Source organism: Cibotium barometz, chromosome 6 (assembly GCF_041138505.1).
Source record: "Cibotium barometz isolate CiBa-2024 chromosome 6, ASM4113850v1, whole genome shotgun sequence".
Lineage (NCBI taxonomy): Eukaryota > Viridiplantae > Streptophyta > Polypodiopsida > Cyatheales > Cibotiaceae > Cibotium > Cibotium barometz.
In genome coordinates, this window is record NC_141051.1 from 1,672,485 (window position 1) to 1,744,573 (window position 72,089).

Consider the following 72,089-nt stretch of genomic DNA (forward strand, 5'->3'; position numbering starts at 1 on the left):
GTGGTGGTTTCCGCATAGAATAGGAATGTTGATGTTGAGGTTGGGACTTGAGTTGGAAGGGCATTCATTGACAAATTTCAAGAAGCTAGTTCACCGTACTGACACCATTCGATTGTGGTCTCTTTGGTTCCCAAGTTGAATGTAAACTATAGTAAATAATAGTAATAACTCCATGGAAAATCCCACCACATCAAGGAGCAAAGATGAGTACCAAACCACATTCTTCACACCAAAGGTTTTTATCATAGGAAACCACCACATCTAAAGACCCAAGAAGGAGAAAAACCCACTAGAAGCTACAAAATAATCCACTTGAATATTGACACAAACATAATCAATCAAGCAACTTCCAATTCTAGTAACTAGAACACTTACCCAAAAATGGTAAGTTACCACAAGAACCACTTATCTGTAAAGTAAAACAAATTGAAAAAGGATGCTTTAGAAGGTTAAAGAGCCCATTACAAACACACAAGAACCCATGAAACAAAAAGGCACGAAACCACAAGAACCTCTATCCGACTATCCCTTTATATTAAAGCAATTCGAAGAGCTAGAAAGTCGTCATCTTGCTCCAGGGACATAAAAATCTCAAGGGATGCACAAAAAACATATTTCTTAGGTGACGCACAAAAATCTCACAGGGTGAACCACAAGAACCATGGCCAAAAAATCCATGATACACAAGAACATCCAAACATAACAAGTGGAAAGCAATCCACTATAGATAACCAATGAAAGTGGACGTAACAAATATAAATTTGCACTATCAAGCAAAATTGAAATGTGTGGTTGCAAAGATAACAAGTACGATGAAAAAATTCAAGGATAGGTTTTGTTGAAATCTAAAATACAAAAAAAATAAAAAAAAATCTTTTAACTTTTTGCTCAAGGTACACAAAATATTCTCAAAGGGAGAATCACAAGTACCATGATATACATACAAGAATCGCGAAACATAAAAAGTGAAAAGCAACAACTCAATAAACAACCAATGAAACATAATGTAACACAAATTTCCAAGGATTTGGAATAGATCAGTATCAAGAAACAACGGGTATTGATATGATGTGGCACTTTTTACACTTGAAGTTGTGTGAATGGATCTCAACATGTATCAATGGGAGTTCAAAGCATGCAAAAACATGTGACGGATTATTATTTTTTTGACATTGTAATCTTTCTCTTAATCTAGCTACTATCTCCAATGGTTTTTTAAGATAAAACGATCATCACTTCTACCCATTGAATCATGCTCATCACCTAGTGGAGGATGATGTTTTGTGGCTCTCTTTAAAGTTCCATATATGAAACATGTATCAATGGTAGTTCAAACATTTGAGAGGGATGCATTTTTCCCATAATTGTGATCTTTATGTTTCTTAATCTAACTACTAAACCCTATGATTTTTTGGGATAATGGGCCACTTTTACCAATTGAATCATGCTCATCTCTTGGTGGGTGTTGAAATAATGAATCTTTTTACTTTCTAAAGTTGCATTAATGGATCTCAACATGTATCGATGGCAGTTCAAACCATTTCAAAAACATGTAGAGGGATGAATTTGTTCCCTAATTATACTCTCTATCTCTTAATAAAACTTTCCTCTAGGTAACGGGTTACTTTAACCCATGTTCATCTCCTGATGGGTGTGCTCCTGATGAGTGTGTATGCAATAAGGTCTTTTTTATTCTCTTAAGCTGTGTGGATGATTCAAAATATATGCTCATCTAAGTTAATTTTGAATTAAGGTAGTTGAAAATTAATACATTTTTTATATTTGATTAATCACTATTTTAACCAAACAGATGTTGCCCACATCATAGCTAGGTTTCAAAAACTCTATAATCAATTTATCAATATATAGTCTAATCGCTAAGACGACAATATAAGCATATTTTTGGGTAAACTAAAGGTAAAAGTAAAATCACTACAAGAATCTTGTGAACTAAGAATTATAGACATTGATTTATTTCGAAAATTTAAACGTACCTACAATATTAGTTATAAATATAATATCTTCATCTATCTATTACATATTAACCATGGACCCTTTGTATTCCGATCGACCCTTTGTATTCCGGCTTCCATTCTTGCGTTTCGCTTCTTAATGTCTTTTACATACAGCAGCAACGCGCGGGTTGAGTAACTAGTATATTTTAAGCATGGTACTGATTGAAAACTATTACACTCCTCACACTTGTGTAAGCATGAGCTATCACGGATCCATTAGGGGCTGCACCACAGCCCACTCACAATTCAACTATGCTCTCAGCACAAATGAACTGCGAACAAAACAAAGACCTGTATAGAGAACACTTGTAAAATAACCTTCTAAACACAAAGACGAATGTGAACCTATGGTGTAAAACACCAGCCGCAATTGGTATTCCGCATTGCATGTATTTCTAAACATATTTGCCACTGTTGGCACTCTAGTGCAAGAAAGAATACAAAACCAAAAGTTCTTAGCTATTATAGTTTGTGAACAATCCCAACAAACAACAGTTACAGTCATAAATCCACTTTATTCCTGCTGCTTTATTCCTTCTGAATCTGCATGGATGCTGATCATGTGAGAACATCTGTGCTTAAAGAAGGCACTTGAAAAAAGTACACCTGTCACACAAGATTATTTTTACATTAGACCATTTACTAAGAGCTGTTATAGGTTTGAATAAAAGATCAAGTGTTTTCAAGTCATGAATGCATCTATTCAGGTACACCCCACTCCTGAACAAATATTTGGCTATCACAATATGTATTAAGATGGACAAAAAGGACTAATGTCGTCTTGGAAAAATAAAGGTATGCTGTGTCTTTGGGTAGCTAGTATTTTTTTTTCTTTCATGTTTTGCTACCATACAGTTACCCACATATCACACATGTTACTTCTGGTCTCATATACCCAAAGAGTAGACGTTAAATCAATCTAAAACTCTCTCTCTCTCACGCCCCACCTTAGCCCCCACACCCGCATCCCCTGCCACCAGAATCACCCGCATCCATTTCCCTCATGATCTTGGCCACATCTATGAGGACCTCTCCCACCAGATCTCAGCCCTGCAGTTATCCCTCCATACCTTCACCATCACATCCCAACTCTCATCCATCATCCCACGTCAGCTTTCCCTATGCAACATGCTCCTCAGCAAGTTTGCTAGTAGGTTCCGAGGCCCAAAATGGGTGGTATGATGAAGAGTGAAAAACCACCAGGCTCCACATGAGGGAACACAGGCTGATCTCAGCATGTAAGATGCAACACATCTTCCGGAGACTCGCTCATCAAAAGAAGCGTGCGTTTCTCACTATACAAGAACAAGAGTTATACAAGCTCTCCTTTTGAGCCAGGGAACTTCAGCACATGGTGAGATGCAACACATCTTCCGTAGACTCGCTCATCAAAAGAAGCACGTGTTTCTCGCCAGACAAGAAAAAGAGTTGTACCAGCTCTTTTTGAGCGAGGATAACTTTGGAGTTCAGCGTATTCTCGAGGAAAAAAGAACCCCCACACCTATCACAGACCCTAGCCTCTAGGAAGCCTACGCACAACAGTTGTCGGATGTGCCGGACGAGCCTATACCACAAATGTCACATATTCCTCGGCCCTGCCTCCACATGGGTGCAGCTGGAGAGACCACAGATCTTGATGCTCTCGAGGATGATACGCAGCAAACCATCCGTCCCGCATGACATTGTTTGAGCTGAGTTTGCTGCACCACCTATGGCAGTGGAGGCATTGTTCCAGACGATCTCCTTTATATACAAGATGAGGGAGATGCCCACGGAGATATTATCCCGCCGAGCTTTTGAGGCATCCAGACAGCTGGCCGAGGCTGGACACACTGGATCTTGGTATGCACAGATGCTACAGTGGTTCTCATATCATGGGATAGACATTCAGCGGTTGCCACCTTTTCAATATGATCAGTCTGCTCCACGGGGTTACCTCTCTCTCAACGAGAGGAACAGAGTGATGAGACAGGACATATGGCAGCGCTACATACAGGAGACATGGACAGCACCAGAGAGCCCACTACCACCGAAGATGCTGTATTACAGAGACCACTTTATGAGCATCTCAGGGGATGGGTTTATACAGCGACCGCGGTATATGGATGCATACATGCCCCACAGCTCTCGCGTTGCTATTGGACAGCTACGAGTCTCATCACATCAGCTAGAGACAGAGGCTGGGAGAGCGGCACGGGTTCCCAGAGCCGAGCGGATATGCAGATTGTGCCGCGAGGAGGTGGAGACTGAGGATCACTTTGTATGTAGATGTAGAGCCCACCAGGGGGTCAGAGATAGATATGCAGGATTGTTTGAGGAGCACTCTTCACACTACATCAGTTGATGGAGGCCTCGACCCAGCGACAGCTTGGCAGACTACTACTAGAGCTTCATAGTTCTCGAGAGAGACTCCTCCAGATACCCGCTCCCACTAGGGGTGGGAGACAGTCCCAGCTCACAGATTTCTTCCAGAGAGCTATGCCAGTGCCAACTGATGTACCACGTGGGGTGACCGCACAGAGAGCAGAGGAATTGAGAGCCAGGAGGAGACCTAGACAGACTAGACACAGAGCACCCCGACTCCGTCACCGAGAGATAGCAGCTATCCGGATGAGACACCAGATGGAGACACGGAGAGGCTAGCTCGCTTTCATTCAGACTCAGGGTACATGTTTACACCACTCACAGCCTCAGCATCGGCGATGTATGATATCTTATATCCCTCTTATGGCACTGGATGGAGTTAGACATAGATCTGCATAGCATGCTTGTACTACCCCTTCAGCATATAGAGATGCATCTTGCCTTAGCACTCCATCCACATCCCCACCCCCCTTTATATTGTTTGTATATGGGCTCCACCGATCCATGATGATTCACAATTGTATCCAGACACATGCACACTTTTTCTTTTCTTTCTTTTCCTTTTCTTTCTTTTTCTTTTCTTCCGATGACCGGAAGAACACAGTTGTATTATATTTTGTCTCATAGGCCGACTTTGGCCTCTCGTAGACGTTAATATATCTTTCTTTCTTTCTTTCTCTCTCTCTCTCTCTCTCTCTCTCTCTCTCTCTCTCTCTCTCTCATGGAGTTTTTGGTGTGGTATAACCCACCTTAGTTATGCTTAATCTATGTTGCTAATCACCATGATCAATCCCATAGTAGGATTCTTAACAGAGAGGATATGCATAGCACGGCATAGGTACATGATAAGGCACACTATACCACGTGACCTACTATGAGATAGAGGGAGATTCAACTGCATTTTCCAAGAGGGATTTACCCCACTCGCACGGGTGATATAGTATGAGGTTCAAAGATGCCTGAGGATGTACTTGATGGAGCTCAAACAACACATGGATATAGTTCCTAAGGCAGCACGTTCAGAGATAGACCCAACCTCAACAAGACACCTCTTAGAGAGCCATCACAAATTTCTTCGTTGTACAAGCATCCACACCACACTCCATCCATACCAATGCCTCTACTCCCAACATCAGAGCCCACCTTCCATATCCACGCTTCGGCTCCATGCCCCAAAGGAGTTCTCAATAAGCGAGCCCGATCTATCCTGCAGGCCAAACACCCTTGATCCAGAGCACCACGACCCTCCATCTGTCTACAGAGGTGGATCCATGAGATTCTTCTCTGTTATGACATGCTCCCATCACAAAGGTCTCACATTCTCTTCGCCATCAAATCAGTTCTAGCCAAGGTGGGTACCATCATTACGACATATCTCACTCTACATAGAATCATATGTTGCTTACATGGACATACACTAGTATTAGATGTTTTCTTTCAATTTTCCATGGCTCAATATATACATGGTATCATTGTATCACTTTTGGTCTCAAAGACCCTTATATTACTCTCTCTCTCTCTCTGTCTCTCTCTCTCGGGTGGAAAAAGACACCACCAAGGAACGCGCACTCATCCTCAAGTTTGCAGGGTTGGAGGCAAGGCAAGTATTCCTTACCAAAAGGCGGGGACTAAAAGGAGAAAAGACTTACCTCGAAGACGATCTCACACTAGCACAGGTGGCACACAGGAGGGAGTGCATGCCACGCATCTGGATGCACGGAAGGCAGGGAAACGGGCACTGTACAGAGATGGGAGGGTCATCATCACCGAGCGACGTGCCCAATGACGGTGCGAGACCTATGAGACAAAGCTAGAGATTGCGGTTTGGAACTGCAATGGCGTCTTGAGGATAGATGCAGGTCTGTTAGAGGAGACATTTAGAGGAAGAGACTTGGTCTTATACACAGAGACTCATCAGTGCCAGGGGAGTCAGCCTCCAGAGGTAAGAGAATCCAGATGGGAGTATGTTCACCGCCCACACCCACGCACAGTAGGGGGTACCCGGGGGTCGGGAGGGGTGGCTTTACTATACAGGGAGGAGCTTCAACATGTGATACACGTGGTCGGACGGGATGAGGCCGCACGGTTTTTGTGGGTGAGGATCCAGACTGAGGGGGCCCGAGACATCTACCTTGCAGTGTGCTACTTTGCACCCTCCAATTCTAAATATGCCACCCATGGAGAGTCCCCGTACCTGCCCCTTTATGTTGACATTATGAAGTTTTCCACTCTAGGGGACCTCCTCCTGGCTGGAGACTTCAATGCCCGCACCGCAGGTGCACAGGTACCCTTCTTTGAGACACATGATCCCATGTACCAGGAGATTGACACGGTGGGTACCGATCTGGAGCGGACATCACAAGATACAGCAGCCCGCACAGAATATGGAGAGTATCTCTTAGCCCTCGGCGGGGCTCATAGGCTAGCCATTTATAATGGCCTGGCTAGATGGCCTAGATCCAACTCCTTCACCTCCTACCCCTTCGGACATGGAGCTAGTACAGTGGACTATCTAATGGGATCCCTCTCTCTGATCCCACTCATTCCAGACTTCACCATCTCTCCTCACCCCATCGGTGTTGCAGCCGATCATGCATACCTGGCCTTCTCCCTCACATGCCGATACACCATGCAACCACCTACTTTGCCCCATAACCGTCCGAGATACCACTTCACCAGAGAGACCTCTTCCATCTATTCAGATCACGTCTACCGCATCCTCTCCGACCTCGACCCCCACAGCCCACTTGATGAGCTTACTACACACCTCTCAGCCACCCTCCATACGTCCGCTGCAGCCGCCTTTCCACACTCCAGAGCCACCCCTACACCACCAGGAGATACGACAAGGAATGTCGTGATACCCGAGCCCGTCTACATCGGGAGATGGCACTAGGATCCACCACTCACTAGCAAGTGCGACTATATCTTTCAACGTCTCACACGGAGAAAGAAGAGAGCCTATCTAGCCAGGCTTGAGCAAGAGCTATACCAGCTATTTCTTGGAAGGGACTATAAGGAGGCTTGGAGAATCTTCCAAGATCATCGCCTTCCAACTCTGATTACTTCACCTAGCACCTAGCACACCTATGCCACCTCTTTCTACCATGTCAACGAGCAGCAACCTCTCCCCCATCCACCTGAACCTCGTCCCCACTCTTCCTTCTTTCACCTCGGCATGGTGAGAGATGCTATTGACAGATGCAGACTGGGAGAGCACAGGATCATGATGGACTCCTCACAGAGCATTTCTCCCATGCTAGGGACACGCTAGCCCCTTTACTAGTTCACATGTTTAACAAGGCTTTATGTGAGGGCTTCCCCGTCACCTGGTCATTGAATACTATTGGTACCTATCTTGAAAGCAGGTGACCCCATGGACCCCAACAACTATAGGACTATCATGATTGGTCACACCTTGGCCAAGATTTATGGTTCGATTTTGGAGCATGAGCTTTAGTAGATGGTCCGAGGAGTAGAGACTCAGAGCACCGGTGCAGGCAGGCTTCAAGAGAGGGCACTCCACACTAGATCATATCTTTACACTACGGGGGATCATTGAGGAGGGGAGAGCTCACGGGCAATGGATATATTGCTGCTATGTGGATTTCCGCAAAGCTTTTGATACTGTCCCACGGGCCAGACTGATGAGGAGACTGCAGGATATGGGAGTGCCAGCAGAGATGCTGTGGGGAATCATTACACTCTATGAGTCAGTCACACGCAGAATACGGGCTCCAAGAGGTGACTCATAGATCATACACAGCACTATCGGGGTGAAGCAAGGATGCCCCTTGTCTCCTACTCTATTTGGTCTATACATTGACGAGATCTCGGATAACATAGACAGACACGGAGGACCAGGAGCACATTTGGCAGGAGTCCTGATACCAATCCTCTTGTATGCAGATGATATTGTTCTTATTTCTGATTCACCAGAGGGGCTGCACAGGCATTTGGATGCATTACGGGCCTTTTGTGAGGACCGGGACCTTACTGTGACCTTGGAAAGACCAAGGTCATGATCTTCTCACAGTGGATAAGTAGATCTGCAGTACAGTTTACATACAGTGGAGAGCCTGTGGAGTATGTTACCTCATATGTATACCTTGGGATCACTTTTGCTGGACCTCAATTCTCGATGCGGAAGGCGGCCGACGCTAGATTGATGAGGGGATATGCAGCCCTTGGCTCGCTAGAGAGGCAATGTTCACAGATACAGTTTCAGGAGCCGAGGACGAAGCTTTGGCTATTTGATACTCTAGTTACACCTGCACTACTGTATGGTGCCCCCATCTGGGGTCCTAGCTTATACCACAGGAGGAGACAGGCCGAGACAGATACAGAGGAGGTATATGATGGGTGGAAGCCGATGGAGAGGCCCCTAGTGGCGATGATCTCACGCATGATTAGGAGTAAACCATCAATGCCACATGAGATTGTGCGGGCAGAGATGGGGGCAGCACCGATAGTGACAGAGGCTCTATTCCAGACAGTGACATACTGACATAGGCTATGGGAGCTTCCACCCCTGGCTAGCCCTGGAGTCCTCGAGACAGTTGACACTTGAGGGAGATACAGAGTGCTGGTATGCACAGGTAGGCACTTGGTTTGGCATGCACGGTATGCATATGGAGGCACTCCCCCCCTTCCAGTACAGCATAGCCCCGTCATTTGCTCTCAGCCGCACATAGCAGAACAGGGTTATCAGGATGGACATTGTCAGACTGGATACTCAGAGGACATGGAGTTCACCTAGTCGTCCACCGGGGACGAAGATGGCCTTCTACAGAGATCACCTCCTATGCCTGACAGAGGATGGGTTCATCATCCGTCCATGCTACATGGACATACACCTATCCTTTGGAGTGAGATGTGCGATCGGCCAGATCCGCACCTCGTCCCACCAGCTGAGAGTGGAGACTGCCAGATATGGGCCTAGGGCGGCCGCACCAAAGGACAAGATATGCCAGCTCTGTCGCACAAAGCCCGAGACAGAGGACCATTACATATGTTGATGCCCTATATACTATGAGATTCAGGGGAGGTTCCACTGCCTCTTCCGAGCTGGGTTCGGACCACTTTCCAGGATCATGGACTTCTCGGATCAGAGTGCTTGGGACTTTTTCTTCTAGAGCTCCGTAGACACAAGGAGTCCTTAGTGAGATCCAGATCAACTGTACTTGCTCAAGGACCAACACAGAGAGCTTTCACTGACTTCTTCCATACCAGCACTCCAAGGGTGGATCCACCCATCATACCCAGACCAGAGGCTAGTGTAGGAGCTCGGCCGAGAGGTGACACTCGACAGAGCCACTGAGTTCTGCAGAGCTTGACACCCCAGACCCCATGGCCCTCGCCCACGGCCACGCCACCACGGGAAGATCCGGGCCATCATCTCCCATCATCGCAGGACCTTCTCGAGCCAGCTCAGTTTTACCACCCTGAGCACCATGTCACAGCGGCCCATGAGGGATGTATTAGGGTGATATGAGAGCTCTCTGCTCATGTACCTAGATCAGATTTTAAAGTTCTAGATTTTTGTTATCTTTCTTTATTACTATTTTGTACCCAGGATGATGTACCTCATAGATATGATGTAACCTTTTGGTCTCATAGGTCATTTTGGCCTTTTGAAGACGCCTCCTATGATGATAGAGGCCATATTCCAGACTATATGCCTGCTGGACAGATTCAGAGAGATGCCACAGGACAGATTGTCATACAGAGCTTTTGAGGCATCTAGACAGCTGGCTGAGGCAGGAGACAAAGGATCATGGTATGCACAGGTCACACATTGGTTCTCACAGCATGGCCTAGACATGGATCATCTACCACCATTCCAGTATGACAGGGATGCACCACATATCCGTCTCTCATAGTGAGAGGAACAGAGTATTGAGATAGGACCTATGGTATCTCTATACACGAGAGACATGGATATCGCCTACACAGCCTCTTCCACCGAAGATGTACTACTACAGAGATCACTTCATGAGTATCACTGATGATGGATTTATAGAGAGGCCTAGATACATGGAGGGCTTTTTACCACATGGCTCCCGAGTAGCTATTGGTCAACTTAGAGTCTCATCACATCGATTGGAGATCAAGACTGGCAGAGTAGCACAGATCCCCCGAGAGGAGAGGGTATGCAGATTGTGCAGAGAGGAGGTGGAGAGTGAGGAGCATTATGTATGCAGATGCAAAGCATATACAGCCATCAGAGAGAGATATCCCATTTTATTCAGAGAGCCACATTCCCTACGCCAGCTCTTTGAGGCAGCAGACCAATGCATACTCGGGAGATTCATTCTAGACATACAGCGTCACAGAGAGACATCATTACAGGCTCAGACAACTCCAGAGGGGGGATGACAGACACAGATTACTACATTTTTTCAGAGATCATAGGCCGAGTTCGGTCTTTTGGAAGACGTTAATAAAATCTCTCTCTCTCTCTCTCTCTCTCTCTCTCTCTCTCTCTCTATATATATATATATATATATAGAGAGAGAGAGAGAGAGAGAGATTTTATTAACGTCTTCCAAAAGACCGAACTCGGCCTATGATCTCTGAAAAAATGTAGTAATCTGTGTCTGTCATCCCCCCTCTGGAGTTGTCTGAGCCTGTAATGATGTCTCTCTGTGACGCTGTATGTATTAGTCAAAAGAAAGCGTCTACACAATGTAGACAACCCTCAATAGAGGCAGCAAGATCACAAAAGAGGAAGGGAAGACGATCCTATTGGGATATAAACACTAGCTATTAGTGTAGTTAAACATTGCAAGCCTCTCCACTTATGGAAGCTGAAACCGGCCTCTGGTAGAAACCAAAGTGCGGTAGACTAGCAGTCACCCTTCCAATTGTAGTCCAAACAAATAACAAATTAGCAGGAGCTAGAATGCTCCTGAACTAAAAGGAAATCGACACCTGTTGGCCCCAAAGCTTGGCGCCCCTTTCGGTATTTCTTTATTCAAATTCAATGGAATGTATAACTGAGTACAACAAAGCCAATCAACGAAAGTAAACCTGCATGTCCAATCTGGCAGCCCTCAAGACCTCTTAGCATAGAGGAGTCACATACAGATCTGTGTCCCACAAAAGCAACACACTGTGTTTTCCTCTGATCAACCAAGACAATTCAACAGGGCAGCTTTGAGCATACATCTGGCTGTTCCATGAACATGGCTTCAAACTCGGCCAAAATACAAATCCACTGTCCAATCTTTGTTTCCACCCTTCAAACTGCCATACCCCTCCTCTCACAAAGGGCCAGAAGAAACAACTCTGTAGCAGACATAAGCCAGTGGAAAGAAAGAAAAAAGATATGTTCAGAGTTTAACAATTTTTATGCACAGTTCTTCTCCAGAGGGATTGACCGTACCAGTTTGTACTTGCAGCTGCCTGCGTCAGCAACTCCGCATCACACGTGTGCACTTGTTTGTACGGATCTGTACTTGCAGCACATGTGTGTACCTGTATGTACTTTCCCCCCCTTGCAGCCACCTCAGAACAGTACTTGCAGCAATCTTCTTCAAGCGCCGCCTGCACCCGATGATGCGCCGCCTGCACCTGTTTAGGACTGAACAGTCCCGCCTGTACCTGTTGGGCAGGACTGCAGTATCTGCCTGTACCTGTCCGTACAGGTCAGCTTCTGCAACCGCCGCCTGTTTGATACACCGCCACCTGTACCAGCTATACGGGTCTGCACTGTACCCGTCTATACCTGCTGGATAGAGCTGTCCTTGTCAGCCTGCACCTGTCCGTACAGGTCTGCGCTGTCCTTGTCAGTCTGCACCTGTCCGTACAAGTCTACGCCTGCAGCTGCTACCTGTATCCTGGTGATGCACTGCAGCCGCCTGTACCAGATAGCATGCAGCCGCCGCCTCTACCAGCTATCGTACAGCAGCCGCCGCCTGTACCAGCTGTACGGAACTGCACCGTACCTGACTGTACCTATTGTTCGTACCCTGGTTGCCAGCACCGCCTGTACCAGCCGTCAATCAACCTACACAGTAGTCGCCTAAACCTGCAGCACCCGTACTAGTCTGTACTAGCCTTCTCACAGAAGCTGTACTGTACGGCTACTCTCCACGCAGGAAAACCAGCAGTACTCTCTATGCAGCCAGCCGACTGTTTTTTCCTTCTCCTCCACGCAGCCAACTTGCACGACCTCTTCCCCAAAAGCAAGAGAGAGAGAAGAGAGAGGCGTGTACCTCCAAAAGTGGAGTGGCCCCCTTCCATAAATATCTTAGGCCCCTTTTTAATGTTCATTAAAGTTTCTAAGGGCCACTTATGCCTAGGGGCCACCCAAGGTTAAAACATTATAAATAATGAATCCCTTGGTCCCCCTTCACACTTGGGGATGTCCACACATATAACTATTTGTCCGGGCACCCAAGTACGAATCATTAAATATTTATCTTGCTCACCAACCACCATGCTGACACTCATGCTGTTCCACTTTCACAGGGTCATGACAGAAGCAGATATGCAACATGAGCAACATGAGAAGAAAGTTTGGCTTATGGATATATGAGTTCGTGTAATCTAGGGAGCATAGACTTCGCTTTTGTGCTTGGACCAGTTTATTGGTATTTGGGTTATTCTATCAAAAGCCCATATCAATCTCTTCCATACTCATTACGAACTTGACAAACAAGAGATAAGTGTTATTTGTTTTGCGTTTTGGATAAGTGCTTATCCTTGTATATGTATACAAGGAGAAGGGTGAATTGTTTACCTTTTGTTGTTTTAGGAAAACAATTTCAATGGTTGAAAAGCCTGGTGTCTATGGTATATACATGATTATTATATGGATTTATGGCTCTCTTTACTGGGAGGTATTGGATTCATGAAGCACACGGCAACTCATGGATTGAGGATGCTTCTATGGATTTCTATTGGCGGCCAAAATGCCTATAAAACTATTGGTGGCCAAAATGCCTATAAACTATGTGTAACAGAATTGTTTATGGAGCACCAAGACTATGCCTCTGAGTGATTGTTATCTTATGTTACACACTTGGGCCCACCTTTGCTCCAAGGTGTGTGGTCACAGTACCAACATGGAGTGTAAGTGGTAGAGTGAACTTGAGCCCACCTTTGCTCCAAGGTGTGTGGTCAGACTACCAACACGGAGTGTAAGTGGTAGAGTGGACTTGAGCCCACCTCTCCTCCAAGGTGTGTGGTCACAGTACCAACATAGAGTGCAAGTGGTAGAGTGGACACGACGCCTAGTTGGCAGAGGACTTTTGTCTACACCAAGGATCATGTAGACATGACACCTCGTTAGCAAGGGGACTTACGTCTATGCAAAGAGTCATGTGGCCTGACACCTTATTACCAGGGGACTATGTCTACGCTAAGTGTCAGTAGACTGATATCTAGACTTACAGGACTATTTTTTCTCGCCCATTTATTAGACTTATCGGATTGTTTTGTCTCGCTCATTTATTTGGGACATGGTTATGATATCTGGACTTATGGGATTGTTTTGTCTCACCCATTTATTTGGAACATGGTTATGATATCTGGACTTATGGGATTGTTTTGTCTCACCCATTTATTTGGCACATGGTTATGAAATCTGGACTTATGGGACTGTTTTGTCTCGTCCATTTATTTGGGACATGATTTTGATATTGGTATTATGGAAACTTATTTAGTCTTGCCCATTTATTTGGGGCATGAATTCTTTTATATTGGATTTATGAGACTGTCTCGTCTCGCCCATTTGATAGGACATGATTATATCTTGGATATATGGCTGAAAGCTTAAACTTGTGGACAACTTTTATGGACAACTTTTAAGAAGCTATGGAGAGGATGTCACCATCCCGAACATTTCCTAATATAAAAAGAGTCTCATGGACTCTAGGACATCTCAATATTTGGAAAGTACAAGCTTTGAGAATGGGAGATTCTCCAATACAAAAGATCTAGCACATGAAGCTTGGTCTAGGCGCTTGAGATGGTTTCTTAGATACAGAAATGAACATTGGAGCTCAATGTCAAGAGGAAAGCATGTATGGCGAGCTCCCAAGGATTTGGGAGAGAACTAGTATTGAAACATGGTTCACATGGTGCTCACATACATTTCTAATAAGGTGGAAAACAAAGGATCACACTCCTAAAATCTAGGAGGGTTACTATTTTTCGAAAACCCTGTACTTGATGTACCAATCAATGTACTTGCAGTACCAGCCATTGTACCTGCTGTACCAACTCTATTCGTGCTGCCCCGATCTGTTTTGGGTGACTAAAGCTGTCTGGATTGTTCTACACCAGTTTTATAGCTACTGGAGTTTTTATTTCACCAGTAATGGAGTATTATTTGTTGCAGTTGAGTTTTTCTATCATATATGGCATCCTGAAGACCCATGTGATGGGGAAGATTAGTACCCTCATGGGAAGAGGTCAATGCTCTATTATGGAGGAGGATGGTACTATCATTGGATGAGGCATGCACTCGTCCCACCCCCTTGACCGGCGCCTTATATTATCCACATGGCTACCTGTACTACCTTTTCATAGACACGTTCATAGTATAGGTAGCTAGTTTCTTTTTCAGTTTTCAGTTTTCTCATGGATCAGTATTTTCATGGAGATATTGTTTTACTCTTGGGTCACATAGATCCTTTGGGTCTTTTGAAGGCGTTAATCTCTCTCACACACGCGCACGCACGCAGGTGCGAGGAAAGAAACACACAAAAGCAATTGCAACTACCTTTACATTTGCTCTACCACAACGCCTGCGAGGAAAGAAACAACAAAATCAATTGCAACTACCTTTACATTTGCTCTACCACAACAGCTGATGCACCACCACCACCATTACAAACTGCAGCTACTCCAAATCGTCCCTTTCGTTGCTTTAAAGCCTGATACAAAACAGTTAAAAAACTTCGAGTTAAAAGGCACTTTAGAACGTTGTTCTCAAAAGATAACTAAATAACGCCAGGTAGTCCGAAAAATTACCCCCAAAAGTGTGATGACAATGCGTGCTCCACTGCAACCTAGTGGATGACCCAATGATACTGCTCCTCCATGCACATTTACGGTTTCCTGAGACCACATAACCATTACAATACATAAACCATCAATGTCTCGTGTATCCAAATCCGTGATTGATGAAGTAAGTATTGTATAGCACAATTACAATCTTACAATGTGAATACCTTAAGCTCATGGCTATAAATAATGGATAATTTGACGTTGAAGAAAATTTCACACGAAGAAAAACAACAAATAAAAGGTTTGAATGGGGATAAATATGTTAAGTGTGCTAAGTTATTTTACAATATGAGCATCTTACGCTCATGGCTATATATGATATAATTTGACTTTGAGGAAAGTTGCAGATGAAGGAAGGTTTCATCAGGAAAAAAAGAAATGAAAGTAGAGCAAAAAGGAAGGGCGAAGAAAAGGGGGGACAACTGAGGGCCTCGTCCTTTGTGGGGGGCAAGGCTATCTGGTGAATCGTACATGTGGTTTCACAAACCCTTTTTTGTTTTGTTTTGTTTTACGAGCTGGACTCTACATGGCACATATGTGCCCCATAGACTCACAAGGAGCGCTTTTATCAATGGCTTCCACAAATCCTGGGTCTAGTAGTTGGGCATCTAGATGCAGCTAACTGTCTCAAGGTCGTGATGAGGACTCCAGGACTCCCTCAGGCAGAGGTCTCTGGAGGCGGGCTCTTGGGTATCCTTGTTGCTCCTCCTCCTCATGTGGCTCTCTGGCTTGGCGTTGCCGAACTTTCTCAAGAGAGAAAAGATGAGGATTTGGCATGGTTCTCTCACTTCCTTTGCCCCTCACGAGCTTTCCCCTACGCCTCTGTGTCTCATGCAAGAAAACTGCCACATGTCTGGCCCTTATACTCCATAACTTGGCAAAGAAGACCAAACCCCTCTCTAAATCAGCAGTGGAAGTGACCCCTGATCTTGTACTATATGCTTGGCATCACAGGATGGCCTGCTCCTCCTCAATGTCCTGTGTATCACCTATCTTGAATCTCAATGCTCTCGCATAGGCACCACCTCTCTCCCAGCTGCAATCTAAAGTCTATCGGACGACACTTTGATCAGGCCCATGGAAAAACCAAGTTCATGCGACATAAGAATCCCCAAGCATTCTAGCTTCGAGATAAGCCAATCTGCCATTCCTGTGAGAAAGTGGTCTCAGTAAGGAAGAGTCTCAGGATGTATCCATGGAGTAGGCAGCCGCCTCCTGGAGGATGGCACACAGCCGCCGGCAAGAGTGGGCAGCTGGCTGGAGAACAGGTACAGCCGCCTGAGGAGATGGAGAAGCAGCCGCCTGGATGTAGGAGACGCCTGGCTGCAGCCTGCGCTGCTTGTAGTGCAGAGAGCAGCCCGCTGGAGAATAAGCACAGCCACGTACATAAGCCACAGCCGCCTGCTGTGAGAGGAGCAGCAGCCGCTTGCAAGGGAGGCAGCCTGTCGGTGAACAAGCGCAGTCGTCTTGCTGGAGGTGCAGCGCAGCCTGTTGTGTGTAGGGAGAGGAGGCGCACCATCGCCCTTTGTGTGGAGGGGAAGTTCCACGATCACAGCTGGCCGGCTCCCCACGTTTGCATGGGGGCAGCCAGCTTCATGGAGATGGACCAAATGGTCCACCAATTGGTGACAGCATCACTCTATGTGATGCATGTGACATCCCCTCTTGCTAAACTTGGAGCACAAGGGAACATAAATCACCTTTGCTCCACTTCCACTCCGGACCCACAACTTGCGCTCTTCTTGTCCTCTGATGGCTCTAGATCTACTACATCCTTTGAGATACTGGTTATGGCACATGTCTCAGAGCATAAAACTCTCTGCATCTCCCTCGAAAAATAGAATTCTAGGTCAATAACATTGCCACCAGTTTGAGGTTCTTTGGCTCTTGCGTTGTCTCCGCAGACTCTCTCATTAGCACCACTTCTTGGCTCTGCACCAGTTCAAACTCTTCGATAGCAAGCTCTCCGACTTGCAAGAAATCCCCTTCTTGCCCGAGTTCTTGGGAAACTTCATCCTGCTGAGTTTCAACCACAAGTGTATTTGCCATTGCAAAGCCTCTAGGCATTGCCTCTGCTTTTGCAAAAACCGCCAATGCATCGTCGGAGACCTTGCATTTCTTATCTTCATGTGCCAACGTTCTTCATCTTCCCGTCTATATCGGGCTTCGAGTTCCGCTTTTTCCCGTCTGTACTGGGCTTCGCGTACTTATCCTCCGGAGTCCCATCAGTACCGTTCCTCCCCGATATAGCAAGATTTTGCATGTACAGCTCATACGCTGACTCCATGAAGAGAAAATGTTGACTTGCCTACTAGACCTAGACTCTAACAAATTCCATGTAAGACTCTAACTAACACATGGATCTAACTGCCAAACCCTATCAAAGTCATGTGCAAGCTAGCACACATGGCTGCAGGGAAACCCTAATGGAACTTCTATGATAAACACTTCAAGATGCACCTAACACAAAGACTGGCAGTAGGTTGACCTGGTGCTCTGATACCAATGCAATAAGCATTGCGGAAGCGTTCTTGGATTAACGTTGATTAATTTGCTAAGCAATGCTAGTCACATAACCTAATCACTTAACCACAAATACACACAAAAGAGGCAAGATAGACCTAATGTACTGTATATATTGAATATGCTGATCTGGATCTGGATCTGAATCTGAACTCAGATTCAACACCTTCCTATTGTGTGTTAATGCAACAGCTCGAAATAGAAAAGGTTACGGTTATGGTCACTCCCAAGCTGAATGTGGCTTCTTGGGAACTCCTTGTTTCTAATCCACAACTCCCCTTGACTGCTCCTGACTTGAGCTCTTCAGATCCGGCGTGTGGATGCTCTCATCTGACCCTTGGCTGCCTATTAATATTTTCTTGATGGCTAGTCATTTGCTGGGCTGCCATCACTTTTCAGCCCCGATCATCCTAACTGTCATTAAATGTGTTCCCATCTATGGGTGCATGTCTTGGGCACTTTTAGGCACCTATGAAACTATCAAATCTGCTCCAATTTGATCCAATCCTGCGCCTTGAATATGCCCTTGAGTCGGTTGATCATGTCTACGTGATATCCCTCAGTGCAATGCACGTGACAACAAAGTAATCAATCTATGCTTTGGTGGGTCAAGATAATATGAGAGGGGTCAAGGGGAGCTGGTCAAGGCAAGAAGTTGCCATTTTCTAGGGCTTTCCGGTCCTTTGTGGATGGCTTTGAAAGATTGATGGGGCATGAGGAATTGGCTAAGGTATCTGTTGAACGTCAGGATAGGCTCGATCCACTTATGAGGACTAGACAAATGACCCCTGGTGCATCCTGGCACCAGAAAAACCGATAGGTCAAAGCAGACGTGATGGAGACTTGGGCCTTTAGTCAAGGGTTAAGTCCTTATTTGTGACTGTTTCTTTGATATTGAGGCCTTTGCCTGGCTACTGATGGGTGAACAATTGTACAATAAATGACTCTTCAACTCACAAAGATGCTTACAATCTTGTCCCTCAACCTGAAAAGAAAGAAAACACGGAAGACATAGAGGAACACGAGTGGAAAACAGTGACTTACCGGCTTCAGACTTAGAATCTTTTGGTTAGCAAGGGCTACAACCTGGCATACAGTTTACGAACATGTCATGTATATTACTTGAGAGACATGGTATCTTGACTTAAGAGTTAGCACTGAGCAGTACATATCAGAATCAGAACTAGTAACTAAATGAAGCTTCCTGATACCACAAGTAGAGCAAAGTGATACTCACAGAAAAGGCTTCATTGATCTCATAACAGTCTATTTGATAGGACTCGATCCCTGCTCTGGTTATTGCTTTAGGGATAGCCAAAGCAGGTGAAGTGGTAAATAGCTCCGGAGCCTGCACATTGACTCAGCACTTGAGCAAGGGCTACAAGGCATTAATACTATCCACTCAAAGAAAGATGCCCAGGAGGAAGCGTGAATTCTAACCTGTGCAGCGTCAGCACATCCAATCAGACGTGCAATTACATGTAGCCCCAATTGTAGAGCCTTCGCTCCACTTACCAAGACAAGTGCAGCCGCTCCATCACTGTACCAAGACAACTTGCAATTTTAATGTCTTGTTATTATACGAAGGGCTCTCCTGTATGTACTAAAAGCATCTTCTAATATGGCCTTCGATTGTACTTCCCCTTTAAAATAATATGTATATAACAAGGAGACTTCCAAATATGACCTTCTGGATAGGCGAACTATTCCAAAACAAAGACTTTATTTAAATCGATAAGACTGCTTAAAAACTTTCAGTTTTAGTGGTGGACAAACAAGGATCTCACTTCATGTAGATCCTATACATGAGTCACTACTTAAATTCACCTCCTAGTCATAACACAAATCAAGCATAATTCAAAAGGCTTCTGCGTCCCATGCTTTGAACGACGGCTCCATATCCTGAAGTTTAAACCCCCTTTGGGTATCTTCGCACACTTCAATCAATGCCTTGAGCTTCACAGTGGCCACCTTCTAGATTCCTTGCAGACAAGTATGTCTGCTTCTAGTATCCTAAATCCTTTCTAGATTATGAGGGATTTGCAAACTTATCCTCAGCGTGTTTTCACCTTATGTGACTTACATGAAACTCCAAATGTACTCTCCATCCTTCTAAATTTCACGTCACCTATTTTTCTAATAAGCGTTCAGAGAAGAAAGTTTTGAATATTTACTAGGAGTTTTGAAGAGTCAGGTAGTGACAAAAACACTTATTGATCATCCTTCGAGAATTTTACCCCTTGTGGGTTTTCACAAAACTTCTTGCTCCATGCAAGTACTTATGCTAACCGATTGTTTCATACCCTAAAGAAGTTCTTAAGCAAGCCGCAAGCCCAAATAGAAACTGTTCGCTAATTCCCTCAAGCTCATTTCAACATTGCACAAGCCAACAATTTTCCTGCAATTCTTTGTGCTTCAGACTCTCCTATAAAAAATAATTGTATGCGAACAAAACAAAACATGAAAGGGAAAAAAACCTACTAAGAACAGGATCCATGTACTGCATGAGTCACCTTGTGCCAAAAATCTCAACGAGTAAATTAGACAGAGTAGATGAACTATTGCTCAGTCTTCCCTTGTCCCTCCGAGTTGGGATGGAAAATTGAATCCATCAGGAAAGAATATATATCTCAATGGAATTGTTTTAAAGACTACCGAGGGCAAGTGTTTCATAAAACACGACCACCTTTCCGAAAGTTTTGAACAATAAGTACGCTTTTAAAAGTTTTTTTGAGTTTTTTTTTTTAGTGAAAAAACAGGTGAGAAAAACACATTGCATACAACAAATTTTTTTTTAAAACGCATAAATCTTTGTGAGTAATAGTTGATCTATTTAAAGAAGTGGCTCATTTGATTCCAACAAGTATCCCCCGTTATTAATAGTAGTAAGTTTGATAGTAACTTTTGAAGGGGAGATTGGATAGAAGGTTACATATAAAAACCACTATGCATCCTCCACCGCATAGGATCCATGTTGCCAAGACAAGTGTCAATGCCAAAGGCAGTTCAAAGCAGCTACCCTTGAAAATGCCAGTAACTCTCTTTGATGCGCCAGACTAGTCGAGGCATCTCTCCAACACTAGCACGGTTTTACTTTCTTTTTCGATCCTGCTCACCATTAGCTACTATTCCTACTCTCTCATGCTCCTTCTTCCTATTCTTCTCTGTTTCCCTCCATTGCTTTGTTGCTAATCTAACCCCTATTTTCCCTCTACCTTCAATTCAAGCTTAAATTATATTTTCAGTATATGGTTTACAGCAATTTTATGTCTGAAAAACTTGCAGAAATTACCTTACAAGCATTCGAGAGAGAAAGTTGTTACTTCACATATTGAAGCATCAAGCCTGTAGTAGTTTCGATAGTGTGGCAATACCTTATGCTTGACGCATTGCCAGCAGTGACAGAACCTCCTTCCTTAAAAGCCGGTCGCAGCCTTCTCAATTTTATTGCATCCAACTGCAAACTTTCAAGTTTAAGAAAATGGCTAATAATGATCAAGAAAACATCTGAAAAGACGTAGAAAAAGAAAATAGGCAGCATCATAGAAAGCATACACTCAAAAAGAATAAACAGAATTTCAACACAAGCTCAGAAGTAGCTGTCTGTTTACAGAACTTCCAGGTGGTTGTGCATAGTACGATTACACAACAGTTAAAGCATGTGCTGGAAAGAACAGGAAAAAAACTAGATTAATCCAGTTTGGTTAGCCTCGATATAGCATCCAGGCCAATGGTTGTGAACCGAGTGCCAAGAGTGGACAGAGTGGGTTCTTGTGTGCAACACACTTAGTTGAACATTATTATTAGGTACTATAAATAGGAGTCTAGGCTTTAGCCATATTCATTTATTGAAGGGTCAACCATCATTGATTCATTGAGAGCACAGGAGCAATGCTACCAATGAGTATCTCTATTCAACATTGCATATACTTCATGATTAGGTCATCTGTCTCTACTGTATATTGAGCATGAAGAAGAAGCGATTCTTTGTGCGTGGATTTAAGTCTGTGATTAGGTGCTAATCGCAACCAGTTAATTTATAAACATGCTTCCATAAGCACCCATGTTACATAAGGCTAGTATGCACCCACCTTTTGCAATGGCTGGATAGTGCACGCAATTCCAGGGTATAGTGCACGCAACCAGTTAATTTATAAACATGCGTCCGTAAGCACCCATGTTACATAAGGCTAGTATGCAACCACCTTTTGCAATGGCTGGATAGTGCACGCAATTCCAGGGTATAGTGCACGCAATTCCAGGGTAAGTGCTGGATAGTGCACGCAACCAGTTAATTTATAAACATGCTTCCATAAGCACCCATGTTACATAAGACTAGTATGCAACCACCTTTTGCGATGGCTGGATAGTGCACGCAATTCCAGGGTATAGTGCACGCAACCAGTTAATTTACAAACATGCTTCCATAAGCACCCATGTTACATAAGACTAGTATGCAACCACCTTTTGCGATGGCTGGATAGTGCACGCAATTCCAGGGTAAGTGCTGTTTAAAAGACTATCATGCTCCCGAAACACAGTGAATTGGGGATCATTGACCTCGATATGCACAACGTTGCAACTCATTGTCAGCCTTGCAAGTGTGTTTTCACTTGCCAGATCACTTAAAGCGAGTTTGCATAGACACATCAGGATGCCCTCCTCCATGTTTCAGGAGAGCCTCTATAATCAAAGCATGTGTCACTAGGCACTTGTTACCTAATCAGTCAGTTTACACAGTTTGCACGTATGTGTTGGCTTGCAGCTCTTTTGAGTGCAAGTGATTTTTAAACATAATACAAAGCTTTTGTAAGATCGCAAATGATGTGAAGGAAGAGCTCTTCAATCATGTCAAGTCTGGTCTAGCATGTGAGACTAAGTTTGACTTGAAAATGATGTATTTTTCCTAAAAGGCCACACCAGAAATGGCTGTTTTTTTTTTCTCTTTTTTTTTGTGCAAGAAAGAGACTTCCATTAAGTATGGAAGAATCAATACAAAATCACGGCTAGAAGGCTCATCACAGAGTGTAAGGTAATCACAGCCGGTCAGGGGCACATTGATGCCAAGAGAGTCCGGTGTGTTGACGATGATCAGAGTAACATGGCACCAGAATGGTGAATAGGATGAGAGAAAGAGAGAAAGATGTAACAAGCTCAAAGAGGAGCACATGTGCACGACTCAATGATGGTTTGATTGATTGATTAATTGTTGTTAAGCTTCACCAAGTACAATGCTTTTATAGCCTTAGAGGCTTATCTGAAAGACATCACTGCTTATGTCACACACGTATAATATCTAGATATTTATTCTAACCACTCTACGAGTGGGTTCACACACTTACTCACCTACTCATATAAGTGAGTGTTCATACACACACGAGACTCCGAATCCCAACAAACCCCCCTTCAGAACGTGGTGATGCCCGCGAAGACCTTCAATAGCCATGGTGATTTGGACTCTAAACTGCAACACATGATACAAAAGAACACAGTGTGCCAACACCCGAACTCTCATGTCGAGCCTGATATAAGAGCTTCACTCACATATAAGCACATGACACATGGCATATACTTATCTTATCCAGTTATAAGAGGTGTTCACACCTAAGCAAGTGTTCACATGCATATACATGAATAAGGTCTTAACACACACATAGGGTGGCCACGCACATATACTTAGCCCTTTTGGAGACAGTTCACACATGGACACCAGAGGGTATGTAGGTAGCTACATATACACGGGTGCACACTTGAATATACACTCACACGAGGCTCCGAATACCCAACAGGCTAATAATGGGCTAGGGCAACTTTTTCCTCTTTAGGAGATTTTTTTCTCCATGCATATGTACGCACTCTTATGAGTTAACTGTTATATACACACTCTTATGAGTGTGTGTGAGTGACCTTATCATGTCACTTCACTTGTACTTCACTCATTCTCATCAATCTACTTTGGGTGTTGTGTTTCCATCTATCTCTCCTTACTTGCTGCATTTATGTGTATGTTGCTACATTGATCTCCACTCCAACAATTGCTATCACAGTAGTTTCTCGTGACTCTCACCCCCTTGTTATCTTCTCTTTGAGTTGCTCTTTTGGTTGTCTCAAATTGAGCTATCCTCTTAGGTGGAGAAGGTATACCCTATAGTGTGTGATTAACTACATTAACCGAGTTTTTTAACCATTTTGGATGTGTTTCGAGGCTTGTTCGCACTACAAAATTTCCACACGCATCCCAGAGGAGTGTCAGTTTGAATCCCGGAGGAGTGTCAGTTTGAACTGTTTTGTTTGATTTTGGGTTTTCTACACGGCAATTGGTGTGCAGACAAGGTCGTCGTCATCTTCAACATCGCATCTTCGAGCTCATCTTCAACAGCATCGTCAGCATTATCATCAATTTCTGCATTCCTGCTAAGTATCATTTCCAAACTCTACACTCTGCAATTTTTCATACACTTTGTAGGTTTCCTTCATCATCAATTATCTATCGGCAACCATATCGGTTGCACTCGGTGAGCCTTGACAATACGTACAAGTAGTTGGCATTTTGTGTCAGAGATTAGTTGTTTGTTGCAACCTAAAATGGCAGGGAGTTATGTATTTGGGATGCTTTTCACTAAGGATAAGCCTGACAGGACCAACTACTCGTTGTGGTCCTATATGATATGCCATGTATTGGTTTCCAAAGGGCTTTGGAATGTTGTTATTGGCATTGAGACACACTCTGTCTTGCCAGTACAATGCATAATACAAGTACTTTTGGATAGTGATACGAGTTCTAATGTAACTTTGATATCCGTCTCCACACCTCCCATAGCGGAACAAGCTAGGTGGGATGGCAAGGATGCACAGACACATGCATTGGTAGCACTTTCAATAAAAGAAGCATTATTCCTTATTCGCTCATGTAAAACCGCAAAGCATTCTTAGGATGCGCTTGCATTATTCCTCATATTCGCTCATGTAAAACTGCAAAGCATAGTACAAGTACTTTGGATGGTGATATGAGTTCTAATGTAACTCTGGCATCCGCATCCGCACCTTTCATAGCAAAACAAGCCAGGTGGGATGGCAAGGATGCACACGCATATGCATTAGTGGCACTTTCAATAAAAGGAGCATTACTTCGCATATTTGCTTATGTAAAATTGCAAAGCATGCTTGCTACGCTTTACCAAGTACATAACGAGGCACGAGTGGCTTACTTATGCAAGCAGTTAAAGTCAGAGCATATGAATTGAGGGAGATTTAATGGATGAGTTCCTCACTACGATTAAAGATATCAAGGAACGGCTTGCATATATTGATGAGGCCTATCCGGATAGTTATTTGGTGTCTACTGTTCCCGCAACTCTACCAAATTCATACCAAGGTTTTGTATCTACACTTCGGCTTATGATGAAGAGTAACCCCAATACCTTTACTTTTAATGAGTTGGTTGTAATGCTCTTGCAAGAAGAGAAATCTCAGCAAAACCAAACTAGTATGAGTGTGGGAGATCAAACATTTTGTTGCCAGTTAAAAAGGTAAAGGCAAAGCCTTTCTCACAGCAGCTATAAACCAAAGGCAAAATCAACCCAATCTTCTAGAAAGAATGACGAGAAAGGGGGTGATCAGTCTAAGAATAAAGGCAAATGCAACTAATGTCATGAAAGCCATTACATCAATGAATGAGAAAAAGGCTGGAGAAGGAGAAGAAAGAGTCAACCATGACTGTGTGGCTGATGCATCAGCACCAAGTGCTCGAAAGAAGTAAGCGAACTATGCACAGGATGATTGGGCATTTATTGTACACTGCAGTTATGATCCTTTTGTCCATGATGGCTGTAACTTGGTTGAACACAATGCTAATTAATACAAAAAACTTAATGACGTGTATACACACTCACTTATAAATTAGTGTTAACTCCTAAGGCTAAGTTTATGACCAATACTTACCACCTGCCACATGCCACATAACCATGTCAACAGACAATTTCACACGCACGGTTCGTGGGCGGGCGCCCCCTTACTCGAAACTACACATTGGGTCAAGCAAGCATGAAAACAACATGCAATTTCAATTGCAAGCAAGTACATAAAGATGCTATGCAATGCAGCATTGGTATGGACAATCCCCGTTCATGAGACTATACCAAAATAGACGTGCTCCAGGCAAGTACACAAAGTCCCAGACCCAATGAAACACCAATCCACTAGGCATTTCCGGGCATGTATACAGAGGCATAAGTCCCAACGGAAAGCCAAGTCCATAGTATCACATGAGTGGCATCAATCCCCGACATATACAACTGCCATGGACACCAGTCCAATGTACATACATGATGAGAAAGCACGGGTGGACCAATTATGTGACCAAATGGTAACAATGTCAATGACAGATCAGCATGTCTAGTACTTTGATAGTGGTGCTAACAAGCACATTACTTCTCAGCATGATTTATTTTCCTCACTTGAGTCTGCTCCTCAAGGAGAGTAGTCACATGTGCAAACAATAAAAGGAGTTGGTAAGGATTCTCACTGCTGTAAATGGTGGGACAATCACTCTCTCAGAAGTCTTGTTTGTCAAAAAGAACTTGTTGTAAGTCTCTACCATTGCTAGGATAGGCCTAGTAGTCAGATTTGTTGATGATATGTGTACAATTCATGATCGGAGTGATGGAGACATCACTATGGTATCCAGTACTCTAAGCCATGGGCTTTACACGTTGGACACGTATGAGAGATTGACACATAATGCTTATTTAATTATTGCCATACATGCTATGAATGACACGGAGCTATGGCATGCACGCTTTGGTCACTTGAATTTTGACAGTTTGTTGCACCTTAAAACGCAAGAGATAGTATCAAAGTTTCCAAAGCTTGAGACCCCTATCAAACATGTATGTGAGGGATGTATTTTAGACAAGATGCAACGAATATCATTCCTGAAAGATGGATCAATAAGGAATGTTCAAAAATTACAGCTTTTACATGGTGATATATTTGGTCCTATGAGGACACCATTGATCGGGGGATATCTCTACTTTGTGACCTTTACTGATGACACACTTGGGTGTATCCGTTTTGAAGGCAAAGTAAGCAGTTTTTACATGCTTTAGAAACTTTGTTTCAATGGTTGAAAATGTGTCTGCATGTAAAGTCGGCATCCTTCGTACAAATCAAGGAAGAGAGTATATGTCAAAATAGTTTCATGTATATATATAGCTGAAAGAGACATAAAACATCAATTCATAGTACCTTACACACCTCAAAAAAATGGTGTGGCTGAGAAGAAGAACAGATCTCTCATGGAGATGGCACATTGCATGGTTAAAGACTAGAATTCGCCTCATGTTTTTTTTTGTTAGAGACAATTATGTATGCCACTTATGTGCTGAACAGATGCCACACCAAGGCCTTGCAGACAATTAACCCTTATGAAACTAGGAATGACAAGAAGCCCTATGTGGTTCATTTGCATGTTTTTGGTTGTTTTGCTTATGCTCTTGTGCTTGAGCAACAAAGCAATAAGCTAGATGATAAGGCGGTAAAATGTATTTTTGTGGGATACGGCTCAAAAAGCAAAGGGTGTAGACTCTACCATTCGGCCACAAAGATGAGCAAAGATGTTGGCTTTGTTGAGAACTCAGTTGAGTCCATACTTTTATGCAAAAAACAGCAACTGTATGCTCACAAGACATCTTTGATACACTCCTCCCTTTGTACAATGCCAAGTAGCCATATGTGGAGCACATGAATGCTCATAAGGTGTTGCAAATCAGCCCATACCGGCTAAAAATCAACTCAAATTTCAGCCTATTAATGAGGCAAGTGTGGATGATACAATGGATGAGGAAAGGGCAACCATTCAAGCATCCAAGAGTATGCCAAAATGGCTAGTGCAGATATTGCAGCACAACAAATTAGCTACTCTTCTACCTAGCAAGACACGTGCAGGTTCTCATCATGCATCTTATTCTTTTGTGAATCATGCTCTCATTACTAGTATATACAATGAAGAGAAACCTGTTTCCTTTGAGAAAGCATACAAAAATGATCATTGAATGCAAGCCATGTAGGATGAGTACGACTCAATTTAGCAAACTTGCCTCATGGTAAAAAGGCCACTGGTACAAAGTAGGTTTATAAGCTTCAACGTAAAGCTGATGGTAGTGTAGGCTAATAATGGGCTGGGACACTTTTTCCTCTTTAGGAGGTTTTTTTCCCAAAGCATATGTATGCACTCTTATGAGTGTGTGTAAGTTACCTTATCATGTCACTTCACTTGTACTTCATCTCTTCCCAGCAAATTTGTTGAAGTCTATATAATGGATGAGATTATCTCCAAGCCCTAAGCCAATGATTGCCATAGCTTTGTCGTTCTTATCTTCCCACCTCCAAATGTTTTTCTCGGTGTTTTGTTTTGCTGCTTGTCTTTTTTTAGTTTCATTAACCACATTCCAGATACCTTCCCTCATCAAGAAGTCACATTTTTGTCTGCCAGGTAGGGAAATTTGTCCTGTTTAATTTCTCCATGGCTATGATGCTTTTGTTGAACTCCATGTTGCTGCAAAGGGATGATTTTGTAAAAAGGCCCAAATTTTGTGGAAAGCAAGAGCTTCAATTTTGCAATTTTCACAAGATTTCTAAAAAAACCTGAAATTGATTGATGGAAATTTTAAAAACCCATTCTTAAGATGTCTACAAATACCTTAGATGACTTGACGGCACCAAAGATAGCTCTATATTCTTGCTTCCATTTTAAATAACTCTTACTTTTGCATGTGTACTTAACAGAAGTCTCCATTCACTTCATGGATGTTGTGGGAGGTAAATTTCAGTTCACGTCCCATTGAGCCTAGGACAAGTCATCATGAACTCACATTTCCAGGCAGTTGCAAGAGCAGGAAGCAAAGCATGCAAGTGCCCGCAAAGCCAGCATACTTGACCACAAGCACTAACAAAGCAACACCGTACAAGAGGACCAGTACAAGCTTGAAGGTGAGATTATGTGTCCATGTTGAATTGCTTTCATGATTGGTGCATGTTAAGAACTTGGCAGTGCCCCATATCTTTTAAACTACTCAGGCCTCTTGCATCCATGCCCAGGCTCCAGCTCAAATAAGCTAGCAACATCAGCTCAAGAGGCAAAGACTTCTCCTAGGCAAAGCATGATGAAGGGTCTGCTTTAAAGAACAAAAGGTAAGGGAAAACATGCTGGCCACCTCTTTGTCAATTGTTCGAACACAACTAACCTCAAAATTCACTTCTTTCTATTTGATAAATGTAAGTTACCTTATCAATGCCCTCATCTTTATCTATGACAACAGCAGGCTTTCCCTTTGCTCCAGGGATTTCAACCTAAAACCCAAAAAAATAGTCAATTCTTTTTTTTACCCTACCAAATGTATAAACGACTATTAACAAATTTGAGTGTTTTTTCTCCATACCGGTACAATCTCCCAGGTGAATGCACCACTAGTTTGAGCGCCAATAGCACGCTCATAACTTTGAATGGCAAAGTTGTCCTGCTTTTCAAGAAAAACGGGAGACAAATGAACTCATCAAAAGCTTGATATATTTCAGACATGAGCAACTTCATTTGAAATGCAACCAAATATTTTTTCCCACCCTTCAAATAGCTCAAACACGGGACAGTTTAGTCGCATGAACTCCATAAGGAGATATTTGAAGAGATGAAATTGAGAAGGCGAGCCACTCCATTAAGTCATTTAAGTACGAGGATTAGGGATGGATGGAGCTATGCTCTCTCTTGGGACATGCAGTGAAGATCGTAGTTTGGTTCTTGTTAAGTTTGGGATAACTATACATGCACATATATGTGTGTGGGTGTGGGTGTGTGTACACACACACGTATGTGTGTGTGGCATGTGCGCACGTGTGTGTGTGTAGGCGCACGCACACACACACACACACACACACACATATATATATATATATTCATATTCATATACACATGCATATGTATGTGTGTGTGTGTGTGTGTGTGTGTGTACACACACACACACACATATATGTGTGTGTGTACATACATACACATAATATATATGTGTATGTATGTATACACACACACACACACACCACACACACACATATATGAATATACATATATATATATATGTATATTCATGTGTGTGTGTGTGTGTGTGTGTGTGTGTGCATATACATACATACATATATATGTGTATATATGTGTATGTATGTATGTACACACACACACACACACACACATATATATATGTATATGTATATGTATATGTATATGTACATGCATGTTTGTATATATATGCATATGCATATGCATATGCATATACATATACATATATGTGTATGTATGCATGTACACACACACACACACACACACACATATATGTATATGTATATATACATACATGCATGTATGTACACATACATATATGTATATGCATATATATACATACATGCATGTATGTATATATATGCATATACATATGTGTGTGTACGCATATATATGCATATACATATACATATACATGTGTGTGTGTGTGTGTGTGTGTGTGTGTGTGTGTGTGTGTGTGTCTCCATTTCGGAGACTTCCCATCTTGTAAATTTACGAGTATATAAATATACTGCACTGGATATTACCAAAAAAAAAAATGTGTGTGTGTGTGTGTGCATATACATATGCATATACGTGTGTGTGTGTGTGTGTGTGCATATACATAAACATATACGTGTGTGTGTGTGTGTGTGTGTGTGTGTGTGTGTGTGTGCATAAAATATATCATATCCTGAAAAGAACCCATGCTGGATCTGAACAATTCTCTGGGTTGTGCATTTTAGCCAGACATGATCTGCAGCCCTGCGTAGCATATAATGATCTTTGTGGCCGATGGATGATTATCCAATGTATGATCAATGGAGAGATTTTTGAAATAGGCTCCTTGTATGCCTCTCAAATTTCAGCTTCCAGAGCTCAAATGTGGGGCTCCATAAAGCAATATCCTTGGTCCTCAAATGCTCTACTTTGTGGTGACTTCAATAATTCTCCTCACTGGAAGGACAATACCACACATAAATCCCATATGCTACCCTCTGAAATCCAGCAATGGGAACATATGACTTCATCACTTCCTACTGCAGATTTATGGACAGCAACTCACCCTTCAGTTTTGGGATTTACATATTATCATAATGCTTTTACAGAATATTGGGCCAAGCTTGATAGATGGTATCTTATTCATGCTCAGCAATATGATGATTATACATGTCAAATGTTGACTGATTATTCTCAACAACTATCTGATCACACTCCACTTTGGCTCAACCTTTCATTTGGTATGCCTCTGGATGATATGCAGCTTTCTTTAGTCAGACACTTGCAGGTCAATCAATTATATCTTTCTCATGAAAAATTCCAGCAAATGATCAGATTGGCTTGCAAGCCATTGTTATCCCATGCTCAGGAGGATCTGGATATTGCTTGGAACTCTTTTGTACATCGTATTCAAAATGTCATTAAGGAATATGGAAGATGGTACATGGCAGAAACCAGACAATATATCCAGTGGGCAAAATCATATAAGCAGTCCTTGGTACAGATTAGCCATCAAAGGTCTCTTTCTGCTTCTGAGCAGAATTCATTGTCTTGTGCCTCTTCCATAATTGATGCTAATGATAAACGCAAGCTTTCCAAATGGCAGACAAGGGCTAGAGTTAAACCTATGCTAGATAAGGGTTGTTCCTCGAAATCTTTCTTTCGAAATTTACATGCGTATAGACAAAGTCAATCTATCATGAGAGTCAGGAAACCAGATGGTCTTTGGACCTAGACTTTATCTCAGCTAGAAAAACAATGTCTGGATCATTTTCAGCTTCTTTTTTCTCAACCATCTTCTTCTACACCTTAGGTTGCATTGGCTCGGAGCAGATTTATTGAGCTTGTTTCTCCTATTGTTTCTTTGCAAAAAGCTTCAATGCTGGAAATGTCTTTTTTCAGATATTGAATTGGATGAAGCCCTCAAGCATTTAGATAAACATAAATCCCCTGGCTGGGATGGTTTGACGGTTGAATTTTTTGTAGCCTTCTGGGCTGAATTGAAGGGTCCAATCTTGAAGCTCATTAATGTAGCCTGGCAGCATCAACATCTTCCCTCAGCTTGGAAGCATGGTCTGGTTAAGCTTGTGCCCAAAAAACCTCTATGTGAGACAATGGATGACTGGAGGCCTATCGCTTTGATGCCTGTTATATATAAACTTATTGCTAAAATGTTGGTACATCGGATAAAGGATATCCTTCATGATGGACTTCATCCCAGGCAATATGGTTTTGTTCCAAGAAGGCATATACATGATAATATCTCCAATACTCTCATCGCAATGGAATATGCAAAATATTCTGCTCAAGATGTCTTGGTCATGCAGGTGGATGTGGCAAAGGCATTTGATACGGTACAGTGGGATTATGTTTCTCAAATCATGTCTAAACTTGGTTTTGGGCCAAAGCTAGTTAATGTCATATATTGGCTTTACTCAGATTCCACTGCTCAATGCTTTATAGGGAAACATTTGTCTGAGTCTTGGACTCTAGAACGATCAGTTCGACAGGGATGCCCTCTCAGTGCTTTGTTCTATGCTATTGCTTCACATCCTTTGCTTCTTTATATGGATCATCTGGTTGATACTAGACAGTTAGAGGGGCTTCAGATTTTTGGTTCACGGCCTTTCATCGCACAGGCTTATGCAGATGATTCATTCTTCATGCCAAAGAGCAGTCCTCTGGAGCTTCGCCTATTGATGGATACTCTTTCAGATTTCGGGTTGGCAGCTGGTCTAAAAATTAATTTTCAGAAATCAAAACTCTTACCTCTCAAGCATTGTGACTGGCATGCTATCCTGTGGCCCGGCCAGATTATTTATCCGGAAAACATGGTAAGACATTTGGGTTATCCCATTGGCTGGAAAATCAAAAATAAGCAACAAATATCTTGGGTACTAAACAAAATTCAGGACAAATTAGAATATTGGAAGATCTCCACTTGGCCATTGCACGTACGCCTTCGAATTGTTCAGTCCATTGTTCTAGCTTATGTTCAGTTCTACCTTCCTCTATTACATTGGTCATCTCGAGATCTTTCTTCTTTTATGTCTCAAGCCATGGAGATTTTTTGGAAAACTAAGCTTCATAAAAAAATTTTAAGGTTGCTCAAAATGGACCTGCTTTGCTCACCAAGAATGCATGGTGGTTTGAATATTATAAACATCAAATTTCATGTGTTGGCAAGAAAGATCACTATGCTCAAAACCTTTTTTCAACAAGAGCAGCCTTGGTCTATCATGTTGGCAATTTTGTGTGGTCAGATGCGCACAAATGCTTATGGACATTGGCTAGTTGATCCATCGGAAGTAGTACTTGGCAAATTTCAAGGTAAAATCCCTGGTTGTCCATTTTCTACTTCCTTGATTCAGGATTGGAAGAAAGTGCTCTCTCGCATCAAATGGTCTCCCCATCCTGCTTCTATAGCTTCCTCGCTTCGAATGGAAAGCCTACATTGGAGTGCTGTTTTTTACTCTCCCCTTCCTGTACAACAACCAATCAGAGCTTACAATCTTATGAAGTTGGGCATCCGGTTCATTGACGACGTGGTAGATACTCGAGGGCATATTCTCTCTTTTTCGGTAGCATGCCAACAATACAATCTCGGGATGCATCATAGACCTATATGGAAAGCTATTGCAGATCTCTTACACCCTTTCATTCCGATTCCAACATTGGATGTAAGAGACAGGCTTCAAGATTGGCATCTTCAGTCTTCAAGTTCAAGATTATCCTCTCAGCCTTTGCATCTATTGACTTCCATACAGGCTTATCGATTGATATTACCTCCTCCATGGATTGCTCATCATGCTAATTCTCTTTGGCATCTGAATAAGTCTTTAGCTTGGTGGAAAGGAAAATTGACATTGATATGGAAGTTGAAAATGCCATTGAAGCAGAGACTCTTTCTTTGGAGATGCATTGTTGGTATTTTTCCAGTGGGAGTGAAATTGGCTCAAAGAAGGATTGCCTCTCCTCTTTGTCCAAGATGTCATCATCCTACTGAGAGTATTCCGCATTTATTGTGGTTTTGTTCATATTCCAGAGACCTTCTGGACAAAATCTCCTATTTTTTATCTCTCAGATTTCCTGCACACAGGTTCTACAGGTTTTTCTGGATATTTGGCACATTATCAGCTTCTTTGTCACAATATTCTCTTTTCTTCCATTGGATCAGATACTGGGCCTTATGGACCCTCTGGCTACAGCGAAATCATGCATATCTGAATTCACCCCTTCAGCACCCTTATGAGTTCTTCCGAGCCTCATTGCGGCAGTCCTTATATGATGCCTTACATGAGAAAGATTTGGATGTTTCTTGTATTCAGCTTTTCTTTTACTGTTTTTGATTGATAGGGCATAGGCTCTTTATTGAGCATTGCCCTGATGTAAAATGGATGTTTCATAATATAGTTTCTTCGTTTCACCAAAAAAGAAAAAAAAGTGTGTGTGTGTACATACACACTTTTTTTATTTAAAAAAAACAACCCTCTATTACCAAGAAACAATATACATGGGGACGACGTACTTCAGAGAGAAGAAGTCACCCAAGAAAGAAAGCTAGAAACAATAGAAGAAGACTTCAAACTGTGGGATGTCAATACCCTCCAGTTGTCGATAGTCATGTAGGGACTAGCGAAGACTGGCACGAAAGAAAGCATAAGCATCCAAAGAAGGCTTTCGAAACATAGCATGGTTCCTAGCCTTCCAAATAGTCCAAAGTGCCCAATATCTTATCCAAATGATGAAAGTGTCAAATCAAGCCATGCAAGATGGCAAAACACCAAAAATCCAAAAGGGTTTTCCTCCTTTGAACGAAGGAAAACGTCCGCGGAGTTTGTGAGTCAGTGCTTGCAAGAAATTTTTGGATTCCGTGCAATGCCAAAGAAGATGAGGAACACTCTGCATGTCGTCCACATTTACAACATCTATCACTGGAGATATGTCATTTTGCCAAAAAAGTAGAAAGTGGAAGTATTCCCACAAGGCATCTCCATAAGAATAGATGTTCTTTGAGAGGCAACTTACAACCCCAAATCATTCGAAGTCTTTGTTTCCACCATTTAATATTCTTATGCAAGCCCCATAAAGCATGAGCACGAGGCTGAATCCAAGGTGAAGGAAGCAGCAATTCGAAAGCGCATTCAATCGGAGAGAGCTGGTATGACTAACAAGTTGCCAATCATGAAGTTTGTCCTTATCATCCAAGGGTTGGATGGGTTCAAAAGGCTGCAACAACATAGCAATAGTTTTCCACATTCGCCTATAATGCAAACCCAAGTAGTGTTTCAAACAGGCTTGTGGGAAAGTCATCACAAATCCATCGTTTGTGACAACATCTGCCACAGTGATAACTCGAATAGAGGCTAAAAAGCATGCCTTTTGTGGTTTCGGTACTGCAAGTGGTCGAAGAAACACCAAAGACTATTGGAAATATTGTTCATCCCCAGATGGACTCCCTGCATGCTTGTATCCAACCCATTTATAAGGCCCTGCACTGCATATTTATCTGCTTTTTTTGCACCATTTTTAGGAGCATTTTTGGCTTATTTTATGGACTCTTGTCCAGGTCGGCCTGTAGGACTTGGCTGACTAGCTCATGAGGACCTATATAAATAGGTGCCTCATTCCCACCATAGTTGTTTCCGTACAATGTACGACACCATATCGTACAGAATACTATATGGTACAATACCGTACGGGCTCGTACGGATTTTTCCAAGGCAAAAAAGTTCCCCAAAAAATTTACTTTTTTGGGGGCATAATGGTCTTGTTTTTTCTTGTCTATGGCTGTTTGAGTTCCTCTGTACTATGATGGTTCCCTCCTTTTTAAAATACTCCATATCTCGAATTGGAAATACCTAAGTTTATAAGTATTTGTTTAAAACATCATATTTTATCATACGATAAGAAAAAAAAATTATATCATACCATATTTTCCATACGATATTGTATCGTACACATCGTATGGTATCGTACCTAACAACTATGATTCCCACATCATTTCATCTCTGATTTCAGCCCTGACTTGTACATACCAGCACTCATAGGCCTCCCTCGTGCTGTACCTTCTATCATATTGAGGTTCTTGATCATCTGCAGTCTTCTGTCTACACATATGTGCTCTTTTATTCTCTGTTTTCAGATTTACAGCAGTAGCACATATTTCTCACATGGTATCAGAGCCTAGAACTACTCTAGAACCTGTGTTTTCCTTCATAAACCTGCTGTTTACAGATTTCGGCACATAAAGACCTGTGTTTTCAGATCTGGGAGCTGCATTTTCATCTAGGGGCTGTGTTTTTCATCAAAAAGCTACGTTTTCTCGGTGGTGCTGTGTTTTCTTTAATCAAGCAGTGTTTCTCTTTACAGAGCTGTGTTTTCAGCATATGTGGTGCCATTAAACCTTGGAAAACCATTTCTTTTCTCCCCTTCTAGTTTTTTCCTCCCACCCTACATTCCTTCTTCTTCATCCTCAGCTCAGTTTTAGAGGAGTTCTAGCTCCTTCTAGCCCTATTTGAAAAGGACAATTCTGTGTCTGGAGGATATGGCTTCAAGAGATCAATATTCTAACTTCTCTGGACTTCTTTTCTCCTCCCAAGGAATCCTATCCCCTACTTCTCAAGCTACCACTTCAACGGTAACGGTACCCTCTCCCTCCACCCCTTTGGTGGTTCCCCCATCCTTTCCTGCAACCACTTCTTTTCTCGTTTCTCCCCTCCCACTGAACCTCTCCCCTTCTTTCTCTCATGTTCCATCCTACACTCCTCCCCAAATCAATTATTCCATGAAGCTAACAGCCATCAATTATCATACTTGGTCCTTTTATACCCAGTTGCTTGTTGAAGGTGCTGGTATTTGGACATCAGTTATGACACCTGCCTTGGTGGATCCAGCTTTTCGGGGAGTTTTGGATACTCGTGCACGCCTCATCATCATTCATTGCATGAATCCTACCATCCAGGCACAGTTTATTTCTACGCGAAGTAATGCCCGACAGATGTGGCTTGAGATTCAGAGGAGATTTGGTGTTGTTTCTTTCGTGAAGATTGCCAATCTTGAGAAGATTTCCATAAGTGAATCTAACAATATCACTCATAAGATTGGGGACTTTACTCGCATCAAGCGGCAACTTGAAGAATATGGGAGCGCAATCAACAACCCAATCCACAAGCTATATACACCTAGATGAATCCAGAAACATGCCCAAATTCACCTTTTAGGAACGTGCATGTTATATACTCATGGTAGTCAACAAGCTATTTGGTAAATTGCCTCCCTCTTTTGATTCCTTCAAAGATCATATTTATTTTCGCCAGCCTCTTCCATCTTTTGAAGAAGTTGTGAGTTATCTACATGACAAGTGTTTAATGAGAGGCAAAGGAAAGTCATAATCTGCTTTTGTTGCCCAAGATAAGGGCAAGTACAAAGAAGTACGAGGAGGCAACAACAATAATAACAACAACAAGAACAAAGCTGCCCAAGGTAAGGGCAAGAAGGATGCTACAGAGGCCAAAGGTAACAAAACCTTGGAGTGTTCTTTTTTGTGGCAGACCAGGCCTTGCTCGACATGACAGTTCTCGGTCAGCCAAGGATAACTGTCAGGATTTTGACAAGGATTCTAATAAGAACAAAGGCAAGGAAAAGGATCCCACATATAACTTCTTCCACAGAGGTTAGTGACACACCAACAGAGGTTGAGTGGGTCAATGACAACCGTGCTTCTGCCCATATGACGAAACATTCTCATATTTTGGAGAATTACCAGCTGCTCACTTCTTCGATTCGCATTGGAGATGACTCTTCCTTACCCGTTCTTGGTATTCAGTAATGTTTCTCTTGGTTCCTCTACTACTCCCCATGAAGTTTTACAAGTGCCTCAGCTTTCAAAGAACTTGTTTTCAATTCCCATGGCTGTTGAGAAGGGACTTGGAGTTTATTTTGATGATGAAGTGGTTGAGGTCATTGATAGAAAGACACTCTCGGTTGTGGCCAATGGAGTTCATGATGGAGGTCTCTACAAAATCACCAATTTATCCTCCCAGATTCCCTCATCCGACTCTCATATCCATCAGTTATTCTCTCCTTCTCATGCCTTAGTCTCTGTTGATGAGACTTATTTGTAGCATTCATGCTTTGGTCATGTACCTGTTTTTGCTTTGTAGAAAATTTCTTCTCAACAGTTGGTTCTTGGTTTACCTAAGCTCTGACAACTACCACATATATGCTCGCCTTGTATGATGGGCAAACATCACAGAGATGCTTTTCTAGAGGAGACTACACAACGGGCTACACAAAAGCTCGAGCTTATACATGCAGACTTGGCTGGACCTATGGAGGTTGAGTCCCTTGGAGGAGCTAAGTACTTCATGCTTTTGGTAGATGATTTTACTCGGAAAGTGTGGGTTTTTTTTTTGGGCCCGGAAGTCTGATGCTTTTGCCAATTTTAGGACTTGGATAGACAACGGTTGAGAATCAATCTCACTCTACAGTTTCATTCTTGCGGACTCACAATGGTGGTGAGTTTGTACCCTTTGATGAGTTTCTTGCATCAAAAGGTATTCAATAGCAAACAACAATTCCTTATACTCCTTAGCAAAATGGAGTAGTTGAGAGGAAAAATCGGACCGTGAAAGAGATGGCAAGATCTTTATTGCATCATTCTGGCCTTTCACCCGCGTTTTGGGGAGAAGCTATGGCTACTTCTATTTATCTCATAAAGCGCTCACTCAAGAAGGCGGTTGACAGGTTGACACTGGAGGATGCATTTTCTAGACATAAGCCATCTGTATCGCATTTTCAAGTCTTTGGTTGTGTTGCTATATATCGAAGTGCATTATCATTTTGTTCAAGACTGGATCGAACTTGGTCTTCTTCGCTTGGTGTATTCTACTAAGGACAACCTTGCAAACCTCTTCACCAAACCGCTCCCTCAAGCTTCTTTGAAGGTCTTACCGGCATTGGTCCACCCATCTGGTGCTGAAGAGGAGGTGTTGGAAATATTGCTCATCCCTAGATGGACTCCCTACATGCTTGTATCTGGCCCATTTATAAGGGCCTGCACTGCATATTTATCTGCTATTTTTTGCACCATTTTTAGGTGCATTTTTAGCTTATTTTATGGACTCTTGTCCAGGTCGGCCTGTAGGACCTGGCCGACCAGCTCATGAGAACCTATATAAATAGGTGCCTCATCCCCACATCATTTCATCTCTGATTTCAGCCCTGACTTGTACATACCAGCACTCACAGGTCCCCCTCGTGCTGTACCTTCTATCATATTCAGGTTCTTGATCATCTACAATCTACCGTCTACACATATATGTTGTTTTACCCTCTATTTTCAGATTTACAGCAATAGCACATATTTTTCACATGGTATTAGAGCCAAGAGGATCATAGTTGAATACCCTAGAATCACACAAACTTCAATATAGGACACAATCATGAGCTACACACAGCAAACAGATTTGCACAATGTAAAGTCTCCATTGAGACCACCAAGGAATGATACGTTTTGACATCTCTCAAACCTGTGATGCTGATAACAGCACACATACTCGTGAGCATGTCATGTTGTCTTGGAGGTAAATGTTTGATGTCAATGAATATGCCTTCATAAGATAGAAATAAGTCTAAGATTACAACTTGAGAGAATTCAAGAGGTAATTGTTTTAAGGCAATAAACCGGGCATAAGGATGTCACTGCTATGTTGTACATGTTGGACTCATCACAAGAAAACTAGATTTATAAGGAAGCTGTTGAAGTCCTTCCGCTGCAACGAAAGAAGCAGAGAAGGCCCCTTGGATAGATCATGAGGTAGCTAAGATCCTTAGGAAAGAGTGGAAGGTAGCAAGTGATCATTCATGGAGGATAACTTCACGATTGAGAATACAAAATATATTTCACCTTGGACTGTGTGAAGACCTCTAGTTTACAAGTAAATGTCTTTGGCATGCACTCATCGACTGAGGGGAAGCAGTATCAATAGAAGGTGGAGAGGGGAGAAGAAGACTGATACAGTTCTAGAGTTAAGCAGCATTGGTCATCAAAGCTGTGAACAGGGAGTTCCGGCAGTAGTCTGCCGGCTTCCAAAATTGTATGTTGGTGGTCAAATTGTGTGGGTTGTCCCCTATTTCGAAGAATTTAGCCTTAGTCTCATCTTCATTTCGAAGAATTTAGCCTTAGTCTCATCTTCATTTCCTATCCCTTCATTATGGTGTGTGCTAGACATGTCTTGAGTATGGCACCCACAGTTGACTATCAAGTATGATCAAAAAACACCCAATGATGCTCTCTACTATCCCTATTGAATGCTTTAAAAAAATCTGCCAAAAAAACCAACAGATAGAAAGAACAGCCTAATGGCTTCAAGCAACACACCTGATCTTCCCTACTGATGGCATGTTGCTCGGCACACAATTCTGCACAGACACCCATTCCATAATCATGGTAAACGTCCCACAAGCCATCTTTCATCATCCCATCTACAATCTCTCCATGTCCCAACCGATAACCTTGCCTAAAAAAACACAAAGAAGCACAAGTAAGATAAGATCAAAGGTCCGCTTTGTAAAAATGTGTTGGCATTACTAAAATAATCACATGAAAAATACATAGTACTTAGTACATGAAACCCCTAACGATGCCATGATGACTGCAGAATCCTTGCCAAAAAGGAGTCCCTCTGCACCCATCACAGACCCCCACATATGGAGTTGATATGCTGTCAAAGTGATAAGAGACCAGACATCCAAGGCCCCATACAAGACGATCTCAAATAGGTAGTCATGATCAGACAGCCATCAGCGCCTAAAAGTGGCTGCCTATGGGCTGCTCACATCCCCTAGGGCTGGCCTATCCATGGCCCCATGGTTGTTGGACTTATGGATTCGCGCACAATCGGCCTACTGACTCTTGACTAGCTGTTAGAGCACCTATGTCACATGCACACACGTGGACATGGCTAAACCTCACATCTAATCCCACATTTGGCAGAAATATTACAGCATTTATAGGTCATACAACAGTCGGCAGCATGTGGACATGCCATGTCAGCAACCCGCAGACCCGCATGTGTGAAAATGCAGCATTTAATGCTGATTTATTTCAGTCTGGACAAGAACTGGCCAACAACACATATACCGGCCAACTTGCATTTCCAGGGCCTATATACAGCTAGGCATCATAGTACATCAGATCATCTATCTCCCTCTTGGAGTTGGATCAACAAGGAATTCTAGACACTTATTAGACTCTAGGAACCTTAATGCAAAATGCATGAGAGAAGAGAGAAAGACTGGTTTACAGTATATATATTATGTACATGGAAAAGGTTACATGTATGCTTGGTCATAGGCCTTCCCAAAAGTGCTACTGACAACTTCTATCGACTATATAACATCATTACATCTTGCAAGTGTTTGTATGCATGGCTGGCACGATGTGACTTGACACTGACTTGACCAAAAGCCTAGATTGTGTCTGGTGACTTGTCCCTAGACAAGGGCTCACAACATGCACAGTGCTCATCAAAAAAGTAACCCTAAAGTCTATATTGACCTAACGTCTAGATTGCATCTGGTGACTTGTCCCTAGACAAGGGCTCACAAGTCACAACATGCACAGTACAACACTGCAAGTGACAAATGTTGCTATCAAAGAGATAGGAAGGATGTTGCTATCTAAGTGATAGGAAGGGTGTTGCTGTCAAACAATAGAGACTAGAGGTACACACAACGTCACTCTTGAGCGTGAGCCAGATGCCCCAACTCTCAGAGGCCTCATCACTCCACCTAGCAGCTGCAAATCCAGGATATCCTTCGACTACATGGTGAGCTCCCATCACAGAGGAGAGATGCTATGGCTACTTCCTGTTCATAGTTGCCAAGAAACGCGTTTCTTCCATGAAAGATCTTGGGGAAACGTTTCTCAAACGTTTCATGTTTGAAAATCGTGTTTCTTTGAAGGCTTTTTTTTGAGTCTTTTTTTTAAACGTTGGTGGGTTTCTTGCAGTATTAAGGTTTCAGTTCTTTTATTTTTAAAAGTGACGGGTTTTTAAAGATAAGGTACGTGTGTGTGTGTGTGTGTGTGTGTGTGTGTGCCTTCAATTGCTCAGTACAACTCGTCACTAAAGGTTTCTCTCTATGTCTCTCACACATGCTCCACCGCCATCGAGCTACCTTTCCATGTGACATAGCTCAGGGAGACCTCTCGGCCGTACTCATTAGCCCCATGCTTGATATTTTGGAGAGTGGTATACCATCTACTGGGAGCTGATGCTTCTCTCATGTTTCTATGTTCTTAGTATTCCATGATGAGTTTCCATTGACACTTTTGTATCACCCCAGTAAGATAGCTATGTTTATGTTTTGTTTCTGTTTTATTTTCCATTCCATGATGAGATATGGCATGGACATTATTGTATCACTTTGGTCTCATAGGCCCATTGGGTCTTTAGTAGACGCTTAATATATCTTTCTTTCTTTCTCTCTCTTCAGAGCCGGGAAGCTCATACGGAGACCCAAAGAGAAGAGGATCTGCCGATTATGCCACACAGAGGTTGAGACGGAGGAGCATTACATATGCCGCTGCCCAGTATACTATGAGAACCGTGGGTCGTTTCACTGTCTATTTCATGAGGGATTTGGTCCCCTCTCCAGGATCATTGATGTCACATGCACTCTGCACCATAGTAGCAGGGGAACCCCGTTTCCCCCCATGGGGAACAGTGGAACGCATTCCCCCATGGCCAGCATGAAGGGAACGATGGAAACGGGGGTCAGGAACGACGAGGTGGTGGAACGTCCATGGAACGCCGGTGGAACGCGAGATGGAACGTTGGGCTGCCGTTCCCCCACGTGGGAACGATGACGTTGATTTTTTTTTTATTTTAATAGAAGCCCGACGCCCGTACTGTTGTCACCTTTCGCCCGTCGCTTTTTGAAAGTTCACCAACCTGCAGCCTGCCCGACGCCCGTACTGTAGTCGCCATGCTGCGGCCTGCCCTCACTTGCAGCCTGCCTGACGCCCGTCACCTACAGCTTGCCCGTCACCTGTGGGCCGTGGCCCTGTACTGTTGTCGCCTGCAGGCCCTGCCTACCTGCCTGCCTGCCCATACTGTTCTGTACCAGGCAGTACATCTAGCCGACCTATAGCCTGCTCCAGCTGCTAGCCAGCCCTGAGTCGCCCCAACCTCCAGGCCCCCAGCCCTTGCCGTGTACAGTGTACACTACATTCTACTATAGTCTACAAGTCCACAACAGTAGTACACTCAAGTTCTCAACACTGTGCCTGGTACCAGCCTGCAAGCAGCAACAGTGCAACCTGCCTGGGCCCTGTGCAACATAGTGATCAAGACTCAAGTTCAACAGTTTACATCTTTACAAGGCAAGGCAGCAAGCTTTTCTCTTTCTTCTCTCTCTTTCTTTGTTTGAACTTTTGGTGTTTTAAAAATTACCTATGTCACAATCTAGACTGCACAGTCTCTCCCCATTAAACAATAGACAAAAAAAGGACTCATTTCTCTGTAATGGTTAGCTTTGAAAGTCTATTCAACTTTTTGCCCGAATTTGCAGAAATCATGGCTTACTCGGGTTCAAAGCGATCGGCTTCGAATGCTACATGGTGGGACGAGGTTGAAAGGCTAGAAAGGTATTCATCTAAGGGAGGTGCAACACGATGGAAATGCAAGCAATGTAACAAAGAGAAGTCAGGAGGAGCAAACCGTGTGAGAGCACATCTATGCCATGTAAACAATGAAAAAGCACAAGTGAACAAATGCCCACGAACAACACCTGAAATGCGTAGAGAGCTTTTGGCAAAGTACCCAAGTGAAGAGGAGAAAGCATGTGCACGAAAGAAACCGGCAATTGATGCATCTTACTTCAGTAGACATGGGGAGGATGTGCACTTGGGAGATAGACAACAGTATGGAGGACTTGGGAGCTTTGCATTTTCCCAAGATTCGCAGTCTATGGGTGCAAGCTCCGGCAAGCAGCAAACCTTGGGAGCAGCTTGGGATCCCCGCAAGAAAGAGAGGGTAGATGCAGCTGTTGCAAGGTTCTTTTATCATGATCATGTAGCATTCAATGTTGCCAGGTCTCCATATTTCATTGAAATGGTCCAGGAGATTGCACGGTATGGCCCAACATACAAGCCTCCTTCGTATGAGACACTACGGACCACCTTGTTGCAAAAGGAGAAAGCTGCAATTGAATGTGCTTTAGAGTCTGTGCATGAAAGTTGGGCAAAGAATGGTGTGTCACTTATTGTAGATGGCTGGAGTGACACTCGAAAAAGGTCCATTCATGGCATGGTTGCTTATTCTCGAAGAAGCAATTCATTTCCTCACATGATGCTTTTGGGATTGGAAAAGCTGCAGATCAGCTTGTGGAAGAGTGGGCCGAAGGTATTGAGAAAGTTGAACCAGAGAATGTTATTCAGTTCTTAGCTAATGGGAGGCAACAAATAGAGCAGCTGGTCTTAAGCTTGAAGACAGGTATCCGCATATCACATTTAGTCCATGCTTTGCTCATTGTTTGAGCAACTTATTGAAGAATGTTGGCAGCTTGCCATGGGTTGATCCACACATTCAAAAAGGCAAGGAGATAATAAGCTTCATTCAAAACCATCAGTTTATTTTGAATGAATTCCGCAAGAGATCGCCCAAAAACGATCTCTTGAAGTACTCAGAGACATGCTTTGGTTATAACTTTCTCATGATGAAGAGGTTATCCAAAGTGCACTTGCCTTTGAAGCAGTTGGTTGTATGCAATGAGTGGATGGGATGGGCTCTTTCTCGATCAAGAGCCGGCATAGAGGTTGCAAGAACCATACAAGACTTCACATTTTGGAATGAAGTCAACACTATCAATGCTATGATGAAGCCGATCATGCACTTGATGCGGATTGCAGATGGACGGGAGCCATGCATTGGCAAGGTTTATGAGGGGGCTGACCATGGGCTTGTCTGATGAGAAATATGCACAGGTTCAAGAATTATGTGAAGCACGATGGAATGGTTATCATTCTCCTATGCATGTTGCTGCGTATATCTTGGATCCCGAGTTCCAAGGATGTGGACAAGAGGCCGATGATGAGGTGATGGATGGTTGGGAGACAGTGCTTTCTAGGCAGGTTCGTGATGCAGATAAAAGAAGGTTGGTGAAAGACCAACTTGGATTTTATCGCAGCAAGTTGGGAAGGTTTGGATCGGCTGATGCACAGAGAGATAGGTTTAAGATAGGGACTGCTTTATGGTGGGAGAATTATGGGGCTCGTAACACCACAGCTTCAATCATTGGCAGTAAGGATCTTGTCTCAAGGTGCAAGCTCCTCTCCGATTGAGCAACTATGGAGTGTGTTCGACCATGTTGCATCCAAGAAGAGGAACAAATTTGGAACAAAACAAGTCAATGACTTGATTTTTGTAAGTGCTAATTTGCGCTTGCTTGGTGATATGCCTTCTCCCAAACCAGAGAAGTTTATATTGCTTGATGAGTCCTCGGATGATGAGGAGACACATGGACTTGCAGATCCTGGTCAAGATGGGATTGAAGATTTGAATGCTGCAGATGATGGTCTTGATGACAGGGCTTTCTTGGATGACATAGATGATAGTCTCCTTGATGGCATCACTGGCAGTAGCCATGCATGATATCTCCTTACTATTTGCATGTCACCTTGAGGCTTGGACTTTGGACTATGTGGGCTAATTTATTTTGACTTGTGAGATCTGTTCAGTGTTAGTATCTAGCCATGCAAATTGTGGTGCACTAGACTTTAGTGTCTCTGATTTGGTTATATAAATGAGCATTGTATGTTAAGATTTATTGTCATTTCTAGGAATTATCTAGGTCGTTCCTTGTTTCCGTTCCCCCTCGTTCCCGTTCCCATTCCCCTAGTGGTGCTTTCGTTCCGTTCCCATTCCCGTTCCGTTGCTACTATGCTCTGCACTCAGTGCATGGTGACAAACTGGCTCATCATTAACAATGCAACATTTTTACATTATTAGAACCCAGTAGGATGATATTTGTCGTACGTCGTGACCCCATTGTACATCCTCAGTCCAAGATAAGTCAAGCACGAGCTACGTAGGTCATTCCTCAGCCTTAGCGGGTCAGTCAGTCAGTCAAGTCCCTTAACCCACTTGGGAGAGAATCATTCATGCATGTAGAGTCAGTAGAAGCCTTAGGGTTTGCATCATAAAGCACTCTGCATCCTACATAATATGCATTCATATGCCTGTGCATCATTTAGAACATCCCAGAAGCCTTAGGGAATTTACTAGGATTTATCAAGTATTTTTCCCATATTTTATGGTATTTATTTAGCATTTAATGTCATTTATAAATATAAACTTTATTAAATAAATGACCAGCCAACTTGACCAACCCCTAGTTAGTGTAAATAGGCTCGCATAGGGCTTAGTTCTTCATTCAGTCTACAGAAAGCTAGGCGCCTTCATCCTCAGCACTAGGAGCATTCCCCGCCTTCAGCCTAGACTGATCCAGCCCTTCTGGAGCTTCTGCATTAGCCTCTCAACACCCCTAAAGCTTGTGTTTCTGCTCTCAGCAGTCCCTGCAGTTTAACGCAGCACATCAGCAGTCTTACTCCGCAGTCCTAGCAGTTTAACGCAACACCGCAGTCCTTACAGCCCTTAGGCGCAGCCATCTGTACTCTAACGCAGCAGTTCTGTCCTTTCAGCCTACAGGCACCTGCATACAGCACTCTTTCAGACCCCAGTTCAGTAGGTACCCTCTGCGTTTGAGCATAGATCACCACCAGCAGGTATTCAGGTCAGTTCAGTCCTGCGTTTGCAGTTCTACAGCAGTTTACCTTGCGTATTCAGCCCTACAGCAGTGCCTCCGCCCTTTGTGCGTCATCCATACATGCTTCAGTCATCTGGTGAAGGTAACACAGCATTCATAAGCATTTTCAGCATATTTACATAGCTTAGAACAGTCCACTACAGTAACTTCTCAGCCTCAGGTGTGCATCACTTCCTCATGCCCTTGGGAAGAGTGCATAGGCTCGAGATCAGTTCATTGAGGTGTTTCTAGAGCCGTGTACAGTTCAGCCAGGCTTCCGATCCTCCGAGATCTTGCGTTTGGCTTATCTAAGGTCGACAGTCATTCTCTCTAAGTAATAAAGCAAATACTATCTCGTTATCGGGATAGGGGACCCTTCAGTGGGTAATTTGGGACCCAATCTGGTGTACAGTTCTCATATCTCTCTCTCTCATCTCTTTAAAGTTTGAAATATTAATGTGGATTGCTAAACTCACGAAACTTAGGATACAGAAGACAGTGTGAGCATTTGTGTGACAGGATCCTCCAATACAAAGACTTTCGCTGCATATTACAATTGACTTCTAGGACCAGCATAGCCTAGGCCTCTTCCTGCTTGAGCTCCGTATACACAAGGACACCTTGAGAGAGCTTCGGCCCCAGCCACCCCGCCCCCTCCCTCGCAAGCCAACCATCACCAGTTTCTTTCGGACCCAGGGTGGAGGACACCGATATAGTGGATTTTGTGGACCCTCTGTTAGAAGTCATCTCCTATCTATACATATACACCAGGGCCTCTGTTGTGTCAGAATACGCAGCGGAGATGATGACCAGATCTGGGACACAAGAGCAAAACGCATGCAGAAAAAATACAGCACAAGAGAGAGAGAGATGTAGGCGTGTAACTCTACTCTATATACACAAGAAAATCCCGAGTATGATACACAAGTGGTATGGGGGCTGGGGGCCTATTTATATGCCCCCACATGAGCAGTCGGCCTGCTGAAAAGGCCCTCCACGACTGCATCATCAGTCGGCCAGCACTAAATGAAGCCCACGACTGCATACATCCAGTCGGCCAGCAATACAGAGGCCCACGACTGCTGTTGGGCAGTCAGCCAGTCACCTATCTGCTGATGGGTCAGTCGGCCAGCCACTCGGTGCTCCTGCCAACTCAGAACTGCCTCCCAAGCCACAAAAAAAATGGGAAAAATAGGGGAAAAATGCGGAGAGTGAGGAAAAATGATAAAACACCTCATAAGGGAGGGCACACCCACAACAAAGGCCCTGGTGTATAAAACTAGACAGGAGATGACTTCTAACACCCCCTCTCAGCTCCTGGCTGTGAAACCAACCACTGGGAGCTGGGGTGCCACTTGAGCAAATCCTGAGAGAGTGACTTCGTGAAGAGGTCCATCGTACTATCCTCCGTCGAATAGAACTCTAGCAGGATGTCATCAGTAACGATCTGTTCACGAACAAAGTGCCTCTGGATGACCATGGGTTCCTCCAATGGAAGCCCAAACCTGCAATGCAACCTCTGCATCCTCACCACCTCACAAGCAGCATCACAAACAGCCCAGTACTCTGCCTCTTACTGCTCCGTAAAACTGCTCCTGGGCCTGAAGTAGATCTCCTCGTATCCGAATCTCCTCCCCAAACTGAGTCACTCCAACCGTGGAGTCGGACTCCATCCAACAATCCCCCTCCTGTGTACAAGAGTCCATGATCCTTCGCATGCCGCAGAAGCCACAGGAAACGCAATCCTGCCTCCAAAAGAGTCATCCACAACCATGAGCTCAACTGCCTCATCAGGATGCTCCCGTCCAATCTGGTGTCCATCAACCAGATCAATGAACCATACAGCTTCTGAGTCAAAAAGGCATCACACTGCTCACAAGGATCAACACCTGTTACGGTGCACAAACAAGTCCTGGAAACCTGATGAAGACCACGCAAGGCCTTCTGAGACCTGTAAACCACCCCCTCTGAATCCGGAACCAAAAAGCCTGGAGAAACCACCTCCTTCTGCAAGTAATCACCTGCCACCTGCTTGGCTTTCCGAAAGGTCCCCGCGGAAAGAACATCCTCATCTACTGGAGGTTCTTTGTCCCGAATACTACGAGACATCAGAGCATAAGTGACCTGTTCAATTTCCTCTTACTGACGAACACAAGAACCACCAACATCAGTACTGGAAAGTTCCTGCCAACTGCTGCCATCTACTGGTAAGCTATCCACCATCTGGTCCCGGAAAGCCTGTACCTGCAGCGTATCCACACTTAAGTGGCCATTACCAGACTGCCACTCATCACAAACCTGAGGACCTGGGAGAGAGAGTGCTGAAAGCTTGTAAACTCCATTCTCCACTCTGCCTTCCCAAACCACTTGGCCTGTTGCTTTGTCCCGGAGAGCAACAAAATGCTCATCAAACTCCACCCATACGCCAGTCTTGCAAACCTAATGCACTGACAACAGATGAAAACCAAGTGCCGGAACATACAACACCTGGGAGGAATGCTTCCCCCCTCTGCCATCGGGAACTATCTCCATCCTGCCCTCACTGTGAACTGGGATAGTGGATGTATCACCAGTAAGAATATGACCAGAAAGCCTGCAAAGATCTTGTAAACCGGAACGGGAAGGAGTCATGTGCCTGGAAGCACCACTATCTAGAATCCACTCCCGAGTATCCGTTGCGGAGAATCCTCCAATCTCCTCCCTGCCTGAAGAAAATGAAACATCGGTGTCCACCACCTCCAGGTGCACAAAAGCCGGAGTCTTCATGATTGCTGCTGAGGAATCTTCACCCTTCTCGGTCTTCCGCTTTTGGAACACTGCCTCCAGTAGTGGCCTTTCTCGCCACAATCATTACAGGTCCTCTCTGCCTTTAGTTTCTCGCGGTCACTAACGGACATCTTCTCAAAAGACTTCTCCGATGAAGCCTTCCCTTTGCCCGAGTTACAGCCTTTCGACCGTTGGCCAGTTAAGGCCTCCGAACCTCCACCCTGAGGAGGGTTCGTGAATCGTTCCTCCTGGTCCAGGACCATGGGCACAAGCTCCTCCCACGTGATGGTGCTGAGCTTGCCACTGGTAATCAAAGAAGAGTAAAATGCTGAGTACGAAGAGGGCAAGTGCGACAGCAACGTTATGGCCATGTCCTCTGACGATCTCTCCTTCCCAACCTGAAAAACTTCCTGCTGAAGAGCCTGCAGCTTGTTAATATGCTCCCGCATCGTCGACGACTTTGCAGGGCTCATAACCCGCATCTGTACTTCCAAGGAAATCCTCTTCATGGGCGATACCCTGTTGTAAAGTGAGGCCAAATGCTGCCATATACCTCTGGCCAGCGTCATATGCTTTACATGATTGATTACCTGCGGTGTGCAATTGAGAAAGATAAACAAACGGACCCTGGCGTTGACACGATCCCACATCTGTGTCTGAGCCTCCCGGTCCTTTCGGGTTGACAGTAACTCCCCTTCCTCTACTTCCGACCGTGGAACACCAACAACGACGAAATCAGCGAGGTCACAGGACTCCAGAACAGATTCCATCATAACCTTCCATATGCCGTAGTTGCTCCCGTCCAACTGACGGTCCACCGGGAACGTGGGGAGTGTCGGGATCTTCACATGCCTCTCGGCCATCTCAAACAGATCTGCCATTGCGGGGATGTACTCTAAAAAGGGTGGGTGGGTGGGAACAAAGAAGAACTAATACCTGCAAGTGGCTGTCCAGCAAATCAGCCCGCCGTCCTCTTGCTTCTCCTCTTCCCGAACAGTCCAAAACAGTCCACCAATCAGCCACACAACAGGCCCCCTCTTGCTCACACAAATCCCAAGAACTATCTAGAGCCTAGGGCTCTAATACCATGTCAGAATACGCAGCGGAGATGATGACCAGATCTGGGACACGAGCAAAACGCATGCAGAAAAAATACAGCACAAGAGAGAGAGAGATGTAGGCGTGTAACTCTGCTCTATATACACAAGAAAATCCCGGGTATAATACACAAGTGGTATGGGGGCTGGGGGCCTATTTATATGCCCCCACATGAGCAATCGGCCTGCTGAAAAGGCCCTCCACGACTACATCATCAGTCGGCCAGCACTAAATGAAGCCCACGACTGCATACATCCAGTCGGCCAGCAGTACAGAGGCCCACGACTGCTGTTGGGCAGTCGGCCAGTCACCTGTCTACTGATGGGTCAGTCGGCCAGCCACTCGGTGCTCCTGCCAACTCAGAACTGCCTCCCAAGCCACAGAAAAAATGGGAAAAATAAGGGAAAATGCGGAGAGTGAGGAAAAATGATAAAACACCTCATAAGGGCGGGCACACCCACAACAAAGGCCCTGGTGTATAAAACTAGACAGGAGATGACTTCTAACATGTTGTGGGTGTGCCCGCCCTTATTAGGTGTTTTCTCATTTTTCCCCACTCTCCGTATTTTTCCCCATACTTTTCCCATTTTTCCATGGCTTTGGGGGGCAGTCACGGGCTGGCAGGCGCATCTCCTCTGGCCGACTGTACACGTCTTCATTTTTGACCTTGCCGACTCAAGGTTGCTGGCCGACTGGTCTATGAGGGCTGGTCATGGAGATTTGTCCCTGTCAGCTGCATCTGGAGTAGGCCGGCTCCTGCCTGGGGTCCATATAAAATGGACCCCCACAGCCCTTGCCATAGTGTATCATTCATTCGAGATTCTTGTGTATATACAAAGTTCATACCCAACCACTCTCTTGTCTGCGTTTTTCTCCTTCTGCTCCCAATTCAGTTTGTTGCAAGCTGGCGCTTGTCTTCTATGTGGGCCTCTGTTCAGCGTGGAGTCCTACACGTGTTTGCTCTCAGTTGTGTGTCTCATATTCCGCTGCGCATTCCGACATGGTATCAGAGCACAAGGCTGCTTGAAGATCTTGGAGATGTGGAGAGCTTGCGGGACTGTTGAAGCCCTTGAAGACTTTGGAAGAGCTTGCGGGAGACTTGGAGATTCAGGACTGTTCGTGATTGGTGCTGATCGAAGGCATCGGTGGACCGTGCGGGGCGTGGAGAAGTGAGGAGTATGCAGTTCAAGCCTCATCTTCATTGTGTTTCCCACCCACCCTCCCTTCAAAAGACCAAGTTCAACCCCGCCCCCCCCCCCCCCCCGGGCTCCCGGCGCGGAGGAGCGGGACTGTTCGTGTTTTTTAGTGTTGTTTGGGGACCCTCGTGGGGGCCGTTCAGGACGTGGCGAAGCAGGGAGCAGAAAGTGCAGCTTCGTCTTCAGGTTTTGTTCCCACTCACCCTCCCCATTCACACGACTAAAGTTCACCCCCCGCAATGGCAGATCTGTTAGAGATGGCCGAGAGGCATGTGAAGATCCCTACACTCCCCACGTTCCCCGTGGACCGTCAGTTGGACGGGAACAACCACGGCATATGGAAGGTTATGATGGAATCTGTTCTAGAGTCTTACGACCTCGCTAATTTCATCGTTGTTGGGGTTCCACGGCCGGAAGTAGAGGAAGGGGAGGTACCGTCGATCCGAAAGGACCGGGAGGCACAGGCAGAGGCACAGATGTGGGATTGTGTCAACGCCAGGGTCCATTCGTTTATCTTCCTCAACTGCACACCGCAGGTAATCAATCATGTAAAGCATGAGACGCTGGCCAGAGGTATATGGCAGCATTTGGCTTCTCTTTACAACAGGGTATCGCCCATGAAGATTTCCTTGGAGGTACAAATGCGAGTTATGAGCCCTGCAAAGTCGTTGACGATGCGGGAGCATATTAACAAGCTGCAGGCTCTTTAGCAGGACGTTCTTCAGGCTGGGAAGGAGATATCGTCAGAGAACATGGCCATAACGTTGCTGTCGCATTTGCCCTCTCAGTACTCAGCATTTTACTCGTCTTTGATTACCAGTGGGCAGGCTCAGCACCATCACGTGGGAGGAGCTTGTGCCCATGGTCTTGGACCAGGAGGAACGATTCACGAACCCTCCTCAGGGTGGAGGTTTGGAGGCCTTAACTGGCCAACAGTCAAAAGGCCGTAACACGGGCAAAGGGAAGGCTTCATCGGAGAAGTCTTCTGAGAAGAAGTCCGTCACTGACCGCGAGGAGAAACTAAAGGCAGAGAGGACTTGTAATGATTGTGGTGAGAAAGGCCACTATTGGAGGCAGTGTCCCAAGCGGAAGACCGAGAAGGGTGAAGATTCCTCTCCAGCAATCATGAAGACTCCGGCTTTTGTGCACCTGGAGGTGATGGACACCGATGTTTCATTTTCTTCAGGCAGGGAGGAGGTTGGAGGATTCTCCGCTACGGATACTCGGGAGTGGATTCTAGACAGTGGTGCTTCCAGGCACATGACTTCTTCCCATTCAGATTTACAGGATCTCTGCAAGTATTCTGGTCACATTCTTACTGGGAATACATCCACTATCCCAGTTCACATTGAGGGCAGGTTGGAGATAGTTCCCAATGGCAGAGGGGGGAAGCATTCCTCCCAGGTGTTGTATGTTCCGTCACTTGGTTTTCATCTGTTGTCAATGCATCAGGTTTGCAAGACTGGCGTACGGGTGGAGTTTGATGAGCATTTTATTGCTCTCCGAGACAAAGCAACAGGCCAGGTGGTTTGGGAAGGCGGAGTGGAGAATGGAGTTTACAAGCTTTCAACACTCTCTCCCACGTCCTCAGGATTGTGATGAGTAGCAGTCTGGTAATGGCTACTTAAGTGTGGATACGCTGCACGTGCACGCTTTCCGGGACCAGATGGTGGATAGCTTGCCAGTTGATGGCAGCAATTGGCAGGAACTTTCCAGTACTGATGTTGGTGGTTCTTGTGTTCGTCAGTCAGAGGAAACTGAACAGGTAACTTATGCTCTGATGTCTCGTAGTATTTGGGACAAAGATACTCCTGTAGATGAGGATGCTCTTTCCACGGGGACCTCTCGGAAAGCTAGGCAGGTGGCAGTTGATTACTTGCAGAAGGAGGTGCATACTCCAGGCTTTGTGGTTCCGGATTCAGAGGGGGTGGTTGACAGGTTTCAGAAGGCCTTGCGTGGTCTTCAGCAGGTTTCCAGGACTTGGCTTTGCACCGTAACAGGTGTTGATCCTTGTGAGCAGTGTGATGACTCTTTGACTCGGAAGCAGAACGGTTCATTGATTTGGTTCATGGACACCAGCTTGGACGTGATCTTCCTGATGAGGCAGTTGAGCTCATGGTTGCAGATGACTCTTTGGAAGGCAAGATTGCGTATCCTGTGGTTTATGCGGCATGCGAAGGATCATGGACTCTTTTACACAGGAGGGGGATTGATGGATGGAGTCCGACTCCACGGTTGGAAGACTCAGATTGGGGAGGAGATCCAGACACGAGGAGATCTACTTCAAGCCCAGGAGAAGTTTTTTGGAGCAGTAAGAGGCAGTCATTTTTTGCCTTGTCGTTGACAAAGACAGAGTACCGGGCTGCTTGTGATGCTGCTTGTGAGGTGGTGAGGTTGCAGAGGTTGCATTGCAGGATTGGGCTTCCACTGAAGGAACCCATGTTCATCAAGCGGCACTTTGTTCGTGAACAGATCGTTGCTGATGACATCTTGCTAGAGTTCTGTTCGACGGAGAACAGTACAGTGGACCTCTTCACGAAGTCGCTATCTCAGGATTTGCTCAGGCGGCACCCCAGCTCCCTGTGGTTGGTTTCAGGGCCAAGAGCTGAGAGGGGGTATTAGAAGTCATCTCCTGTCTATACATATACACCAGGGCCTCTGTTGTGGGTGTGTGCCCGCCCTTGTTAAGTGTTTTCTCATTTTTCCCCACTCTCCATATTTTTTCCCATACTTTTCCCATTTTTCCATGGCTTTGGGGGGCAATCACGGGCTGGCAGGCGCATCTCCTCTGGCCGACTGTACACGTCTTCATTTTTGACCTGGCCGACTCAAGGTTACTGGCCAACTGGTCTATGAGGGCTGGTCGTGGAGATTTGTCCCTGTCGGCTGCCTCTGGAGCAGGCCGACTGCTGCCTGGGGTCCACAACCCTTGCCATAGTGTATCATTCATTCGGGATTCCTATGTATATACAGAGTTCATACCCAGCCACTCTCTTGTCTGCGTTTTTCTCCTTTTGCTCCCAGTTCAGTTTGTTGCAGGCTGGCGCTTGTCTTCTACGTGGGCCTCTGTTCAGCGTGGAGTCCTGCACGTGTTTGCTCTCAGTTGTGTCTCATATTCCGCTGCGCATTCCGACACCCTCCACGAGTTGCTCGAAACCTACCTCGCCCAAGAGGAGTTACCTCGGACTGAGCCTCTGCACTCCAACATGCCCGACGCCCTCGGCCCCCCGGCCATAGGCCACAATCACCTCATCAGCTCCAGATCCAAGACATGCTCCACCGCCATCGAGCTACCTTTCCACATGACATAGCTGAGGAAGACCTCTCGGCCATACTCATTAGCCCCATGCTTGATATTTTGAAGAGTGGTATACCATCTACTCGGAGCTGATGTTGCTCTCATGTTTCTATGTTCTTAGTATTCCATGATAAGTTTCCATGGACACTTTTGTATCACCCCAGTGAGATAGCTATGTTTATGTTTTCTTTCTGTTTTGTTTTCCATTCCATGATGAGATATGCCATGGACATTATTGTATCACTATGGTTCTGCCTTTTCTACAGGCCGACTGGTGGATATAGCTGGTTGTGGACATTTAGGTCCAGTCGGCTGCCTTTTCTACAGGCCGACTGCATGTTTGGGGCCATTTTACATGGCCCCCATACCATAGTATCTTGTATATTCCAGGATCTTGTGTATATAGAGCAGAGTTACACGCCTCTCTCTCTCATTCTCTTGTGCTGTTTATTTTCTGCACTGTTCTTGCTCTAGTGTTCTCAGATTTGGTTATCATCTCCGTTGCATTCTGACATGGTATCAGAGCCCTAGGCTCTTGATAGATCTTGGGAGTTGTGTGAGCAAGAGGGGGACTGTTGCGTTGCTGATTGGTGGACTATTCGGGACTGTTCGGGAAGAGGAGAAGCAAGAGGACGGCGGGCTGATTTGCTAGACAGCCACTTGCAGGTGTAAATTTTTTTTCCCACCCACCCACCCTTTTCAGTAACATCCCCGCAATGGCAGATTTATTGGAGATGGCTGAGAAGCATGTGAAGATCCCAACTCTCCCCACGTTCCCGGTGGACCGACAGTTGGACGGGAATAACTACAGCATATGGAAGGTGATGATGGAATCTGTTCTGGAGTCATACGACCTTGCTGATTTCATCATTGTTGGGGTTCCACGGCCAGAAGTAGAGGAAGGGGAGTTACCGTCGACCCGAAAGGACCAGGAGGCACAGGCACAGTTGTGGGATCGTGTCAACGCCAGGGTCCGTTCATTTATCTTCCTCAACTGCACACCGCCGGTAATCAATCATGTAAAGTTGGGTTAAAAACCCAGATTCCCTAACACTTTGATAGCGTTAAGGGGACACAATTGTGGTGTCTGATAGTTTTAGGAGTCCCTAAGAGGAAGGTTTGTTATCCCGTAGGCATGAGGATTTACCAGATCCTAGAAAAGGACAGGTATTATGTTGCAGCTAGAAGATAGTTGTCTCGGAGATTTCAGGTTTCCAAATCCATGAAGAGTTGGAGGATTGAAGGATCGCTTATGTTCTTCGGGAACCTGAGAAGGTTCTATTTATGGACTCATGGGAGTGAAACCTTAGCCCCTAGCTCGGGGAAGGTTTGTGGATGCAAACCTATGGTAAGCGTGAGCTTGCCTGTAGTCCTTTTATTTGTTTTCTCTAATCTTGTTTATGCTTGTGTATTAGGTGATCCTTGGGAGGAGTTCCTCACAAGAATGAAGTATTGAGAGGACATGCTGAGAGACAAGGCGTTGTCAGAGATCCATCACTGATTTCTTCACGACGCGAGCATCCACATCAGCCACCTATGCCAACACCCTGCTGCATCGACATCAACTCATACCAACCATACACAAGGGCCATATTCACGTCCGAGAGGAGTCCTAAGTGGGCAGGCCTACTCCATGCCAGGGGTCCTCCATCCAAAGCACCGAGGATCTCCACCACATAGAAACACATCCATGAGATTCTCCAATGACATGCCATGCCCTCATTGTACCCACATCTGCCATCAAGAGGCTTATAAAGTCATGTTTCAGTTTTCACTTTTCACATCCTTTTTTAGTTTTTCCATCACCTTCAAGTATTTTGTAGACATTAATAGATCTCTCTCTCTCTCTCTCTCTCTCTCTCTCTCTCTCTCTCTCTCTCTCTCTATATATATATATATATATATATATATATACACACACACACAAACACGTGTGCATGCACGTATTAAGTTTACCATGTAAAATTCATAAATGACAAACTAAGAAGTTACCTAGCCTTTGGAAGATAATAGGGTGCATTAGACATGCTTTCCATGCCTCCTGCCACAACTACATCATTGTATCCTAGTTGAATGCTTTGGGCAGCCAGCATCATGGCTACGTTAACATAAACAAAACACATGGAAAATAAAAGATTAGCCATAATCTCCTAGATGATCATATTGTGGAAACAAAACAATCAAAAGAGCACTATTTCCACAATAAAGCTCTTCTACGATGTATTATGGGTCGCTAAACACCTTTCATCCCCGAGGCACAAACTTTGTTGACAGTGGTACAAACAACAGAGTTTGGTATTCCTGCTCCTAAAGCCGCCTGCCTAGCAGGGGCTTGTCCAAGATTTGCACTCAGCACGTTGCCAAAGAACACTTCTTGCACAAGATCAGGATGCACTCCCGCTTTATTTAGCGCACCTAAATTTGCATTGTAAAGCCAATCAGAACCAGGCATGGCCAAATTGCTAGATTACTTTGATTTGAACCGTCTATATGAACAATCAATCACATGGACAATAATTACACCATGGTCCATAGGCACCTTGGATCGCTATAGATCCCAGCTTTGTTGCTGCCAAAGATGAGAGAGAGCCACTTAAGCTTCCCATTGGCGTCCTCGCGACACCAACAATGCACACATCTGTGCAGAACATGAGAAATGTATGAAACAGAGTCATATCCAGGTCTAGTTTGTCTACAGATTATATGGGGTAACATGTGTAATGCCATCATTGGGCTAAAGATGAAAAACTCTGCGCAATCTGAAGATAAAATGGGAGGAAACCCTAGTTTTCTGTCATGGCAATAGACTTAATGGAGACCTTTAACTAGCTTACCTCGAGGTTGAATGGTGCGATCGCCATCGGCAGAAGGAGATGAAACCATGGCTTCTCTGAGGAAAAAAGAGCTAGAGTGAATAGAGGTGATGGCAAAGCAAAACCCTTTCACAAACAAAGTAGAAGAAAGCTCGGTTGGAAGACACAAACCAAGACTGCAGCGTTTTTGTTGTTTTTCAAAGCTCAAAAGTTGAGAACCACGTGTGATGACTAAAGGTTGACATGTCCATGCAGTTGGCATGCATGCTACTAATGGGGTCAAACTTATAGATGTACCGTGCGAGACCAAAATTTAAAAACATTTTCCTCAATTAGTCAAAAGAAGGAGAAAATTACAGTAAAAGACGATTTTTTTTCAATTTGAGCCAAGAAAAATGCACCAAAGGACCCTTTAATCCCTTCCACATGATGAGAGTGCCACACCCATGCTCAAATCATACGATTGGCAAGCAGCAAACCCTAACCGTCCCTTCAAAAGAAGCACCTGGCTCATTGTCCTCTCTCTCTCTCTCTCTCTCTCTCTCTCACACACACACGTTACCAAAGCCTATTTTGTAGTGTGGTGAAATAATGATTATAAATCATGCGTATACGGGATATAAAACAAGGGGTTAGTACATTTTCAATGCATAAAAATTGTGTATATATGTATTAGCTCTCACGAGATGACCACAAAATATGAATTGCTAACCTACTTGCTCTACAAAATCACACACATGACAAAACAAAAAAGCATCATTATCACAATCTTGCACTTGTGTTTTATAGTCTTCATACAGCTACCATTTTTTGCACTCTTGCCCTATTGAAGAGGAAAATTCTCACATTACAATTTTTATAGGTGGTGGGATAAGTGTCCCTACCCCTTTAATGACACTTTACAAGAATTCAATAGTGTATCATTTTAAGATGTGATGGTAGGAGACTCGAGAGATAATTCTTATGCATTCCACAAGCATTACTGTAGTCCTACTACTTTCTAAATTCACCCTCGGATAGAGGGCCCATTTATATGACAACCCCCAAAGGAAGATCTCACCTACCCCCACTTGAACTTGAGTTTACATGGATGAATGTGAAAGCAAAGGTCCAATTGTGGAACAAATTTGATAAGGTGTCTTTTGTGCATTGATTGAAATTGTGTAATATAACTAGAATTAACAAGTAAATGTTCTCTCACATAAGGTGTCGCTATTTTACGTTACATAGTTTTAATATATTAAATACATGTTTTTACAAAGTATTGCATTAAAAAATTATAACAATGTTGTTGTTTTGTGTCTCCTTGAATTGAAATTTTCATGCGTGTCACTAAGATGCCCCATGCTAAACTTTCAAACATACTCACTTGAGTCTCTCCCCTCCTTTTCAAGCTTTCTTTACTTTCAAGCATACTCACTTGAGTCTCTCATCTCCTTTTCAAGCTTCCTTACATGCATTGTTCACCTAATAGTACATTTTCATATTTTTGAGGCCCCATAAAATCGACTGCTAGTCACAACTTTTAAAGGTGGAATTTTTGGCATATGACTATCCTTGTTGGCAAGAGAATTAAAAAACACAAACTTTTTAGTGTTTCAATTGTATTTGTGTCCTTTCAACGTTCATTCTAATGTTTATTGTAATTACCGCACATAATTATCAAACAACTAAAATTCTTAGAAAAGTCTTACGTTCCTTGGATCTTTCCTCTATTAGTTTGAAGATAAATTTGACCAACACTCTTTTGATAAAACATAATGATGACGTTCATCAATTTGGGAATACTTGAGTCTTACACGGGAGAGAAGAAATGAGGAATGCAAGTGCCTATGCTAATTTGCACCCTTAGCCATTCGTGATCGAACAACCCTCTCTTATGGAGAAGCTAGGCTCCTCAACCTTGCCTCCCATGGTGGTGTCACCACAAGGGAGCTAAGCATTTGGGTAGGGAGTAAAGAGGGAGAGAGATATGGATCTCGCCCTCAATACCAATGTGAGTATGAGAATGGGAGAGGGAGAGAGAAGAAGAAGTGACCAAGCAACATCACTCTACACAGTCACAACACAATCGAAACAAGAAACCATCAACACAAGAGCACAAAAACTAGATTCGATTATGATAATGAGATTATGGGTGTTCTCATGAGTTAAAATGACTTATATACAAGCCTCATATTTACAATGTCCCATATATATGTAGAAAATGAAAAAACCAGGATATGTGCACATCCTATTGCACGTGTTGGTAAGGGTGACACTGTCTATGCAGGATGGCAAAATCAAGTACCTGGTTGATGTACTTCATGTTTCAACCTTTATAAAGAACCTGGTTTCTATTAGACACATGGTTAAATAGGGTTAGCACACGTGAGGTTTAACCCTGATGGTGGGTATTATGTAAAAGATTTCAATAACTAGTATCGCGTGGTTACAAAGGGTAACATAATTAGCAAAATGTTTACATTGGATGTAAACATGCCCGAAGTAAAGGGTTCAATGTTTACACATGGTATATGTGTGATTGCAAACATTGACATTTGGCATAAACCTATATGTGTGATTGCAAACATTGACATTTGGCATAAATCTATATGCAGGCCCAAAGGTTGCATACACTATGAGAAGAGTGGGTCTCATTGTACCAATTATTACTACCTTAAAGACTTCTAAGGATATACCTACTCATGTCCTTTGAGGATTTTATTATCAAACAATCTGTATTAGCTCCAAATTCTGAGGAAAATTCTTATCATTTGTAATTATTACGATATTAAAGTATATTATTACCCAATAATAATTAGTATATTAAAGTATAATGCTAAATAATCATAATTCTTACCCAATAATTATCAGGATATTAAATAATCATAATTCTTACCCAATAATTATCAAGGCAAAAACCATAGCAGATGAATCCTAAATATGCAGCAATTGTAAGGAGGATATTGATAAACTCATTGCTGTGCGGACTTCATCTATGAGATAGAACATACGGATTGGTTATCACCAATCGTGATAGTGCCAAAGAAGAATGGGAAACTTAGGGTCTGTGTCGATCTCAAAAAGGTCAATGCTGCTACTAGGAAGGACCATTACCCATTGCCTTATACGGAACACGTTTTGGAGAGAGTAGCTGGTGAAGAAGCTTAGAGCTTCTTAGATGAATTTTCAGGTTACAATCAGGTGTCTATAGTGCCCGAAGACCAGCATAAAATGACCTTTAGTACAATGTGGAGGATGTTTGCTTATAAAGTCATGCCTTTCGGTCTCACTAATGGCCTAGCAATGTTCCAACGATTAATGTGCATAGCCTTCAAAGACTACTTGCAAAAGTGGTTAGAGGTATTCATTGATGATCTGTGTGCACACTCCCGATGGTCAGACCATTTGGCTTGCTTTTTGAGAAATGTATTTGAGTGATGTCGATTGTATCGTATATCCTTAAACCCTTTAAAATGTCAATTTTGGGTCAAACATGGTGTGATATTGAGACATATTGTCTTTAAGAATGGTATCTCCACTAACAAAGGCAAAGTCAAATTGATCTTAGAATTTCCCCCGCCCACTAATTACAAAGGCGTATAGAGATTTATGGGCCACGTTGGGTATTATCACTGCTTTATAATATTTTATGCTGAAATTGCCAAACCATTATATAAGCTACTAATTGTCTTTGAATGGATTGAAGAATGCCAAGAAGCATATGATAGATTGAAGCAAGCCCTGGCCAGTGCACCAATTGTGAGACCACTTAACTAGGATCTTATATTTCATGTATACATCGATGCGTCAAACTTTGCTATAGGATGCATATTGGCATAGCCTTGTCAGTTCAAACTGGACTACCCAATCTGCTTTTCTCTCCAATTGAATGATGCAGAGGTGAATTATACCACCACAGAATGGAAGGGTTTGGCCATGGTTTATGCTGTCAAGAAGTATCGACATTACCTATTGGCCAACAAGTTTATATTCTTTGTGGATCATCAGGCCTTATTATACTTGGTAAATAAGTTTTGCACCATGGGAAGAATCACATGCTGGTTATTATTACTATTGGAATTCGACTTCATGGTCACTGTAAGAAAGGGAACATAGCATGTGTTGGCTGACCATACGTCGAGAATTCCAAATGGGAAACCGGCAAACAACTGGTGTTGATGATGATCTCCCAGATGCTTGTTTGTTCAAACTAGACATGGTGCCTGAATGGAGTGAAGAAATATCAGATTATCTAGCTTATGGTTTTCCTCAAGAACGACCCTTGAACAAAGATAAAATGCACCGGCTTATTAAGTTGAATGCACCTTATCAATTAATTGCTGGAGAACTATACAAGTAAGGTAAGGATAATGTCTTAAGGAGATGTGTGCGGGAAGATGAATTTGTCACAATATTAGATGAAGCACACTCAAGAATAGCTGGAGGACACTTCGCTGGGGAAATTATAGCTTGTAAGGTGCTTTAAGTGGGACTATGGTGGCCTATATTATTCGAGGATGCCTTGGAATTTGTAAAAAGATGTAAAGAGTGTCAACGATTTGCTATTCTATAACAAAGAGGTAGGATGCCACTTACCCATGTTGTTGTAAAAGAAAACCTTTTGAGAAATGGAGAATTGATTTTGTTGGACCTATTAGTCTAGTTGTGCATCCATCTCACAAGCCCGATATATGATCGTCTCGCCACAGACTATTTCACAAAATGGGCAAAGGTCAGAGCCTCTAAGCGAGTTGATGCACAAACAACGGCTAAGTTCTTATATGAACAAATCATTTCGAGATTCGGCTACCCATTAGAATAAGTCAGTGATCGCGGTTCACACTTTATTAATGAGGTGATCGATCACTTACTTTTTGCTAGATTCCTTGTAGTCCACAGGAAGTCATCCCCTTATTATCCACATGCGAATGGTCAAGTAGAGAGTACAAATAAGATTTTGTATACTATCTTGACAAAAACATTAAAAGCAAGTCACATAGATTGGGAACATAAGCTATCTGCAGCTTTATGGGTGTTTCGAGCATCGTATAAGGTAGGGATGGGATATAGTCCCTTCCGTCTAGCTTATGGTGTTGAGGCGGTAATGCTTATGGAGTACGTAGTTCCAAGCTTGCGAATTGCGGTGCAAGAATGATTGATTAAGAATGTATTAGCCAAAAGGTTAGTTGACTTAGAGAAACTTGATGAAACTCGACTAATTGCATCACATGGTTTTATGGTCAAAAAATTATGAAGAAAGCGTTATTTTGACAATAACTTGAAACAAAAGGAACTAGAAACGGGGGACCTCGTCCTCATATATGGTGTGGGAAGCACAAAAAAAAAACTCAAATACAGAGGATTAGGACCTTTTCGAGTGTTGAAATCACACCTCAAGGGTTAGGACCTTTTCGAGTGTTGAAATCACACCTCAAGGGTCAGCTAGAATTGAAACAATTGAGGGTATACAAATGGAGGGTTACATCAATAGAAGCAAGCTTAAAAAATATTATGGACCACTCACGCAAGAGATGCTCATGCAAGAGCATCTTTTAAAATAACAGAAGGTGCTAGCCTAAGAAAAAATTAAGCAAACTTAGGAAGAAGCTAAGGCAAGAGAGGCCAAAGCCAAACATATACTCCAAAAGAGAGTATTGCATGTGAACATGGCTTCACTAACCCTCCTTGATGAGGATGACCTGGACATTAAGCCAGCACGGCTTAGGGTGAAAATCTCTATGAGTAAAAGTCATGCAAGGAGCATTGCATTAATAGATACGGGATCAAGTCATAATCTGATCTCTTATGAGACATGGGTAGCTCTAAATAAACCACACCTTGAGGCTACCAATGCACAAGTATGAAGTGTGCACTTGTTAACTACCAAAACTGAGGGATCTCTAAGTGTTAATATTTCCATTAGAAATAATCCCTTGGTTGGAAAAGTGTTTGTTATGCCTGCAGGATTGATGGAGGAAGAAATGATCCTTGGACGATCTTGGATTTGCACCAATAATTGTAATATCCAGTGGGAAAAGAGGACAGCACAACTGGGCGAGGGCGACAATGTCATTCCTGTGCCCTTATAAAGCCCAATAAACAAGGGGAAGCAGGCTATGATTGATGGTATGGAAACACCAAGGGCGGTAAAAGCAGCTCACGTACCAAAGAAGACATCAACCCCACAATCCATACACAAAAAACATCCAAAATCACTAGGTACTCAGCTGTGGGTGCCTAAGGATCAACTCCGAATCCAGCTGTGGGTGCCTAAGGATCAACTCCGAATCCAGCTATAAAGTGATGAAAAAGGAGTAATTAAGGAAGAAAAAAAGTTCAAATACAGATAAGGAACAGAGATGGCCTTCAAATGTTAGCAGTGTTCCAAACGAAGCCGCAATCCACAAGGCACTCATAAGCAATGGATTCGAAGGGATATTACCACGGCAATCCAACAATATGGGTGTCAAAATCCCACCCAAAGTTCATTGCTGCAAATACCTTCAAAAACATAGGAAGGGACAGTAAGAGCAACCAAAGCCAATTCCTAGCTAAAACAAATGCTAGGAAAGCACAAACATTGGTGTGGAGAAAAAAGACAATTCAACAATATGAACCGAAGATAGCACTCCCACTAAAATATTGGTGTGGAGAAAAAAGACAATTCAACAATATGAACCGAAGATAGCACTCCCACTAAAATAAAAGAGCTGGGCAATGTTATTGAGAAGAAAAAAGAAAAGGTGTAACCAATGGAGATAGAGACAAATCCTAATCAACAAGATTCAGTAGAGGCACTCTTCAGTTGGATGGAAGGAAAGATCAAGCACTCTCACGGAGTTAAAACGATTCCAACAACAAATGCCCAGAAGTGCCAAAGTACTATCTTGGTTTCCATAGCAATAAACAAAAAGAAAGTACAAAGATATCCATTATTCAAAAGTGGATACAAGGTAAAATGGTTTAAAATGAAACATGATCATTCACTTCATTCAACCAACTTTTGATTGCATAAGCAAGTGTTTGAATACGAAAGGAATATAGGGTATCAACCTTGCACGCACTCTATACAAAATAGTTCTGGTTCTAAATGGTTCACGTCATGAACCGCCTTACTACTTCACAGAGTGAAACTGTCACCTTTCCTTCGACCAATCATGGAATGCCACATGGCATACTTCATTAAGATAGCCACCCCCGTCTGATAAACGTGCTATAAAATATTTTTTTTCCTTTTTTGTGTATTTCGCGTTTGCGATTCTTCATCGTGTGTCATCACCAAGCATTGCATCTCCCCCCTCTCGATTTCCAATTGATCATTTGCCTACATAATCGGCATCTTCGAGTTAAGGTGGGAACGTTTGTGATTCTTCATCGTGTGTCATCACCAAGCATTGCATCTCCCCCCTCTCGATTTCCAAATGATCATTTGCCTACATAATCGGCATCTTCGAGTTAAGGTGGGAACTTGTGCCTTGCCTTTGTGTCTTTTTTCGTTTTTTCATTTCTTTCCTTCTTTTACATAATCAAATTGCATGTTATGATTAATTATTGCAAAAAACCTAAACTGCGATTGCTGCATGTGCATGTTTGATCCCTTGTTCTACACTTAAGACATAAACCTGCACTCCCACGGTTCTAACCGTTTCACAAAACCCTGCAATCACAATTTAACTCATCAAAAAATACAGAAAATCTGGGTACGTACCCTACCATCTCACAGGTTTCGTTCCCCCTCACTCTCATGGTTTTAACCGTTTCACGGGTTTTGTACCCTGCCATCTCACGGTGCATAAACCTGCACTCTTACGGCTTTAACAGTTTCACGAGTTTCGTACCCTGCCATCTCACGGTGTATAGACCTGCACTCTCACGGTTTTAACCATTTCATGGATTGTGATTGCTGCTTGTGCGTGTTTGATTCCTTGCTCCACACTCAAGACATAAACCTACACTCACCATTTAAATCTCAAAAAATGATAAAAAAAAATACAACAAAACTAGGTGCGTGCACCTTCTATCTCACGAGTTTCATACCCTGCTATCTCACAGTTTTAATTGTTTCATGGTTTCAACCCATCTCAGGGATTAACTGCTCCACAGTTTTAATTGTTTCATGGTTTTAAAGCCCATCTCACGAATTAACTGCTTCACGGTTTTACCTGTTTCATAGTTTTAACCTCTCTCATGGATTAACTGCTTCACGGTTCTAACTGCTTCACAGTTTCAACCCATCTCATGGATTAACTGCTTCACGATTCTAACCGTTTCACAGTTTCAACCCATCTCACGGATTAAGTGTTTCACGGTTCTAACCCATCTCACGGATTAACTGTTTCACGGTTCTAACCGTTTTATAGTTTAAACTCATCTCAAGGATTAACTACTTCACGGTTTCAAGCCATCTCACGGATTAACTGCTTCACGGTTTTACTTGTTTCATAGTTTCAAGCCATCTCACGGGTTTCGTACCCTACCATCTCACGGGCATAAACCTGCACTCTTACGATGTGCACCTTATCGCTTGTAAACTCATACCTTGTTATTGCTCACACACTTCTCATCAAATATAACACTTACACACACTCCCAAAAAAAAAACAATGGGCACATGCTCTCACCAATCGTAAGATTGAACTTCTTATCATTATTACAGATGTCGACCTCAGTTACTTTTGAATCGGACATCGAAGAGACTCTGGCAGGAACACAAGCCAGTGCAACCGGGTCACCAATAAGCAGGAAAAAGAGACCAACACGTGGCCCAAAATTAAGCTATTTGGAACAGTATACACAAGCATTCCATGGATCAATCATAAGCAAGGATGTCCATACTAAGCATGGAAAGATAGCTCTGTAGTACCACAACCCGTCGGAGTGCTTATAGATCTTGGATGAATCGAAAGTCAAAGAAAAACTTAAAAAAATTGGCCTAGGACGAATGGCAGAATGTATCCCCTGTACAATTAATCTAGATTTGTGTGCGGAGTACCTCAAGTCCTATGACAAGGCCTCTAAGAGGGGAAATGTGACCAAAGCAGATGGAACAATAGAACATGCCCTACTCTTAGAGGACTTGATACAGGAAGCTCTATAGTTACCACCACCTATCAAAATCCACTCTCACAACTTGAGAAGATGCCCCTAGATGCCATGCTGAAGAAAAGCTCTTACAACTCCAACAGGGTTGAATATGACAATATCAGAGATGAGGGGACCGAGAAAGTTTGTAGAGCCATGTCCCTCATAATGTAGGTAAAACTAGTGGATCGCTACAACAGGGTTCCCCTTAATAGAATCACCAAAGTGCATGAAGAAAAAGAAGATGATTGGGCATGGTACATTCATAGGGAGATGGAAAACTATCTAAAGGCACACTGGTCATAGGTCTATAATCCGTACTTATTGACAAAGGTGTTGAATCATGTAGCACAGCTGCCTCTTCTAGATCTAGTACACAAAGAATAGATGGAGCAAGCAGCACAACTAGAAACACCATCACTTGCCTCTGGAGAGCTGCCAGAAGGACATGCATTATTGAAAGACACCAAGGAAATTATGAAGGAGCTCAAGAAGAGTAGAAAGAAGAAAACCGACAGGAAGATTCGGGGAATAATGCCTGATGTCAGAGGAATCACAACGACTAGAAGCAGAACTAGCCCAGGAGATAGCATCTTATCAGGAAGTACTAGAGCAACGGGAAGCAAAAAGCTTAAGTTTATCAGAAACTCCAGTTGGCACAGTAGTTGAAATACTTCAACAAACCCCACCTCCTAGCCCAGCACAAATAATTTTTAAAAACCTTTCCCCTCTTCAGAATTACATGATATCAGATACAGAGAAAGCCACAAAACAAGAGAATTTGCAAGAAGAAGGGCACTAAAGCCACGAAGAAGCAACCTCAATACGGGTAGAAGTCCTCGAGGAAAGACTGGATACAGGAAAGAGAAAGAGAAAGAGAAGTGAAGAAGCAACTAGCCCCAGCAAAGGACAACGTGTGGATGATGAAGAAAGAATTCCAAAAAAGTATTTCTTACATAATCTGGATTACGAGAAATTCCTCAATGAGACTATAGAGGTCCTTGTTGACAGTCTATTATAGTTACCACACTCTGAATTGGAAGGAGCGACTGCAACTAGTGCCTCTATTTGGGAATAAGAGCAGCCGGTGTGGTGCTGCCATCTACTACTGACCACTCACATGCTTTAAGACATAAATGCAACACTATGGAAATAGGTCCAAGATGCCACCAACCAAGTTCATACGCTCCAGGAGCACTTACAAGAAACAAAAGCAACCCATCAAGATGTGATCTTAAAAAGCTTAAAGGCTGCCGAAGAGCAAGAAATCAGCTATTAAACACTAGAAAGCAATAATCTCGTTTCTCAGCCAGACACTGGTATAAAGAATTAAAGAAAATACAGACCTAAAGGCACAAATAGAGCAAGCCAAAGAACAAATGCAAAGAGAAGTTACACACAATAAGGAACAAGCCAACATCTATGCTCAACAGCTTCAGGAGGTCTACAGTACATTCCAGGCCAAAAAAGAGGAATTATAAAAGAACCTAACATCAATATCTGCAACTCTCAAGGATGTTGATCACAAACTGCTCCAACTTCAGACATAAAGAGAACAAATAAACAAAGCCAATGTAGAGAAAGTATGGGCCCTGAATGAGACCATCAACGCCAACTCTTTGGAGATGCAGAAGCCGATGGACACCCATAAACAAGAAATGTTGCATATGACCTAGAGGCTCCAAGCTAGTCAAGCTTTGGCAGTTGAAAGGCTTTAGAAGATTGCAGAGACTCAAGAGTTGGAAGCCTCAGCCAGACGAGCACAAGAAGCAGCCACCAGAATGTTTGAGGAATTAGATGTAGCAAGGATGGTCAGAGAAACAACCATTTCAGAACTTCTAACCACCAAATATTTAAGGATACAAGAAATGGAGCGACAACTAGCGATCCGGGAACGAAGTGAAAGATAGAAGCCTACTGACGAGTTGTGCTTACTTCTTGAGTGAGCTTCGGAGATAGGTTCATTTTGCTGGTGACTCCTCGGGCCCCTCCTCAAACTCTTACTCTCTTTTTGTCTACACTAACACTCTCTTTACTTCAATATGAAATAAATCTGTCTAAAGATTTAAGTCTAGGAGATTTGACACTAATTAAATAAAATACAGATCGTGATGCTGACCCTGCCATTATTATGGGGATTTTCGGGGGGACCTAGTACTAACTCATCCAAAAGATGTATTCTTCTATCCATTACACATTATTGTGCTCAACCTTTGTAGTTGGTGTCGGGTGTTGCAAAACTCAGAAATCCTAGACAACAGTGTTGACAAACTAGACCTCTTTGTACGAGATGATTTTCCTGATACACCGGCCAATTAACGAAGTTGTAGCTCACAGTTACCAATGGATCATCAGTCATGGGTGGTTAGAAGTGTATAATACCCATCAACATTTAAATCTCTATGAATCTACCCTCTATCATCCTTTTGGCATTCTTAAACTTTATCGCAATATACACAAACATCTAGAAGACATGTTGACTACAATACTCTATAATTTTGATAAAATACACATTGAATATCCTAACATATCTCCTGAGGATATCATGGAGCTACAAGAATTTATGAAGCTCAACAAACCCACCAACCCACCCCCTAGTTCTAGAAAGGCTCAAGCGGAGACACCAAGCTCATCTAATCTTCCAACCGGTGTTTTCATATGTAGCAAGTAAATTACTGAATCCATACCCTAGTATTTCTCTTACTGTGACAAATTTCAGGTAGATTTTATTTTCTCACGTCTTCTTTCTCTTCCATTAGAATTTCCCACTAACACTCTCACCCCCGAGGAGTTGCGGGCACCTCACCTATCTCCACCACGGCCAACTCAAGAGGTTAGTCAAACTCTACCACAAGATACTCTTGAGTCTTTTACTAATGAAATTGTTCTTGAGTATTTGCCTGCTACAAAATATGAAGGATTCATCAGAGTAGGTTCAAGGTGTTAATGCAAATAATACCTTTTGAACCTACAAGACAGATCCTGCTAGAAGCATACTCTGACGTTACACCTACAAAGCAGCCTTATGTACCGTACCCTCTCCGAGCACCAAAACCAGAGTTAGAAGAATTATTGCCCTTAGCTGAAGAAGGCACCTTATGGTCAAATGTCGCAAGGCATACAAAGTTGGCTAAACCACAGTTGGTAGATTTACTTGAAATAAAGATTGTAACATTTTTGATCAGCACTGCTTTCGTAAGTGGAGAAAGGCCCGTCCAGTCCATACATGAGGAGGGTATATACCAATTGTCACAGAGGATGCACATCCCAGACTTGAAGATTTTGGTATACAGCCAGCATGGCAAAAGGAGTGGTTGACTATTCCAAAATATAGTCACCATTATATGTGTGCTCCACGCCCACACAGAGAGTGGACCCATTATTTATGCCACTCTAAAATGAAGATGGATACCATTGGAATTCCATGATGCCAAGCAGCGGGATTCACATATCTGCTACAACTTTCCTATATTGTTTCTAGCAACATTTTCAGATATAGGACAGACAGTAAAGGAAGTAATTGCTGACTTGGATACATGCATGGCGTCGCATCCTAGATCTTACTATTGTGGCCAGCGTCCGATTTCTAAAGTTGATCGTGGTCCTTATTGACGGACCCACAGAGAGATATGATGGATATGATACAGAAAGATCAACTCTTATTTGACATGAACCCAGGTCCCACTAATAGAGGCATGATGTTATACTATCATTGCGTCAAGTGTTTACCAGCATATATGCATGTCATATTTGAAGATATGGTAGACATAGGGTTTTGGAGATCATGCTCTGCATTCAGAAGAACCCTGAAAAAGCTTCAATCATGCCGTAACTTCTATCGTCACTCATGAGTTCCGCAACGAAGACCAAGTCTTTAGGCCTCAGTGATGATAGGTTTTGAGGACAAAACCTACATCTGGTAGGGGGGATATTAATCCCAATTAGGATTAGCAATTATGCTCCTCTTTTGGAGGATATTAATAAGTGTCATGCAAAGGCACTATAAAAGTTATAACATTATTAGAGATTGGCCACCCAAGGCCTTAGTTAGTAAGTTTTGGGCGCCCAAGTGTGAATAAGAGCCAATTGTATATAAGGTATTTTCTCATAATGAAGAGACACAACCCCACCTTTGTGCTATGAAAGTTCTTGCTTTGTCTTGAGAGAGAGAGAGAGTGTGTGTGAGAGAGTACTCTAGCACATGTGCCTTCTCTATACTTGTAAGCTTGCATGGTGAAGTGAGAGAGAGAGAGATTGCCTTGTGTGGTGGTGTGAGTGACTCTACGGTGACAATGTGGAGGTGAAGCTTGGAGGTTTGGAGCTTCTCAAGTGAGCTTGGAGACCTTAAGGGCATGAGCTCGAAGCATTAGTAAGTTCCCAAAACGACAGTTGTATTCTATTACTTCTTCCAAAGGTGAATGCATAGAGTTCCTTCTTGGAGGTGTGGTAGCCCATAACATCATGGTGGTGAAAGGGCAAGTTTGAGTAATGAGTTCCTTCTTGGAGGTGTGGTAGCCCATAACATCATGGTGGTGAAAGGGCAAGTTTGAGTAATGAGTTGCTCTAGCACATGTGCCTTCTCTATACTTGTATGCTTGCATGCTTGTGTGGTGAAGTGAGAGAGAGAGATTGCCTTGTGTGGTGGTGTGAGTGACTCTACGGTGACTCTACGATGACAATGTGGAGGTGAAGTGAGAGAGAGAGATTGCCTTGTGTGGTGGTGTGAGTGACTCTACGGTGACAATGTGGAGGTGAAGCTTGAAGGTTTTGAGCTTCTTAAGTGAGCTTGGAGACCTCAAGGGCACGAGTTCAAAGCATTGGTAAGTTCCCAATGAGAGTTGTATTCTATTACTTCTTCCAAAGGTGAATGCATAGAGTTCCTTCTTGGAGGTGTGGTAGCCCATAACATCATGGTGGTGAAAGGGCCAGTTTGAGTAAGATATTGAGGCATGAAAAGTGCTTCAAATTCTCTCTCTATCTCAGTCCCCACCTCTGCCACTCGCTCTCTCTCTCTCTCTCTCTCTCTCTCTCTCTC

The 72,089-nt window shown here is 43.4% G+C and overlaps 1 protein-coding gene across 3 annotated transcripts; it reads right to left on the bottom strand.

Moving 5' to 3' along the window:
- Positions 1-2,288: 2,288 nt before the first annotated feature.
- On the bottom strand, positions 2,289-58,218 carry LOC147637332 (acetyl-CoA acetyltransferase 2-like). Of its 3 annotated transcripts, none has more exons than XR_015266022.1 (15): positions 58,161-58,218; positions 58,011-58,066; positions 57,716-57,814; positions 57,418-57,591; positions 57,169-57,274; positions 40,391-40,529; positions 29,360-29,437; positions 29,205-29,270; positions 21,296-21,378; positions 19,362-19,461; positions 19,159-19,269; positions 18,966-19,007; positions 15,363-15,449; positions 15,112-15,265; positions 2,289-2,621 (listed from the first exon to the last, which is right to left on the bottom strand). XR_015266022.1 is itself a non-coding variant. In XM_086799105.1 (15 exons), the coding sequence occupies exons 2-14, from the start codon at positions 58,057-58,059 to the stop codon at positions 15,176-15,178; spliced, it is 1,224 nt and encodes a 407-aa protein (XP_086655231.1). In that variant the 5' UTR covers positions 58,060-58,066; positions 58,161-58,216; the 3' UTR covers positions 2,289-2,621; positions 15,174-15,175. The 3 variants fall into 3 exon arrangements, 2 of the variants coding, with proteins under 2 accessions (XP_086655231.1, XP_086655229.1); XM_086799105.1 differs by having other exon boundaries at positions 15,174-15,265; positions 58,161-58,216; XM_086799103.1 differs by lacking the exon at positions 58,161-58,218 and having other exon boundaries at positions 15,174-15,265; positions 58,011-58,157.
- Positions 58,219-72,089: the final 13,871 nt, after the last annotated feature.

What these genes read in the sequence shown, in the direction of transcription:
- LOC147637332 (XM_086799105.1), bottom strand. Translation starts at nt 58,059, where the DNA reads ATGGTTTCATCTCCTTCTGCCGATGGCGATCGCACCATTCAACCTCGA. An exon ending in TCACCTGGGAGATTGTACCG is followed by an intron (nt 29,271 to 29,359) that starts GTATGGAGAAAA and finishes TTTGGGTTTTAG; the next exon opens with GTTGAAATCCCTGGAGCAAA. An exon ending in AGATCAATGAAGCCTTTTCT is followed by an intron (nt 19,008 to 19,158) that starts GTGAGTATCACT and finishes ACTGTATGCCAG; the next exon opens with GTTGTAGCCCTTGCTAACCA.